Source organism: Lepisosteus oculatus, chromosome 16, assembly GCF_040954835.1.
Source record: "Lepisosteus oculatus isolate fLepOcu1 chromosome 16, fLepOcu1.hap2, whole genome shotgun sequence".
In the NCBI taxonomy this organism is placed as follows: domain Eukaryota; kingdom Metazoa; phylum Chordata; class Actinopteri; order Semionotiformes; family Lepisosteidae; genus Lepisosteus; species Lepisosteus oculatus.
The window spans coordinates 8,747,918-8,820,006 of NC_090711.1; the positions used below are offsets into that span (position 1 = coordinate 8,747,918).

At 37.8% G+C, this 72,089-nt stretch overlaps 3 protein-coding genes across 4 annotated transcripts in view; 1 reads left to right on the forward strand and 2 right to left on the reverse strand.

The window, feature by feature from the left end:
- Positions 1 to 248: 248 nt before the first annotated feature.
- Positions 249 to 28,147, forward strand: LOC102691565 (ataxin-1). Of its 2 annotated transcripts, none has more exons than XM_006639556.3 (3): positions 249 to 389; positions 20,641 to 22,295; positions 26,711 to 28,147. In XM_006639556.3, the coding sequence occupies exons 2-3, from the start codon at positions 20,796 to 20,798 to the stop codon at positions 27,161 to 27,163; spliced, it is 1,953 nt and encodes a 650-aa protein (XP_006639619.2). In that variant the 5' UTR covers positions 249 to 389; positions 20,641 to 20,795; the 3' UTR covers positions 27,164 to 28,147. The 2 variants fall into 2 exon arrangements, with proteins under 2 accessions (XP_006639619.2, XP_015220403.2); XM_015364917.2 differs by lacking the exon at positions 249 to 389 and adding an exon at positions 16,406 to 16,636.
- Positions 28,148 to 29,034: 887 nt separating this feature from the next.
- Positions 29,035 to 40,818, reverse strand: irf10 (interferon regulatory factor 10). Its single transcript, XM_015364919.2, has 9 exons — positions 40,717 to 40,818; positions 37,706 to 37,879; positions 36,395 to 36,584; positions 35,913 to 35,992; positions 35,268 to 35,391; positions 34,133 to 34,252; positions 32,904 to 33,290; positions 31,797 to 31,915; positions 29,035 to 30,340 (listed from the first exon to the last, which is right to left on the reverse strand). The coding sequence occupies exons 2-9, from the start codon at positions 37,877 to 37,879 to the stop codon at positions 30,206 to 30,208; spliced, it is 1,329 nt and encodes a 442-aa protein (XP_015220405.1). The 5' UTR covers positions 40,717 to 40,818; the 3' UTR covers positions 29,035 to 30,205.
- Positions 40,819 to 53,142: 12,324 nt separating this feature from the next.
- Positions 53,143 to 72,089, reverse strand: part of bmp7b (bone morphogenetic protein 7b) — a 29,623-nt gene continuing 10,676 nt past the window's right edge. Inside the window, exons 2-7 of the mRNA XM_006639506.3 lie at positions 62,838 to 63,030; positions 59,650 to 59,798; positions 58,149 to 58,346; positions 56,701 to 56,777; positions 55,271 to 55,381; positions 53,143 to 55,052 (exon numbers count right to left, since the gene is read on the reverse strand). Coding sequence (XP_006639569.1) covers positions 54,903 to 55,052; positions 55,271 to 55,381; positions 56,701 to 56,777; positions 58,149 to 58,346; positions 59,650 to 59,798; positions 62,838 to 63,030 — 878 coding nt within the window. The 3' untranslated portion in view covers positions 53,143 to 54,902. The remainder of the gene's footprint in view (positions 55,053 to 55,270; positions 55,382 to 56,700; positions 56,778 to 58,148; positions 58,347 to 59,649; positions 59,799 to 62,837; positions 63,031 to 72,089) is intronic.

Genomic DNA, 72,089 nt, shown 5'->3' on the forward strand with positions numbered 1-72,089 from the left:
GGTCAGATTCCTGAACACCTTCACAGAATTCCAGCAGGGTGCAGGGGGCTGAAGGCAGCACGGACTGGCCAATCATGAACCACACACCCGGGCACATTCCTGGTTACGGCAAGGTTACTGAGAGCCGTTTCTGGGCAGATTGCCAATACGGGCAGGCAGGCAGTCAGGCATCCTCCCACAATGAGCTTGAGGAGTATCACGACAGAGCCTGGTCTAATTATACACCCAGAGAGAGAGAGCTCAGTCACAGAGGGTGAGCAAGCTAGAGAGAGAGAGAGAGGGAGGCTAACTGTATCAAAGCTGGATGTGCCTATTTGCACTGCTCTTGCCCATTCAAATGAAGACGAACGTCCTTCCTTACCACAAGAAAACAGGGCGCAACAGAAAGAGTAAGTGGCTGGTGTTTCTATACTCCTTTATTTTAACATGAACTTGTGTGTCTGTGTTCAGGCTCTTTGAATAGAAACAGAAAGTTCTCTTATGGGTGAGTTTGGAAAAAAACAAAAATTATTATATTATTCACGCTGCATTTGCATGACCTGAGCAGATAAAAGGTGTATACAGTATTCGCAAGTACAGGTTGAAGCAAGTGCGGGATTCTGATTACTAGTACATTCCAGTATCAGAATAGTGGTCAAAACATAGGAGGGCAAATAATTACTGCTTCCAGCCTGACTTACTAGTAACTACTCCTCTCCAAACAACAGGTTGGAGCTGAAGCTCCCCAAACTGATTGGTCAGTTTGAATGTCCACTGCTTCCCTTTGCCCACTTTTAATTGGGACTGTTTTAGCCCACTAAATGCACTCTTTCTCTGTATTGATCTCTGTCAAGCTCTGACCCTCAACACAACAAAACAGATAAAGCTCACTTTTAGGCAAATCTGTTTATCTCTTCAAAGTGAACATGTGGAATTGTGTTTCCTTTACTTAATCTCGTTCACACTTCTATTCCTGCTATGATACAAGAGTCAAGTGTGGAAAGCTGCTTAAGGATTTTTTTTTATTAGTGGATTTCCGATACTCTTGAGTATGGGAGTGAGTGTACAGCAGAGATTTTTAAATAGTTTACATAATTTAAATAAGTTACACTACAAAACTCACGTCTGAAATGTATTTCAAGGTGTGCCTATAAAATGTATGATTTGTCGTAGTTTAGAATTAAATTAAAGAAAGAATTAAAACCAGCATACAAGAATAATCTGCTCATGACTCAATCTATCCTAAATACTTGTATTTTAAATATGCATGTCTTATTTATAGTTAAATAGAATAAATATACCATTCAGTCTAGGCCTTCAAAAGCAATATTACTATTTGCAAAGCTGAATTTATCAATAACCCACTTTTCACATCATATTTAAAAACTAGTCTGATCTAGTCATTTAGTTAGTGGTTTCCGTTCTACTTGTTCAGGTTGATTTCCTTGTTTTGGTGTTTTCATTCAAGGTACAATCTGATCCTTCACTGTGAAGTCATCTCTGCACTGTAATAAGGTGTGAGTGAAGTGGTACATAATACTTGTGATACCATAGAATCCTGGATATCTTAGTCATATCAACCAGCAAACAGGAAAACACTGCATGAAGATGCACTGTGTTCCTTAATGTTGCCCTTTACTATTTGTTAGAATAAAATGCCTTGCATACTCTACTAAAACATATACAATAATACAGTTTACTGCACTTTGTATGATAATTCGTAACATATCTGCTTTTTATTGCTTTTATTTCTGTCTTTGGTGCAGTTCTGTCCCACCAATCGCCACATAACTTTTGCAGATTTACAAGTGGCAAATTAGATTTGTAAGAGGGTTAAGACAAAGTCTTCACAACACTTAATATTTTATTACCTTTTTCAAGAGAGCATTCAGTAGTTTTTGTGTGGGAAAGCATAAACCAAGCCTGTGATCAAGCAAAAAAAGTATAAACTACGATAGTGGAGAAGGAAACACATAGATGAAAGACATCATGTGATTTTGTGAAATCAAATTTCAAATTTGTGAAAGGCCTTTCTGCATGGAAGCCACGTCAGCCCTTTTAAACTCAGATTCTGTACATTAAAATGTGTGTTAACATGAGGGTGCTGTGACTTTAAGAAATCTATTTTTACAGGAACACACTCATGCATAATGTACTGTGTGTAAATGAGTCAGTGGGTGTTGCTGGTTCACGTAAATCCTGCTGCTAGATGCAGGAGTTCAACAGGGACTGTTAAATCACTTCAGAGTACAGACAGATGGATTTCCTTTTGAAGTGCTTAATTGTTCCAGAACATTGTAAAGCACCAGTCTTACATTTCTCTGATTATTGCTTAATCAACTAAATTAAGCACCACTATGGGAAGGATATGGAAGACACCCATACAGATGATGACTTCTCAGTTAATCATACATGGTTATTTTTCATTTTATGTTGTGTTGTTTTATGCAATTTTCAAGACTACATAATGCATTTAGTGCTGCTGTAGCTGTAAATTTATCATATGTCTCTGTTCTCTATCATTTTAACCTTTTCTATCTCTGTGGTGCCACTGTGCTTTAGTGAACGTTGCTATGATTTTAACTTAGTGTTCTGCTTTTAGAAGCAGAAGAGAATGATCCCCATGATGTGACTTTCATGCGCAGAGCAGAGTTTGTTTAGCTTGTGTTTCAGATACGCTTCTGTCATAAATTGCAATACAATATGGAAAGGCTGATATCTCGTTCAGCTAAATATTACATAGTGCCTTTAGACTGCAGTTCAGTGCCGGAAAGATTGTATCCGGATTTGGTTCGTCTCTATAAATTCCCCCTAATAATGCTACCAGGCTTGCAAAAGAAAAGACCTGCACAGAGAACAAGAAAATAAATCTGTCAAAAAGCTCAGCTGAAGCACTTGCATAGTGAGCAACAAAGTGTGAATGATAGTCTTTTGTATAACTGAAATGAACAGTATTTTAAAAACATTAGAAATGTATAAAAGGAAAAGCATATCCATTGTGCAGTTCATCATGGGTGCTTGCCCTTGAAAAAGGCCTTAGGCAACTCTTTTTTCAATAGTATTACATAAATTCTCAGTTACATTAGGAAATATTCCATTCAGTTAGTCTCCAAAATTACACTCCCTGATGTGTGTGTGTGAATGAATCTGTGTCCTCCGATTGACTGGCGTCCTGTCTTGGGTGTGGCCCTGTCTTGTGCCTTTTAATGAGCTGTTAGAGTTTGGCTGACTCTGACCCCCTAAGGAGAAAGTGAAGTGAATGTCATTGGTTGGATGAAAAGACATTTCAATTTAAAAATTAAATTTCCACCATATTTAACAGGTGAGTTTCAAAGGGATTTTGCTCCACAGCAAGGTTCATTAGCCCACATAGAGACATACTGTACATATAACCAAAGGTAAGAGGAAATAAACCAGTAACGATTAATACAATTTAGCATACTTGTCCTGGTGTATGGAGTGTTAATTGGTGAATAACTTTGCTGGCATTTTAATTACTATGTGAAGTTAAAGTGAGAGAAGCAAACAGTATAGGCCTTAAAGATCACTGAGCCATAGCAGGCAGCACAATCACACATGGTCTCACAGCTTTGATGTGATAGCCCCTGATTTAGAGCTTAGAAATGTAGAGTGACCTCCTGTAGCTCCTGTCACACTGCTCTATGCCACAGATTACACAGAGCCTTTTCAGTACCTCTCTGCTCCTGTCGATGGTTACTGTTTGCTCAGGCTACGTACTTCTTACTCTTGATTCACAGCCGGATTGGATTTCCAATTGATTTTATTTTAAGGTTTGGAAAAAAGACCTTCTGTCTGAGGTTGGTGTTGGCGACATATTTGCATTTTCCATTCCCCAGGAATGTTGCTCTTAACAACATTTTTTCCATTATCCTACTCAAGGCCTGGTCTTGTGCTATTGTTCAGGGCTTTGAAGCACTGTACATTTGTCAAAACGTTCCATTGCCAATTTCCATATTGTTAAGAATTCAAATATGAGGAAGCTAGTTTTGTCTGATTTCTCAGTAGTTATGAGTTTACTACAATAAATAATAATTAAATCATATAATAATTAAAAGCACACTGCTTTCAAATACTCCCAAACATGAAATACTAAATAACTATGGAGTTAATAACAAATGTTTAGGAGGGATAACAGCATCAGTTCAACTGGCCTTTGCTGTTCTAAACTGTGATAATTCCCGGTGTCATTTCCTCAACTATCAATAACATACATATACATCTTGACCTGTGCAGCTACCCCTCGGGCCACTCCTCTCTCTGTAGGAGGGTCTCAGGCTCCTCGTCCTACATCCAGGGGGCTGGTCTTCACCACATTTGCAGTGACTGAAGTATTGCACAGACATGTTTTCAAAACACTTAATTCTTGAGTGTTGCTCTTCGTATTTAATATTACTTAAATGTGTTTTTAGTATTTTACCTTTTTATTATGTATTTATTATAATATAGTTATTCTCTCTCCCTCTCTTGTTGGCCTCTCTGCCAAAAAAGGGTAAAATGCTAAAAATACAGCTTATTTACGATGACTTTATGAGTTTCCCAACAAAGGATTAATTAAAAACTGATTAAATTAAAAATTAATATTGCTAATACCACTTATAATGTCATGACTCACATTATTATATTGACAACCTTTTTTTTTTACAAACAATGCATTTGTTCCCTGGTATGCCATACTGCAACAATGATTATTCTGTGTACCTGATTACATGATTATTCTGATTATTTTATTATCTGTGCACCTTAATTTTCTTTTTTACTTTAAATAAGTATAATGCATTTTTATAATTCTTTTCATCCTTACAACTAATGGCGCTATAACAGCTAAATGTAAACAGTAAGGTAAATTCGTAATTAATAAAATAGAGTTGGCAATGACAAGTAAATACAGTTTAGCAGTGTGTATTACACTTTGATATACATAGCTCTTTGTGCCTGTTGGTTGTTACTTTTAACAAACCTAATATAGTTGAATTTTTGTGCTGCACAACCTGCTGTAAAAGTATAATGTAATTTCACTAAAACCGTTTTAAGCCCAATTTGTGCTCAGGACAGGCTTGATAGGAAACTTACCTGGATTGTAATAACAAAAGCATATTCATCCCAAATGACCCCAGAGCCTTTCACACAGAAGAAGAGACCCACTCCACCCACCAGCGAAGTGCAGCACCTATCTGTGTGACATGCTGCAGCCATTTTCAGCCAACAGCCCCATTACAAAGCAGAGCAGGTGGTGCAGTTAGAAATTCCCCCACCCATAGAATTAATAAGTGAGAAATAGGATCTTTAATGGCCATGTAATCAGGACCTCATTTGAACATCTCCTTGGAAGGACTGAACTTCCCAGAGTACCCCTTTGTGCCCCATTACCACACTGGTGTATTGATTTGGACATCTCTGGTCCAAAGGGATTAGCATCACCTACTGGTCCACCAGCATCCCTTAATCATTTACAGCAACAACCCTGTTTTCCTTTAAGGTCTTCCGTCCCATCACTGAGAAGGCCTAACCTTGCTAAGTCTCTGAGGTCCAATAAAATCAGACTGCAAGCTGGTAATGATGTTGTTGTATATGCAATAGTGTGATTTGGCACAGTATTTTAACAAATTCTAAAAATCTAGAGCATCAGTTGATATCCTTCAAATTTCCCCATAGAGCGTATTCAATTCATCATCATCACATCACGTTTAATAACTGCTCTTCCAGTTCAGAGTCATGGTGGCTTGGAGCGGATCGCAGGAAGTACTGGGCACAAGGCAGGATACACCCTCGACAGGGATCCAGTCCATTACAAGTTCACTTACGGGTACATTTGCAGATGAATAGTTTTTATAACCCCTTTTGCCATGCACACTGCTTGGGACAGACTAGCACATATTTGCATAAGCTTTGGCCATGCCAGTATGTTGAAAATTTCTGGAGCTGTGTAGTCACTGTTCTTTCTCTTCTCACTGTCATTAACGAGGCTTGAAATCCACGGTTGCTACCACTTTTTGACTTCTTCTCATCTTGATCTCAGCCTTTTAACGAGAAGGATTATAATAGCTGGATTAACCACAGGCAGTAGCAAGTAGCTGTGTACAGACTGATCTGCTGATGCCAGTCCACATCTGCTTTACATTCATTTGTGGATATTGTCTGACAGAGAGGAGGACTGCACTGACTTTGCATTGGGTTAACATCAGCATCATCAGTTCCTGGACTGCTGCAGCCATATCAATTTGTTGCGACTATTCTATGAAAACAATGAATACAAAAATAATGCTGTTTGAAGGTTCTAATACATAGAACCTTTTTGACAATGATTCTCCGAACATCAGCATTTGAAACCTAATTAAACCATGCTATTTTGAAACTCGCATATATATGAAATCAGTTACATGTTAATTGACAATGACAATTATTGCATCCCTAAGGCCTTCTCAAAAGCCTGGTTAAAAAATAATAAACCATGTTAAGTTGCATTAAGTCAACACTATCTACAGTATTAAACACTTTTTACCTTCCCCATGCATATTGCAGAGACTACCACACCATTAGGGTGCTTCAGTGTCAGCTGAATTGATGACTGAACCTAGAGAAAATCTCAAATTATTTACAACACAATATTTGGTATTATTGCAAGAAAAATGCATTCAAGCCTAGAAAAAATCAAAATGGTTTAACAGAAAACATCAACTGAGTGATGTCCAAGATGGATCATTGTATTTATTGTTGAAATTTGTTGTTGAGAAGACACTTTGCCAGAGACAGAAAAGCATGGAAAGGCAAACCTCCCTTGATCTAAATCTATGCAAACATTTTTTTCTTTTTTGTAATTATAGAAATGACTCTTCCATAATAACACAAAATGCTTAATCCATGCATCCATCCATTTTCTAACTGCTCCTTTCAATTCAGGATCAAGAGGGAGCCAGGGCCTATCCTGGCAAGCAATAGGCACAGGGCGGGGTACACTCTGTATGAGATGCCAGTCCATTGCAGGGCATACAGACACAAGCACAGACACACACACTTGGGCCAACTTTCCCAGTAGCTAATCGACATACCAATACATGTTTGGACTGTGGGAGGAAACCAGAATTACCGGAGGAAACCTACATGACAACGTGGAGGACATACAAATAGCACCTCAGGTCCTAATTAAAACACCCAGGGCCCAAGCAGTGCAAGACTGTAATACTAACCACTGAGCCAAAATGCCACCCTCAAAATACATAATTAAACACTTTGTGAACTAGAGCTGTAGGTTAAAATATACACTATTGTAAATAGAATAGAGTCTTTTTTGCACTTCTTGACACATTGAAAAACAGTCAATTCAGTGGCATGATTACTAAATAACATGACTCAATATCTCTTCATTTTATTAACTATTGTTACTGTTGTCAGCAGTAGCAGTAGTATTAACTAAATAAATGAACAGGAAGGTACTATTATTACACAATGTTATTTTTACTCAGAAATAAATTGCTCATCTCATCGCATTCCTAAATATAGATATAGCCAGCTGCTGTTCCCCCTAAATAATTACTAAGAAATGAAGCGTATCCGAAGTGTTATTATGTATTGTTTTTTTATCAGTCATCAATAGCTTCAATTCAATTTCTTTGCCTTGTCTTCATCTGACTGATCTTTTTACTTGATGTCTAATTCAACACAAAATAATGAATAATATCAATAAATTTCACACTTACAAATTAATATTAATTTCACACTTTGACTAATGCCACGGTATATACTGCTAAACCATTTTGAACCCTTGCTAAACTTTACAAATTCTTTAGCATATGAAGTGATGTCAAAGACACTCCAATATTTAATGTAAACTACAAAACAATTTAAAGAATAGAACTAAGGAGTCAAAGGAGGTAAACTGCACTGTACGAAAACAAAGTGTGACAAATGCTAAAATTATATACAGGTACACGAAGTTTGAATGATGTATTGTGGACATTTTGAACAAAAATCCTGTTTTTTTTCACTTCTCTTACTATCCAGCTGAAAAAAAAGCTAATATCCAAATCGCCATGAAACAAATCTCTATTTTTGTTTTTAATGTAGAACCTGGTGTGCAGCACATAAAATCATTTTCTGTTCACATTTGTCCGTAAAGGAAAACAATCTGAAACATAAACCAGATATTGATTAGCCGTGTGTATTTAACCATTTGCCATCGTAGATACAGAAACACAGACACGTTAATGGAGGGGAGATTCTCAAATGTAAAAAAGCAGATGGGGGAGGAGAATCAGAGGAAATGAAAAGTGGAGCACAGTTCTCTGACTCACAGATGAGGGCATAATAAAACTACGTAAAAGATTCACATTTACCCAAATATATCTCTAATTGAGATAGTAATATGGTATATGGTAGTTCTGCAATATTAAAACACAAAAAATTGAAGTCACTGTAGTATGAATGACTGAGGAAGTGGTGTTTGTGGCACAGAGAAATTTACTTATGTGTAATTACTGGTGTAATATTTTTAACTGACTTGGTTTAAAATCCTTCTTACACAAGAACGCTACCCCTATTTATACCTTAATGGCTAACATTAGGCTTTTCTTTTTGCATTACACAGTGTATGGGATTTTCTCCGATCTCTGGTAACTGTACTAAGCCTGTTTTAGCCTCTACCAACCTTAAGGAGTTTAGGGGATTATCTGGCATTGTTTTTAAATAGTGTTTTTATCATTACAGCTGGTGGGCTCAAAGGAAGCAATCCATATAGGGTTATTACTTGTATTTCATGAAAACCCCAGAATCCCATTTAAAACCACATTACCATTGTGTGTTCAGTCTGCATGGGACGGAAAGTGATATCACAAGATGGAGGTGTTTCACAGCATTTAAAAGAAAAAGAAAATAGGAATGTGATCGCCTTTCATTTTCATCCTTTTTTTAAATTACTTATTCGATTACACATGTGGAGAAAAAAAAACACACAAACACAAAATCCACACAAATCCCAGGGCCCATGGGCTGTGAAACAGTTCCACACCGCCATGCCACCCCCATCTTCTTTAGTTAAATGAAAAATGTAGTGATCAACATAGATGCCATAAATAAACCTGCGTGTTTAGTACCAGCAGGAAGGTCATTTATTATATCACGATTTAGTCATCATGAGAACATTTACAAACAACGGGAGGTTATTCTGCCGAGCAATTTGATTCAGGGATCTCATGTAGCTGTTTCTTGAAAGAAGCCAGAATATCACAAAATGGCTGTGTAGCTTCTTCCAGATATTCACAAGCATTTGTACTCCTGTAGTTTCCACCTGTGTCACCTGGTTTATAGCTCTAGATACTATTAGTTGTAATAATATAAATTAACTGCATTTGAAATTAACGTATTTATTCAAACTCTGATTATAGTTTGTCATTCAGATAAAATTCTTCCAATTTATACTGAGTGAAGCTTTTTTCATGAAACTCTTTCTGCGTACCTCAGGAAAGAAGCGTTCAATAATTTAAGTTGCAAAAGCTTTTCATATCTCTTTTGAGTTTGTAAATTCGATTTGGCTAAGAGTACTCTTCTTAAGTTGTGAATTCTTATTGTTACCAAAATGGACATATTAATTTTGAATTATTTGGATTCATATAGCTGTCTAAGTATGGAAAATACTCATTGTCTTTTGAATGCCCTAAAGAGGGCACCAATGGCCTAGTGTTAGTACAGTAAATCGGCTCAGCAACATGCCCAAGCCCCTGTTATGTTAATTGTTCTTTATTTCCACCATACAGAAGCTACATATTTCTCTTTTCTAGAGGTTTACAATACATTTTTAGCAGCTGCAATTAACCAGATTTTGGGATTTTGGTGGTAGGATGGGCAATAAATAATTAACTTGTATTTCCTGCTCAGTTGTACTTTAATCAGTGCAACTGTATCTTGAATTTTGCTCTTTGTTCTGACCAGTGCCTTATATTAAGTACTTTTGAAGCAAAGTCAGCGGCGATTTGTAGAAGGTTTTGTATCATTACAAAGGTCTTACCTAATTCATACTGTTTCTCTCTTTCTCTCTGGTTAAATGAATTGTTTTTCCAGGTTCAAACACTTGAAATATGGAAATACACAAGTACATAGATGCCATTTCTCAGGAGAATCAAGTCACCCTGCCTGTAGCCATGAGTTATACCATACCAGGTTACTGAAACATTCCAGACCCAATTTTAATAGTTACCAAAACCAGGTTCCTAATATACAATTTGAACATTGTATGCTACAGCAATATCAATAATAATACATAAAATAATTTAATTGCTTAATAATTATTTACATATGACACTACAAGATGAATTGGATGACAAATCACAAATGTTTTCCATTTCCAGTTTAGTTTTAAAATGAATGCTGTGTGCAACTTTCTGCAATGGGTCTTAAGCCCAACCACAGTTAATACAAAGAAAACAAATCCAAAAATTGCAACCCTCATTCAAAAGGATATCCAGACAAATGGACGCCCAGCCAAGTGAGATGCTGACAGACAGAGTGTCAATTGACCCACACAGACAAGCACCAACAGCCACTTGCAGGAGATGGGTCATAGATTAGCGATAACCACTTCCACTCAGTTATCCAAAAGCTACATGTGAACACTTGCATAACCTTTACCGGTCAGAATGTAACAGAGGAATCCTGCACCTGCGCATCTAAGCAAACATCACTTGCAGATTTTTGCCCTTCGCTTGGTCTCTTCCAGTTTCCTAAAATTACCGTGATCCTTTCTGAGCTGTGTGAAAAGCACGTATGCAGGTTTTGAGTTATCACTAGCAATTCCAAACAAAGCCTAAATAAGGTTAATGGGTGACAAACTACATAGGCATAAATTAATAAAAATGAAACTGTTTTTGTGTTATTCTTTAGGTTTATAAGGGCACACAGATACTCCTCAATGTACTGTATGCAAGATCATAGTCCATTCATATACTGTAGCTCCTTCACCAGTTCCATCATTATAACACTTAACATAATTCCTTATGAGTCTGTAATGCAATTTATCCAGTTTTAGATAAAAGTAGTTCGTGATGCTTTTATTCTATTACTTGCAGTGTTAATTACAACAGCCTGATAAACACCTCACCTTTACAAAAAGATATGGAAAGGATTTGTGAGCAACCATCCGCTCCTGCACAGCAGAGTCAACACTGGGCGCCTTCAACCTGGGGCAGTGCTGTAAAACACTTGTTCAACCTGTGAAAAGATTGCAGTGGTGAATGGCTAAAGCACAGCCTCTCACTGCAACATGACAGCTGCCGTGAGGGCAGGGAGTGAAGAGGACAAGGGAGCACTGAACAATTATGCCTCAGTGCCTGCAGGACGCACAGACGTCTCGGAATTTTTAAGATGCTTCAGTATTTTCAAGGAGGCGGTGCAAACCCTTAGTTAGATCTAAGATGGTAAAGACCTAACTGAGGATATTCTTAAATTTTATAGCTTCTAATTAATAGTTGTTTTTCTTGAAGTTTAATTGTTAAATATGGAGATTTAAACACTCTTAAATAGCCTTTTTTTAAATACATATGTCTGAGTAATTTTCTTTATAAGGTATACACAGAATATGTATCCCTATGAAGAACGTACATTGTATATGCACTATTATAACTATTATTCATATTTCAAATAATTGAATATCAGTATCATAAACTTAAAACCAAACACATTTTGCCTTGATCTGCAAAATGAAAGCTGAGCCTACACAGGCAATTATCTACTGAGCCACAAATGGTGGTGTTACTCTGTTGAAAGTTTCAAGGACTGAGGTCCTGTGTATTTGTCCTGCAGCTTCAGAACATACAGACAGATCTTCAGTAGTACACTGCCTTTTTTTGCACATGATTATTAAGTACAGTACAAGCAGTTCTGATTTCATTTCTGTAAATCCTTGATGCCGTTTCTTTTTTGTTTTTTGGTGATCATTGTGATACCAACAGTTTGAAGGTACATATTAGTTTAATCTAATTCTAATAGAACCTGAGTTCTTGGTTCTTGACACTTAGAAACGTTAAGAACAGCTCAGAGAGCTGAGTCTTCTGGAGAAGTAAAGTCATCAACAGGAGAGCATGACTGAATGTTTTCAATGTATTTTATAGAACATGAGCATTTTTCTACATCCAATTCTGTCATCCTAAATAAATGAACCATCCTCCTTTTCATATAAATACTGTCTACGATTTCCTGTTGAATTTAATTACTGTATCATTTAATTGTTGTTTTTGTACTTATGAAAGTATTTTTGTGGTACATTTTGAACATTAAAATAATTTCTGTATATACATTGTGTTCGGTATTACATATTTGTTATTTCTTCTCAAATTTCTTTTAATTAATTTCTTATATAAATGTAAATTTGCTGTTTTCATTATTTTGAAATAATTTTAGTCTTAATTTTAAGGACAGCTTTTTTTATTTCTGTAATATAACCATATAACAATTAAAATTTTAAAAAAACAGTGATCTGATATCAAAGGACTGTTTTTTTACCAAGATATCAACGTTTAATCCTTACACTATCATCATATTTAATTTTAATGACATTGTTTTCATTGAATTATTTTCTATTTTCTTATTTTATGAATTGCCTATAAATGGCTTCAAAGCCTAATTAAAGTACTGACTTGTAGGATAATGTTTGGCATACTGTCTAGGCATTAAATAAATTAAACAGCAACTTATTCAAATGGCTAAACTTTTGAAAATATAAAAAGCCACCATTATATTTAAATTAGACCACAAGTGTCTAAATTGCACCAGAACATTGACCTTTTCCCTGTTTTATTTATTCTATATGAAATATCTGTGCTGTTTATAGAATAAATAGTTGGAATGCAACTGCTTTCCAACAAGGATTAGTAGTAGTACTATTGAAATTTATTAAGATTTAAACATGTTAAATATTTGGAATAAGTGCTTCTCTTCAAAGTAACTGAAAGTCTGCTATTAGTATATGTACAGTACTCAACAGAGTAGCATCACAGCTTTAAAAAAAATAAGTTGAAATGGACAATGAACTTTTATGTTGTCTGTAAACAAGAATCCTTAAAAAAATTGTTTTTATAGTACTTTCTGGGTGGAAAAAATAAAATAAATAATAAATAAAATTCAACATGGCGATCACATAAACTTAAATGTTGTTTTAGTTTTGTTTTTCAGATATATATATATATTAATTGAAATGGAGATCTGTTATTAATTCCATAGTCTCGTCTGCAACATGTTTCTGTGCACTATTCAATATGGTAATTACGCATATATGAAGGACTGGGTTATAGTAAAGTGCAGTAATAAACATGACAAAAAAGGCATTATCTTCAGATTATTTAAACATATGTAAAGCACTCAACTTTGTCCCATTCTGTAAGAACTGTATTACTATCACAACCAGAACATTCAGACTGTTTCAAAATGAGAAGAAAAAACACATTTTCTTTTCACAATTGTGTGAAGACAATATCAGGTATTCATTATTTTACATAAGCAACTGTGAAAGATGACTCCCCTGAATTTTAATTTTAAATTATTTCCTGTTTTTCACTTTTTTAGATAAATTTCAGGGTGAGGGTGCTTCTCAGACTCTTCATGCTCACAGAAAACATCCACTGCACATGCATATAGATTTCTGAGGTTGTGAGATGTTGATAACTACAGGCATTTAGTCAATAAACCAATTCAGCAACAATAAAGTCCAGGGATGGACAGAGGAGATATCTGGAAATTGAAGATTATTTTTCAATAGATCAAGAATGAGATATTTTTAAATGGCAAAAAATAGTAAAATAAGACAAATATGCATGTGGAATTGTCATTACTCTGTAATATATTCAAATTACTGTATTTATTTATTATTTTGATTTCCAGACAAAACCAAATAACTGAAATATATATATATATGACGATAAATTCTGCTGTGTCTTTGCTTTATTACTGGTGCTGGGAATACTTAAGAAAATAAATGACTAAAAAGAATTGCAAGCGGAAATATAATTCAGCATATCAAGACAGAATCATTTCTTCATTCCTTTTTGATGATAGATTTCTGGAGCTCTTCCATTGAAGATCAATCTAAACATTTATCTGAGCTTCACACTCACGTTTCTTTTCTCCCTAATTAATTGAGCTGTGATAGACGACTTTGGTGCACCATTCTGCACATGCATATGTCTGCTTGAAAAAATACTTATGCATTCAAGTGTTTTCATATTCCTAATAGTCAGCACTCATAAAGCTTGAAAGCGAAGATAACAGTAAAGATAACTGGCTGCTTCATCTTTTAATGGTGCTGTTTTATATACTTGATTGTTTTTCATTCCTTTCCATAATGCATTTTTATTGTTTAACCCTTTATTTGGCATACCCTTCAATAATTATAAGTTGTGACTACTTCAGTCTATGTTACCAAAGAACTAGATTCATTGTCTGTGCTTTTTATTAATAATTCAGAAACAGTGTTTCCTTTATACATCATTTGATGGATGGTTGATCTGAACTTATATAAATATACTGTACATAAAATGCTGTTATGTTTGGTTGGCTTAGTATTATTTTTCGATTTTGTCAGCTGGTTTAGGCCACCACTGTCTTCACTGTCACTTGTCTTTTCTCAGTGTGGTTTAGAGTTGGTATGTTACTATTCTCTTCTTTGTTCACTTTATGTGTTTGCTTTTAAAAAAGTTCTCAATTATGTTATGATCCTTCCCAATTTGAGTGTAACGACAAGATTTTTAAAACTTTAAGAAATGTCATAACTTTTTTCTGCTGTCATTTCTTTACCTTTGGATCCTAACTAAAGTCACACTTTAAGTCTCATTGCAACAAAAAAGTGAAAAACATCAGTAATATTTCATTACTAAAAGAAAAGAAGAATAAAAAAATGTCAACACAACATTTTAGTCCCTATGTTGGATAAAAACTCACAATAATTTGTCACTGGTAAAGCTATTGCATCTACCAACGATTTTTTTTAAATACAAAATTAAATCTTATCCTGAAATAGTGCATAAATGGAAAAAAACCTATAATGTCTGCTTGTAAAACTGAACTGACTTCAACCCAAAACACTGAACAGTGCTAAAAAGGCAGTTTACATGCAACTATTTTTCAATATTGATATAGCACAAAGTATGTTTAAAACTCAGGTTTGCTGGATGTGTCTTACTAGAAGAAAAGCTAAATGCACTAACACGACTCTCAAGGTTCATCTGGCCTTGACTCTAATGAACAATTTGTCTAACTTACAACCACAAAACCGTAGTGCAGTTTCCACAGCGTGCTCTCAATGCAAGGCAAGATGTGGATATGCATCGTGCCAGTAGATATTTTACATGCTTCATATTATATCACTTATGCATTACACAGCTGTGTTCGGAATCACATTCATTTAAGGATTCAAATTAGCATTATATTGATTTACAGAAGCACACTAATTTCACACACACAACACGCTCTGCTGTTGACTCTCAGATCTACCGGTAGTTATAAAATTAGCCATTTTTGAATCCTCCCAGCAAACCCACTGGTATAACGGCCCCACCCCCAAAATATTACTTAGTATTATTTCTATGTGTGATGTTTTTCTTTCTGTCTGTATAATAAACCTAAGACATATACCATGTAAAAAGAATGTCTGTGTTCTGGAGACATGAGTCTAGAGACTCTGGACAGCAATGGACCTCTACAGAACTGGGTGTGAATATTTGAAGGAGGGAGATTTCGCTGAAGATAAAAAGCATAATCAGACCAAGCAGTAAACAACACAAAAAAAGCAAGTGGGTGAGACAGCGGTGGGCTTTATACTGAGAAAAGAAACATGCAGAAATTTCAAAAAGGTTAACTTGTTCAAGCTCAGCAAGCCTGTCTCTGTCTTGTCTCATACATCACAGCGTTAAGACTTTTTACAGAAGCTCATATCCTGTAATCTGAAAAAAAAAATCATTTTTTGTGATTGCTTGTGTTTAATGTTTTTCTAAAGTGCATCGTTTATTAATATAACGTGCTAAAAAGGCCATCGAGATAAGGCCGACTGAAAACACACTACCCCAGAATGACATGGCGAGTCTCATGAGTGCTGTGAAGTTTGGGTTTGAGTCAGCAGGTAGAGGCTGGGGGATGGTGTGGGCTGAGTCTGGTTTCAGCAGCACTCTGTGTTCATATGGCTCATAACTTCATTGTCTCCATGACATGTGGAAGCCTGCAGCCTTTTTTTTAAAAGTACTTTTAATTTATATATATATATCTGTGCCTCCCCTTGGCCGTGCTGCCCTTTCTAAGTGAGTAATGGCGAGTGGGTGTTAGCAACCGGCCTGGTATTGTGGCGATGTGGAGCTGACGTGGTCCTGATGGCATGGTAAATTACTTGCAATTACTCACTTCCTAGGACATGTGTGCAAGCTCGAGTCAGATCTGTAGGTAGAGTACAGACACAAACTTTCACTCATAGCTAGGGGTTACTTTACATTGTTGGTCAACGTTTTATAGACAGTAGATTTAATTTTACATGAATTTGCATGCATGCACAAGTCGCAATAAGGGGGCTTGTCTTTTAAGTGGACATCATGCATGTGTGTGTGATTCAACTCTGACCATGTGGAATAAAATGTGAAGACTTCAAAGGACTAGACCGAGATCTTGAGCAAAGGTCAGTCATTAACAATTGAAGATATTGCTATGAGCCCTGGAATCTTGTAAATTCCATGTAAAATAACCTGAGCAGTTTGCTTTGTATAATACTTGAACTCCTCAACTCAGAAAAGCTGTTACATTTGTGTATATGTATATGTATATGTATATGTATATGTATATGTATATGTATATGTATATGTATATGTTTATGAATGGAACCTAAGAACTTTATTGGTAATTCTCAAGAGTGCAGTGTTACGAAAAACACCTGGAGGGAGGGGCACACACAATGTGTCACACAATTGTAAGATAGAACATTTTTAGTTTTAGCAGATTTGGAACACAATTGTTATCTGATCATTTAATTGATTTATTTGTTCCTCTTGCTGTTTTTGTTTGGTAACCCAATAAAGATAAATGTATGATAAAGATTTTATCGTGGCTGGATTTACTGGTGCTCATTTATATTTTTTTAAATTAAGAGTTTGTTTACCTTACATTCTTAACTACTTATGATACCAGAGGCATTTTTAGTTAGGTGACTGAGACTGGAAAAGTAAGTACTATATAGAACCTACAACTAAGAAGCTGCTTCTACTTCTAGATTTTTGCTTTAGTTAAACAGTAAATTGCTAGGTACAATGCGCAATGCTTTAAATGTAGTTTATTATTTTCATAAAAGCTCAAAGAGAGGTTTCATTCTTTTTCTCAAAAAGAATGCAGGCTTTGCTTTTCTTTCTTTGATATAATCATGTGCAGAAACTGAATGTAAGTGAATTCAAGTGAATGCAAGTATTTGCTCTTTAATTATTATATGCTTATCAGCATACTTCACAGAGCTAATTAATTAGTTACCACTGTTTCTACATTATTTGAAGTAAGTCTTAGGAAGTCAAGGTCAATGACATACCAAGTGCGAAACCAGTTACTTTCCTGCATTTAAGAAATATGATCATTTTAAAAAGAATAAACAACAAAGGTGTTTTTGGTTTGTTGTGTATTCTTTGAAGGATATTTATGATGCAAGCTAACAGTAAATGTGTTTCTGATCACAACACAACCATCACAGTCATTACAGTAATGTTGCTTTGTCTTTTGCAAAATGTGTTTCTTAAAAAATCTGTGTCACAGCAATCCTAAGTTGTTTCTAGTGATTGTGCAGAAGTATTTGTTAGTAAAATACTTTGAGTTGTGCTGACAAAATGATTAGACGTTCTGCTCTTTATTTTTAAGAAAATTGAAAATCCATTACATTAGTCTGTAGGAGCTGTTTATGATTTCGTGTTTGAACATGTATTAAAGTAGGCTCTCTGTTCCTAGAAATAATTGCTGTATGAGTGCAAAGATCCCTACCCTGCTTATGGTTTCCTCACAGATAATAGCTACAGAAATAGCAAGCATATAGGAACAATTATACAGTAATACACCAGAATCTGCTCTGTAACAGCCATTCTAAATTGATGCTATTCATCGTTAATGGTCTTTCTGTTGCAATCAACGTTAATGGTCTTTCTGTTGCAAAACGAATAGATTCCTATGTGTAGATAGATTTCTATGTGTAAAAAGATTAATAATTGAATGGATTTCGCTGAGTAAGGAGCATTGCAAAGTGTCTTTGTGCCTCACAGTAACTAGTAGTTTAACTACTAACTAGTAGACCTTTTGGAATCGTCACATCAGCTGTAGGTACACTACAGTGGAAGTTTCAATGTAATAAGTTGTGTTAACTGTAATGATTATTTTATGTAACCTCTTGTTTGGAGGGACAATATACCACTTTCACTTTTATCATTCTCATTTAATTTGGTTTTGAAACTTATTGTACAATACTAGCTAAAACAATTCAGAGGACAAATATAGGGTGGATTAAATAAATCTGTATAATTGTTAAAAAAATATTTTTATTGATTATTTTAAATTGAGAAAGCCTTTTTAAGCTCATCGTTAAAAAGAATACTTGCATTTCAAATCCTTCTTGCTCCTCCATTACATCTTTTCAGTGTAACAGTTGCCTTTCTGTGCTAATGCTAATTTTTAAGCCAAGCTTCCAATCAGAATGAAGTATGAGTATTTAGTGTGATGAAAACAGTCGTACTGGCACTATGAAAAACCATGATTTCATTGTATGAAAAGCTGAATTATTTTTGGAGAGGAAAACCCCCTTGAATACATTTCCACTAAACAGTTAAAACAGTTTTACCGTTACAAAAATGTGAAAATCTCTTCATCAAGTGTGTCTCACTTAATGCGAGGTAAACGTTCCATTGTCAGGTACTTTTCACAGGGATTTTCTTTCTTTTTAAAAAATTCTAATAACAGAGCTTCAATCTATCATATGATCCTGGGAAGTTTTGTTTCAAGAAAAACACAACTTTCAGCTAAATGAACTCATTCCGAAGTCTGAAGTGATCAGAACGTAAATGTTCCTTTACATAGCTGGAGTAATCAAGCATTACTGGTGTCTATAATTATTTCTTTATACTTTGCAAATGCTTTAGGTGTTTTGTATTAGTACTGTGTGTATTTTGTTGTCACTGTCTCCATGCTTCTTATAAATAATGAAGCATACTAAAGTTGGTTTAAAATAAAAAAGGCTTTTCATACAGGATGAAAAGTACACTGTATTTTTTCCTGATCTCCTTGTATCTAAAAAAAGAAATAAGTAGCTGAATTGCCCAATCATGCAATAGTTTTCTGCCATGGGCTAATGTCCACCTGGGGTCAGGCAAACTAGAATGCTCCTCATGCCACCATTACCAGCTTTCCAGGCATGATTAACAATGGCATGAACCCAAAGAATACAAGATTTCAAGCTGGGAACCCTGGGTTAATTAGGCATCAAGGGAGACCTTCATGAGTCCAGACAAGTGTACAATGAACACCTACTGCTGTTCTGACAGTACAGACAATGGATCTGTTAACCTGAAGTTCTGCTTTAACTATTTTATAAATAATGGTGGCATTAGTTTTAATAATTACAGACTTCAATCTGGTTTCGGAGATACATCATGTGTTATTATTGAAATGGGTTTCTTAACAGTGGGTTTTCCATCCCAGAAAACTTTACAGCTTGCTCTAGAATCAAGCAAGCTGTTCACTTCTACCAAGAACTGTTCACTTCTACCTTATAAAGGTATCTAGTACAAAAGCTGCTTGATATATTTGATGCATTGCTTGCCTTGCAAAGCACTAAGGAAATATAAACAATCAAGAAGAGAGAGAAACGCAAGCCAGAGTTAATAAAAATGATCCGGCCATTCTCAAAACTGTACATATTGTGGTTTAATTATAGTCCTAAAGTCAAGTCAGTTTCAATCAGGGAATATTTTGGATTTTTGTGAAAAAATTGTCTCCGGCCTCCCTGTATATACTTTGTTTCCATATTAGCCATTTCTTGCCCGTAAAAGTTTAAAAGTTTCCAGAATTCAGTGTGACTAAACTCGATATTCTTGAAGGAAAGAAAAGACGTTCCATGTTCCTCTCCGTAACACTTACATCAGCACCCCCCTACTTTAGTCCATATAAAATCAAGGGCAATTGAATGTGTTGAACAAGATATCATCTTTTCATCAAGAAGCCTGCCGTTCAGAAGTGGGTCATCTTACAAATATATCTTACAGGTATATTTACCAACTCAAAATGCTGTTTGGTCTCAAAAAGGTTATTTCTTATTATATAGTCTTTCTATCCACAGTACCTTGACTGCAGGCTGTTTGCAAAGTACCTTTATTTGTATTACAGAACGATTCCTGTAGTCGGACTACATTTAATCTTTTTCCAGCAGGTGTAGTTCTTTGTTGCCTTGTTTTTTCACGTGAAGTATGATGAAGAGTTTAAACTGGTCGGTTTTCCTATTAGTACTACAGCTATTAAGCAAAGTGGCTTTGAACCTTTCTATTTGTGTATTTAGAGAATACTTTAACCTTAAGAACAAAAACTTCTCACTGAGTATTTGTACTCTCTCAAACCCGGAAACCGGTTCTTTATTAGTAATTTGGTTTTCTTATTATTTCTGTACAGGTGAGTAGCCAATCAGTGCAGAGTGACCCTTGGCCAATCAGTGATGCTGTCCTACAGAACGAGCGTTTCTTTGAACCCTTGCTTCTCCGAAGAGGCCCATGTGACCTAAGCAGCCTGACCAGAAGGGGAGCACAGGCTTCTGCAAAGACGCCCAAATGACTTCAGCTCCAGATCGTGGCAAAGAATGCCTTCCGCCGAAGAAAAGGGAATTCCAAGCCTCGAGACAGAGCTCGTCTGAGCAGCACCCGAAGGATGACTTCAAGCAGCCTCCACCCTACAGAAACCGAACTGGGGGGAAACTAACAGACAGCAAAGAACCGGCCAAAGGACCTCTGCTGGCCTCACATTACAGTAAAGATCTGCTGCCACCACCTCCACCGCCACCACCTAAGTTTATACCGCCTGATTGGACGTTGCAGTGGCCTATCTCCTTTTTCTCCCAACAGCAAGACCGCTATAGCTCTAGCCAGGTTGGAGACAAGCTTAGCTCAAGCTCACCAACTTGGAGGGAGCAGTGTGCAAGGTCTGTGGACCCAGCCGACTCCAACCTCAATCACTTGAGATGGAAACACAAACCAGGTCAAGTGATGCTCCACCAAACCAGAGGACCTAGTTCATACCATTCTAGCTTTGTTGCAAGTACAAAGGATAATTGGGGATGCTTGAATCTGGGCAAGCAGACGTTAGGTCCCTCTGTCCTGTCACCTGGACCCCACTTCTCCCAGCAATCTGCTTATCCAAGAGATCGCATTCACGACAACAGGAAGTACTTTGCAGCAAAGGAGGTCAATGGCCTCGATGGGAGGGACAGCAGGCATGAGCACATCCGCAGGTCAATGCAGAGCCAAGAGTCTGACTACCACAGCAAGACGGAGTTCACGGTCTCTCACGGTGGCTATACCAATGGAAAGAGAAGACACCTGGGAGATCAGAAATGCCTGGCTGTGGTGTCAGCTAAAGACAGTCAGCCACTGGAAGTCCCTAAAGCACATTCCCCGCAGCAGGACAAGGACTCTTGCATCACAGTTAATACACTTTCAGGTGCAGCTACAGAAAAAAGGAGAGTCAATCACGAAGAACGGAATGCCTCCAGCTCCATGAACTCCATGGGCAGAGCTCAAATTTATTATGCCGTTCCGTCTCTGTATCCTGCTGCTCTGCAGGCACCGATAGCTTATCCAATTTACAGTCACCCTGGGCAGGTAATGGCTTTCGGACTGGAGACAGAAGCAGCACAGAAAATGGTGATCTCAGGACTCTCTCCCCTAGACAGGAATGTGGAAATGATGAGAAGGGGAAGATCGCTCAGCCACAGTTTGGATCACTCTTCTGGAGCGCCTATTGACTACTCTTGTTCCTCGCCGGCAGGGTCTCGTTCACAGTCTTCTGCCACAGCCACCTCCAAGCCCTCTCCCACTTCCTCTCCTGCTCCACTTTCACCCCTGGTCCTGACGCACTTCACGAAGGGGTCCCTCATTCAGCTGAGCACTGGCGAGCTGAAGAACGTGGAGGACCTACAAACGGACGATTTCCTGCGCTCTGCAGCTGTGAGCCCCGAGTTTCACCTGAGCTTCTGCACCATCCAGCACATCTCCCCCAGCCCCAGCCAGGGCTGTGCTCACCTTCAAGTGCTGCTAGGAGATCAGAAAGTACAGGTAGGCTTTGAGGGAGACCTGTGAGCTGTCATACTACAGTAAAACAGAAGAGAAATCTCTCTATTAGTATCTATGAAACATTTCAACGTTAAATTTATAACACTTGTTAGTAATGAAATAAAGGACTATATAATATAGCACTGGTTAGAAAAATAAAGGACACACAAACTCAGAATAAACAGTTGTAAAACACAGTTGAACAGCCAATATTTTCTCAATATGGCCCTCAACACTACTGAGATTAATTTTTGCCAAAATCTTGCATTCATATAAATCCCAGAGAAGGGAATTAAAACCAGGGGGTTTCCACTTTAATAGAGCTAAAGTGATTCAACGAGCAGACTAGTGAATATTTGATATCTCATTCTCTTATATTCACATTGCAGTGCACTCATCATAACAAAGTTCTAGTAAAACTTATTACCATAAGAGAAAACACTATATATAAAACTATATATAAATATTTAATATTGAAGGGTCAGGATGTTTCCATTTTAAATTTTGAGACAGTGTTACAGTGTTATTAGTTAAAATAACATTACGATAAACTCAATTTAATTAGCAGATTAGCATTACTAGAAACACCTACAGAACCATCTTCTGTTTAAAATCCTTATTTACAGAATGCATCTTGTTACCATAATGTAACTGTTAATACTTTCTGAGATTAAGATGTTCTTGGGTTTAATAAATAAAAAAATATCCACTATTTTTCATTTTGTTATTGCTGTGAATATAAGAGCTTTAGAGTTAGTAGACCTGACTACTTTAGACAAGTGAATTTTATTGTGCATCACCAAAACAGCTTACAAATGTTCCCCACTTGACTTTTAGACAGGTTGAATATCCTTCTATGCAAACAAGTATCTCAAACATACAAGAACAGAATTGAGTTAAGTATAACTTTTCACAAAAACATGTTACTTGTTAAATATATGCTTGTATATGTTGCTTCACGGTATTTTCTTAAAAATATAAGACGTTATGTATGCTGTGTCTGAAAACTTTATAGAGAAGCACTAGTGTTATATTCTACTGGTACTGGCAAAGCCTAAACTGGGAATTTGCCTTTTAATTCCCTAATAAAAATAATTTCTAATGAAAGAAAACATGACTGATGACTGACAGTATTTTATTTTAATAAAGTCAGTTAGGTTTTACCTTTTAAAACATATGGATATTATCAAGAACCTCTTTTTGTTTAGGAAGAATAAATGTTTGGGAACTAATAGATGACAGGTGTCTCTTGTTGGTCAGGTGTCTGTTGTTGGGTAATTAGGCACTAATATAGTAGCTGTGGACAGCCTATTCTCTTGTTTTTCTTTGGACTCACTTTGGAGTCTGTAGTAGAAAACCAAACAACTTCCAGAAAAGAAAGCATTTTGATGCTAAATGAAAAATCTTACTCTGTAATGGGTACTGGGTACTGGACATTCCAAAATTAACCATTTGGAATAAAGGCAGGGGGGGGAATCCACTTGTGTAAATACTAATCAGCCAAGAAAAACATTTCAGTTGATGGCAGGCAAATTATCAGAGATGTCAAGGAAACCCCTAATACAACAGGCAGTGACAGTATCAAAATCCCATTTTCAGAAGATTGAGACCATAAATTTACTGCATTACAGAACATGAACTCCGATCAACTCCGATCAACACCGAGAAAAAAACAGTTTCAAATTTGCTCAGAAGTAAAAAGAAAAGTTTTACTTCTAAAGTTTTACCGAGAGGTTTAAGCATAGTTTTATGGACAGATGAAGTCTCATACCAAAGTAATGAGAAAGAAATTGATGAAATTTCAGAATTATCAACTTATCTATGAAGCATGTCTTGAGCGTGCATAGCAGCCTTGCTCATCTTTATTGATGATTTACCCAAAGATGGTGGCATCAGAAAGAAAATTGAAGGTCACAGAAACATACTGCTTCTGTAGAAGAAAATGCTTCCATAGTTATTGGGAGGCACTTTACCATGCAGTATGACAATGACCTAAAACGGATATCAATTCAACTAAGGAATTCAGCAGGAGAAATGGGAAAATATTCAATTGGTCAAGTGAATCTCGAGATTTAAATCCAATTGAGCATGCATTTTACATTTTGAAGAAGTAAACAAAATCAGAACCCCCTAAGAAATAGAAAAAATGCATCAAAGCATCTCACACAGAGTTTGGTGAACTAAAGAAGCCAAGTTTTCATGCAGTTATTGCATCAAAGGGATGTGCAAATACTAACTTTTAAATTACAATTGATTTAAAGTGAATGGGTCCCAATACTAATGGTTGTTTGAAATCGCTGTTGAGCACAAAGGATATTTTTGTTTTGATGTGCTCAACTATATGCACGGAGTTATCCAAAACTCAAACATCATATTGTTCTTCATTCACCCGTTTTCAAACTGCTTTATCCAATTCAGCATTGTGGGGGAGCCAGAGCCTATCCCAGAAAGCAACAGGTGCAAGGCAGGATACACCCTGGATGGGACACCAGTCCATCACAGGGTACATACAGATACAAACACTCACACCAGAGCCTGGTTCCCAGAAGCCAAATATGTATGTTTTTGAACTGTGGAAGGAACCCAGAGCACCCACCTAAAACCCACACAAATAGGAGATAATGTATAAACTTTGTGTTGCTGGAATCCCTTGTCTGGAACTGAACCCAGGTCTCCAGAGTTAATTTAGCAATTTCTAGCTTGTCTACATCTAGATCAGATCTAGAACATTGATAAATGAAAATGTATAATTTTACATTTTATTATGTAATATTACAATATTACAGTATTACAATATTACAGATCAACAGTATATCTATCGGAACAAAATGTATGTCAGGTACACAGTGATCACATTTATTCATGTCTGTTAAATATGTTGAAAACAAGTTCTTTTTTGCAGTTTCACGAAGCCTCTGGAACTTTATTAAAGCTTCTGAAAGTCCCTTTTATTGCCACTGCATATCCAGTCAAAACCTGTAGTTATGTAGTAAGAGAATTTCCAAAATTCTGAGACTGAAAAAAATCTGAGGTTATGACTGGTCCAAATGGATTGGGACCATGTGTTGTGACGACAAAACAACAATTGCACTCTTTGGACAGGGACATACTGTAAGTGCCAAAATGATTTCCATGCCCTCTATGAGCAAAGGGAAAAGTGTTTTGGAACTGTTTTGTGTTTTTATTCTCCAGTATTGGTTGTCCTTGCTAGAATCGTGACAAATGGATGCTACAGCACCACAGGGTATTTGAGCCCCAATCCTTGCGCCTTCTGTTGAGAACCAAGAAGCTTGGTCACAAAAGAGCTTTCAAACACATTAACCACTCAAAGCGCATAGCAAAAATGGAAGCTTCAGACTTCAGTCCCATACGGGATTTGCAGTATAAACTGAAGCGGTGTGCAAACACAAGCCATTCTGCTGAATGGAGGAGAAAATTACGAATGCCCATTGCTAAGAGCCCAAACTCTTTGTGTGGTTAGACTAAAGGATGCACCTTCTCCCAGTTATCAAAGCCAAGAGAGGCTGCATGAAAAACCAATTGGCTGGATGTGAAATCTGACTATTATGCATCGGTAGGAGATACCTTAACCAACTGACAAATCCTTTATGCGGTGTAAATTACATTCAAAGCTGTGCATGACAACACAGTATATAACACACTACAATTAGTGGATTACTTTTTTTCTTATGTGCCATTCATGAACCTACATCAGTTGGATTTGGGCAGCAGTGTTGCTATTTGTTCACCGCTGGTCTTTAGATTATCTCTAAACTATTCATCCACAACTCTAGAGTGAATGTGCGCATCGTCTGGGAATGGCAATATAGTCACTTCGTGGTGCTGAAAAAAGGGAGGCTTTTAATATAGAAAGTGTCTTTACAGAAAGGACAGAGAAGTGGAACCTTGAGTACAACTTTCACCTGCCTGAAAAATCATTTAAACTCCTCTTATTCTTTCTTCTCATCAATTTAAATCATTTTTTAAACTCTTTGTAAATACCTCTATATAAGATCTCCTCAAACATAAAAGAAATAACAAATTAAATTAAACATTCTGTATTCACTAATTTTGTGTTTTATTTGAATGAGGTATTCAGCAGTAGCTTTGATAACTTGTAAAATCTTTGTAACCTTTGTAGCCTTTGTAAGCCTTTTATGCCTTTCTAACCTAAGCAAGGTTGGGCCCTGCTGATTTTGACTGAAGAATTTTTTTCTTAATACAATTAGTGAAGTGGGTTTATCCACATGATCAGCTGCGTAGTGGGGTCAACTGGTGCAGAGTGGTTGCAATGCGCCACTCAAGTGCGTGTTGCACTTCATTCACGGATGAAGTAGAACACCTCCTATATGTCCTACAATGACAAAACACCAAGAGATGCAAGCAGTTAATATATCTCGTGTTTGTTTTTCTTCCAGGAGTTGCTGAAAGTCTTAGTTGAATACCCATTCTTTGTCCGCAATCAAGGCTGGTCTTCCTGTTGCCCACAGAGAACACTCCAGCTCTATGGACTTTCCTGTCATCAGCTCATGGTTGGAGATGTCTGCCTCGTGCTCACACCTGCACCCACACCCTCACCTGTGCCATCCACAGACCATCAGGGCCAGACCAGTGGGAAGAACTTTGTCGTTCCGCCAAGCCGCCAGACAGACACTGCCCCACAGACCAGCACAGGGGCTGTGGAGAGAACGTCCAGGTCTGGAAATATGCCCCCTTCTTCTTCTACCCTGAGACTGACCACTGAGGACACAGTGACGTCGGACAAGCGTCAACAAAGCAGGAAAAGGCGATGGTCAGCCCCAGAGTTTGTTGGAGCTCACAGGACCCCTGTAGATTTACCTCACAGTTCCAAACACGGAAAGCAGCAGTAGCAATCAAGTACTGCCAAAGAACTGCCTCGTAAATGAGTGCTGTTGACTGTTCATTTCAAGAAGAAAAAGGAAGTTCTCAGGATTCAAGGTTGCAAGCAGCTCTATTCAGGCAGAAGCAAGTAAAATTATATAATCTTTTTTTTTTGTGCTCTGTAACAACAAGGGAACCAGATGCATCGTGTTTATGTTTTACCTGGGGAGTGTCTGGAATCAGAAGGGAAATTCTTTAAAGAAAGCGGAGACCTTTGCTAATACAATCAAACTAATTAATGTATGTGTTTCCATTTTTCCCCATAAATCACTGTCTCTTGCCCATAAAAATAGTTTACTGCAGGATTTTTCATTTTTGTTAACCTAAACTCAGTGATCCCTTTTTTAAGAAAAATAGTATAAACACAATATTCAGATCTAAATAATGATGTCAAATTGACAAACTGTTTCATTTATATGGAAAAGATGTAAATTGAATCAAGCAGACATTATTAATGAATTTGTCAAGCCTTTTCACTTCGTCCAATATCCTGCTTCACTAAGCATTATCCTCCAATTTGTTCTTAACATTTTTTCAGAAAGAATTACAAAACAACACTAATGGAAGTTATGTAACAGACAGGCACAGTTCATATGGATTATTCCGAGTTGCTCTGTGCAAAAGTCATTCCTAACTTGCTTTCTGGCACTCATTAGTGTTTCTACAGCATGTATTGAGATATATGGTGCTACTAACATGTTGGAACACAATGCTTTGTGAATTTTTTCCCATGTTCGTTTGTGTTTGTGTATGTGTTACAATGCAGGGAAAACAACAAAATAATTTAGATACGGGTATCCCTTATCCACCCAACTCTTTTAGTTTTTTGACTGAGAAAAGGTTTTTTTGTTTTATTTTCAAATGTTACAGCTATAAAATTGTATTTTTTAAATATTGGATCTGTAAAACATTGTTGGTTAGAAATAAAGAAAAGCTTTATAGATTTATAAGTATACAGGGCTGTTTTTGGTACTCAAAATTGGACTCAAAACATATGCATTTGCTGCTTATCATTCAAAAACTGAGAGTAGATGTGCTTTGGTGTCATTAATTAAGTTGTCGTAAAAGGTGTCTTGGCAGCATTTTAAGAAGACTTAATTACTTTATTTTGGTAAATGTGCAACAACAGAAGTTTTCAATCAAGCTCTGGAGCAGAAGGACTTCACTCTTATAGGAATGTATAAGGGAATGAAAATGGAAATGCTTACCATGAACTGATTTCAATGCCACCTGAAATCCGTGAACTGCAAGAAGAGATTAAGATCTGCAGAAGATTAGGAAAAAATCTGAAGTTTCTCCTTGCAGCTCTTATGTGCTGTAAACAAATAGCCAAGGTGAGCTCCATTCTTGGAATAATACAGGTGCCACATGCCAATGTTATCTTTTGTTATTTTCCAAAACAAAACCATATACAGGTCCATACCAATGTAGTGTATGTACTGTAGTGTAAGCAACTCCCTAAGCCCTGTTTCCTACACACCACTACCTCAATTCTTTTCAGATAAGTATGTCAATGGGTTCATTAAAGTTTGGATATCCCTATGGTTAAGGCATTCTGGTATGGCTGCGGTGGTCTATCTCAGATCTGAAGTCTCCCTCCTCAATAAACGAAGCAGCTGAATGACTGTGGAAACCTGGTATTTTTACCAAGGCTGATGCACAGTCCATAGTGTTTGGTTTACGTAAAGCGCTTTGAGTGGAGTGTCCAGAAAGTGTAAGAAATTCCTAATTATTCTTATTAAATTAGAATAAAAAACTTTGAGTAGCATAAGCTTCAAGGTTATTTTTAGTTGAATGGCTAACAGAAACACCTGAAAATGCACATGCCTAAGAAACGTCATTTCTTACAAACATGGATTTTTTAATTACAAGTATTTCCTAGGCTATAAAGAAATCGAAAACAAATTTGTGAACTTACAAAAACAGTAGCTGCAATAATTCATTGGTACCACAAGAGGCCAGTATTTAGTCATAAAAAATTAATACCTCTACAGTTTTTACAAAGCTGCTTTTCTGTACTCTATTTTCCATTGTAGGTGGATTCCCCTTAACCAACACAATAACAATGCATTGCTATTCACAGTGTAGTAAATTTATCTTCGCCCATTTTATGGTACATTATGTTCAAAACATAGTTTCAAATATTCATAATATTTAAATGAAGTTTCAAAACATTTTTTTCAAAAAAATCTTTAAGCAAATGATTTAAGCAATTTTATAATTATATACCATATGATTTCTCTTTAAAAAAATAATGATCTTTAAAAAAATACTCTTAAATTAGTTTACATATATGTAAGAAGTAGATTAAATTCATTCCCACAAAGATAAGAAAGGTTAGAAGAGTGATCTGGTGCATCATTGTTGGATGTGCTTTTTTTATCCTTTGTGTTAGCAGCTGTGCCAAACTCACACTACTAAAGCAGTCTGAATAAGCACTGTATGTTCATTTCCAATAAATGAGTATATACAAATATACTTTTAGACAAACATTACAAATTACATTTTTAAGACTTGAATAATCTGTGTATTGATTAATTTTGACTGTTTTTACTTAAATGGTTGACATTAAACAGAACATATGCTACTGTCCAATTTGTACATTTTAAATTAGCCCCTTAGCTTCTCTAAAGAGAATCCTGCAGCCTACAGTTTGTCACAGGGTGCTGACAAGGCCAGCCCATCACACTTCTTCAGAACAATCAGTGAAACACAAACCAGAAGGCAGAAGTGAAAACTATATGGAAGTGCGCTTAAAGTTCAAGGCACTTCTTCGCTGTTAAAATTCGTAAGAGTCTGAAACAAACTACCCAGACGTGATGTTAAAGATGATTTCAAGAAACAGTTGAATAAGATCCTTGGATCAATTAACTACAAACAACCAAATGGGCTGGACGGCCTTTCTTTAGTAACTGTCCTTATGAATGTGGAGAGAATCCGACTGTGGTCTTTTCTGAGCTGTAGTGTTGTGTTGCATGGGACAGCCCCTGGTTTTCCTATGGGGGAAGTACTCATTGCTGGACCTGTTTGAGGACAGTCTGCTGGATGTTGTCCGATTTGCTCTTCAGTGGCTGGATTCTCTGGCCTGCCTCCACCCCAGTCCTCTGGATGTTCATAAGCAGCTTTCTGACAAACAGGGGCTCAATCTGCACAAGAGCAAAGCACGGTTCGGCTGTATTACCATTCAGGTCAGTACACTGACTCTGTCCAATCACAGAGTCTTCTGGGAAATACCACTACATCATTAGGCTTCCATGTACTGAAGCTACTAGACATTGAAGGAAGGTTTTTTTTTGTTCCCACATTTCAAACTGGTCCAGGTCAAACAAGATGTAGTTGATCCAAACTTGGCAACTGCTACTGTATGTGACAAAATCTGTGATCCTGCATCAAGTAAGGTGGTGGTCTGACCCACGCACCTGAAAAACATTTCAGACGTCTGAGATAATATTGAATTAAAAACTGTAGGTTTTCTACTGACAAACTACTGTGATAATATTTATGTCCATGCTGGGTTTTCGAAATCTTCTTGATGTTTAACTCATACTACAATCTGTTCCCGTTCAAAAGCTGCTTGGTCTGCTAACTGTAATCGTGGGAGGTATCATTCTAGTAACAATGCATTTAAATACGATAAGCAGGGATTCTGGTGAAAAAGAAAATGGCTGCCTGACCACCATTTCCTCCTCACATTTCAAACTTTCTCTGTTCTAAAGTGGTTTCTGTACAGAACTGGTAAAATAGGATTTGTTGTTTCGCAATATGACATTCTGAACATCTTTCTACGCAATGTTCTGCATAACACACTTGACCACAAATTCTTGTATTAATGGTCAGAACTGTGTACCTGAGTTGCTAGCATCAGCCTGGACACTTGTGATTGACATGTGACAGTAATATTGCAGCTATTTCAATTCAGATAGTGCCTGAACTTTTAAAAATCATCTTCAAGATCATTATTTCAGAATTGCATTCAGCATCAACTTGTAGTGATATATTTCAATATCGCGATGGGGGTAATGATGTATCTGAATGTAGCCACAAACTTTCAATTCACTATTTTAAACAATTAAAATAATTTTCTTATTTTATACAAAAATATTTTTGTTTAATTATTTAGCCATGACAAACTTGATATTTATCAAATATTGTGTAACAAATATTTATGGAATTCAAATATTGGTAAATGGTATTCCTATATAACAAATGGCAGAATTGCAGAGCTTATATTGATAACGCATGTAAGTTATCATACACCATTGTAAAAAGTGTAGCTCAGTGACGGATAACTATATTCATAGTAATTTCTGCGAGTCTTTTCTGCCCTCTGGTGGTTACTATTTAATTGAAACAACTGATCATTGCAAAAAAGGTAACACTTTTTGCCTGGTCAGCATACCAGACATCTTTTTTTTTTATCATGTCTCGTTCCTGCCTCCTACTAGCATTTTAAATCAAAGTGTCTCAGTTACTCAGCTTCACTCCAAGAGCTACAGAGCAAAAAAACACACCTTTTGGTTTCTAAGTACAAAACTGGCAGCAAAAGCACTGACAGCCCCTGACCTGCTGCATCATGGGATTTGATAGTTACTTGTTACTTACTTGTGCCATAATGAGTTTCTTGGCTTTGCTCTGGTTTGGGTCAGGGAACTCTTCTCCGAAACACAATTCAATCTGGTAGTGTGGAACTGGACGTCCAACCCGTAGGTACTGCTGTACTTCTGTGAACAGGATGAGAGGAGAGTTAAATGATTCAAGACACTTTACTCCAAAGCACTCTATGCCATGTTTATGTTAATTAAATCAAAGTGTTTCATACAGCACACTTAAAACATTTATCTTTCAAGTTTTTGAAAACTAATTAGTCAGTTTGTGTTAGTTTGTTTGACTTTAGTTTGTCTAGGCTTTTAAAGCAGTCCCAATTCCTCAGACTGGATATTAAATCTCAGTAAGAATGTAAATTCATTGATGTTAATTTACAAATTTTGGATTAAGCACAAAATCACGAACTTTGTGAAAGTACTGTAAATGGCCATTGTTTTGCAAACTCACATACGATGTGAATGAATTGAGAAATGATAGACCCCTTCCTGCTCACAAGTCTTTGTAATGACTAATGTTACTCATCATTCACATTACGGGTTGTGCAGCAGGCATTTCACCACAGAAATGTTTCAACATGATCTGCATGCAGAGTTAACTAGCAAGTAGTGTTTGTCGGTAACACAGTGTTGAAATCGAAAGCAATATTTCTAGATTAAAAGAGATGTATTCACAAGCCTGCTTCTTTACAATGTCATAGGGCTGCACATGTCACAGGAATTTTGTTGTCTCGTTTCTGTATTGCAGAATATGGAGCTGCACATACCTGGAAATTTCTCTATTTTTGATGTAAATTGAAGGTTTTACAAGTCACTGTGTACTTTTTACTTTTATTGCGGTGTGAAATCATCAATCCCAACACTTTTTGAATCCCAAAAGATGAATATAGCATTGCAGTTCCCCTTTAATATGAATCTATAAAACATTAATTTCCTTATTTTACACAATATAGGGTTTGTCATCACATAATGTCCTGCACAACGCTTCTAAAGCAAAAAGGCTCTCGGTCAAAGAATAGCATGACAGCACATGAAACAGCTTCGGGGGTTGACCCCAGGTTTGCCTCCTCAGGTCCCTGGCCAGCCTTTGTGCCCTTCTCAGCCCCACCTTGTAGGAAGACTTGCATGTCCAGCAGTTTGCAGGTCTTCTCGCGCTCCAGCTTGTTGGGCAGGTTGTGGTGCTGAGCCAGGGGCCCGTCCCAGTACACGCGGCCCTGGCAGAAGCGCTTGATGAAGACCCCGTCGGGGGCCACCCACACCAGCACGCCCCTCTCCAGGTGGGGCAGCAGGCGGGCCATGGCCTCAGTGACCCGCAGGGAGGCCTGGGCGCACTGAGGGGAGGGGAAGTGCAGAAGCTCCACCGCGGTGGGGCCGTAGATGCGCTCGTTCTCCACCGGCACAGACCCATGGAGGATGCGGCAGCCCTCCGGCGTGCTGGTAGTGAAATCCTGCACCAGCTGGCCCTGGTAATACAGACGCACTTGCAACAGGAAGTCTGTGGGGAAGCAGGCACAAAGATGTCACCTATTATCCAGACCAGAGTGAAGTACATCTTACCATAATGTATAGTACCAAGGCTTCATACCCACTAGTGATTACGCAAGCAGCCACTAGTGGTCCATCGAGTGCACTGTGCCAACTTCTAGGTGTTTGTGCAAATATTTTTCATCTAGGTGGATGCTACACATTGGTGGTGGTGGAGGGGAGTCCCCATTACCTGTAAAGCGCTTTGTGTGGAGTGTCCAGAAAAGCGCTATATAAGTGTAAGCAATTATTATTAATTATTATTATTTTGGTTGTAAGGGATTCTGGGATAGGATTGTCAGCTCAGGCTGAATGTGAATTTGATTTGAATTGAAGAGATTTTCCGTGGAGAAGTTCTGCTTGCATAAGAGACATGTTCTTATGTGAAAGTCAGATTAGGGATTTTTATCCCAAACTGAATCCATCCATTTAAGGGAGATTACTCATCTTTCCTGGAGACTCCAAGACAGTTCTCCTCTGGGACTGACTAAACACTTCCATATTTGTCATGTTGCATAAGTAATTGCTTTAAGTAGGTACACTATGCTTCTCTGGGTGCATATTTGTAATTTTAAGGAAATCTAAAACATAGCATTTCTTAAAGACAATATGACAACTCATATAAATATATAGAACAATAATTCAGATAAAATACTTTGATGATCAATATGGGCACACTCCACTTTAGCTAAATATTTTCAGCAGTGTTTGCAAGACATTCACTTTTATTTGTGCATGATAAATACACAGGGACGGAAGTAAGGTCTCCAAAATCTGACATTAAGATACATTTTACGTAAGGGATTACCTTACCTGATATCTGGAACTGCGGTGAGTATGTAGGGCACACTGTGGGCTGTAAGGTAATAGGTGTCTCAGAGCCCTCAACTGCTGTCATTGTCCATGAATAAAATTTTCCCTTTACTTGTTTTGCTGCATAAAAACAACATGATTATCCGTGACACACATTCCAGGAATCTGCTGCTTGACAAAACATGATATTGCTGATGCAGGACACACAAGCTCTTGAAATTTGTCTGGTCTACAACATTGTGCCAGTGTAATATTTATTATGTATTCATTTTGCTCCTCGCAAAAACAACATGAGAAGCCCTTAACAAGAAGAACTCTCAGTACTTCCCAGGTGAGATACAGGGTATGTTAAAGGAAGCTCCCCTCTCCCTTACTAACTTGTTTAAACCTGTCAGAAAACAGTTAAAATGTGGAGAACCCATTGAAGACTTTTTAATTACAAGAGGAGGTATCCTGCCTTTTGATTCACTTCCAGGCTTTGAGTTCTTTTCAGTGATAATGAAAGAAAAGTATCCTGTGATTTTTTTTTCTTTGTCAAGCATGATTTTGCATGCATCTATTCAGTGCATCCTGCATGAACTGGATAGATTTAATACGGAAACAATTGCCTGAGAAATCAAACTGCAAGAACATGCAGTCAAGTTGTGTGATTCAGGAACACACCTTCTTCTATCTTCCATCATTAAGACTGAAACTGTGGTGATTCAAATTAAGGGAAAAGGCAGGGAATGTCATTTTGAATTTAAACAGGTTTTATGTTCTGCAATGTTTCAACAGATATCTCACATACAACAATGTGTTTAAAGAGGAGGATAACTGGAACTGCCTTAAACTCAGCAAAAGATCCTTTTGAAATCATAGGACATGTAGAGATTAATTCCACACTGGAAAGCAGAAAAAACACAACAATCTGTTTAAGAGCTTCACCTCAGAATTAACCTCTACTTGTTTCCATGCAGCCCAGATGCCAATACAACCCCTCACGGGCCTCTTTAAAAACAAAATGCATTATTGCTACTGCGCCTCACTTCACAGTCTGCCGCGATTTATTGTGGACCAGGTCATGGAGTGAACTCACGCCTTCACCAGAGCTGCGTTTTAAAGGGCAACGGTTCTGGAGGCGACAGTCTCTCACCGCTGTCAGGAGTGGCGCTCTGGACCAGCGAGTGTGACTCCACAGAGGAAGCAGGCTGGTAATGCAAGCTGTCAGCATCTGTCCTTTCTCTCCATTCCTGCTCCACCTCCATTGGGGCACTGAACTGAGGGAAGCAAACAACAGAATCCCAGCCACGGTCAAGCACTGGTTTCCCCCATGTACTACCTACTTCACTTCATCGGATCATGCATTTACTTAGCTTTGCCAGGGTTTCCCACTGTTTGCATTACACAGTAGTTTACCATCCTTCTTCATGCCTTTACCATTGTATCACTGTGCTTTTCCTACAGCACACCACAGTAAACTAGAGAGTTAGGCAACAAGGAGAGTGCAACAGGTTTCTTTCTAGGTGATGAAGTGGTCACAGGCAAGTCATTCCTTTTAGATAACATATTGCTTGGTCTCTACAGTCTTTGTTAACTTATACCCTTCTTTTAACCCTCTGTGGTTCTATGCACCTAAGAAGACTGTCCTTTGTGATTTTCGTGGCTAAAGACTTGAACTAATGCTTATGTCTTACGATAAATAGCGGTGCTATTTTTTCTCTGCCACTACATGGGTGGAGGTGTTTGTGGATGCAGATGGGCAGACAATAGAACAGTAAAAAGATGGATCAGCTATTACCTGTGAGTGCAGGCTAGGGGTCACTATATGGGGTGAAGCAGTCCGACCAGTGCCAAAGATGACAGGGCTGCTTGGAGACTCTGAGAAAAAGAAAAAGTGTCAGGCACTAATTACACATTCAAACACGCAGTACTATAATAGCTAATGTAAAATCCTGTCATATCAGACATCTCGATGTTGAGCTGGAGAATGGTGAGTATTTTAAAGCTGCTGCAGGCTAAATCATAAACCTTCAAGCCTTTACTAAATGAATGCACATGAAGGCTTAAGTATTTTGGTTCAATACTGAGACATGATCTTTCACGTTGATGATGAACGGGCTATATGAGGAACCGAAAGGAGAAAAGGCAGCTCATGACAGTTTTATTTCTGTTTTGCACAGGACATCATTATAGTTAAACAGCTCCTATTTTCTGTGCTGCCCAGCAGCTGCAATGACAAGGCCTATATTAGCACCGTGGTGTCTCTGTCCTTCTTCCTACCTGCCCTCCTGCCACCCTCAGGCAGGATCTCGTACACTTTGTAGGGCTCAGAAATGTCCAGCTGACTGCGCTCGGGCACCTCCTGAAAATCGGTGCTCTTATTGAGGGCACAGCGCAGCCTGGTCTTCCAGGTGGAGGGGTCCACCTTGTCCTTCCCCTCCCGGTACTTCCCCTTGTAAACTGCCCAGGCCTGCAGCACACAGAGGGGGCAGCTTGTTACAGGAAGCCTCATCGTGTCCTGTGCTCAACTCCATGGGTCACTGCAGGCTGCTTTATTTACTGACCACATATACCTTTTAGAATATGTGTGATATGCACTGACACGTATTGGATTTTTTAAATTAAAAATTAACACCATCATCTTCTTCATTGTTTTTATTATTATTATTTAATAGAGACCTGGAGCCTATCCCAGCAAGCAACGGGCACAAGGCAGGGTACACCCTGGATAGGATGCTAGTCCATCACACTATTATTTTATTACTTATATTATGATGACCATGATGATGAAATATTACACAAAACATGCTTATTCTCTTTAACATAGTAAACACCAACAACAATATGGTACTGGGCTTCCTAGCAAAATTGATACATGCTGGTTCCATTAGAGCTGACCATATTTCACAAAAATGACTATTGTAGATCTGACATTTAGGGTAGGTCAACGTTATCTATGTTTATTGAATTTATTTTATGAAGTCCTGGAAAAAATGTTTCTGAATCATATTACCTAAAATACTTACACAGTATATACAATATATATGACTCTTACCCTTTCACTTTCACTTTCTGAAGGATTAACTTCTAAAACCGATAAATATTTATTTTCTGTTTTTAATACTTTGTTTTCAGCAATCATACTTTTTCTAAATACGTTTATTAAAACATAACGTTTTCATGTTGGTTATTACGCTCCTTTCTAATTATTTATTTAATTCAAGAAGTTGTTCTAGTTTTGAAAGTGAAAACACTTAATTCCAAATTTAATTAAACCAGACTGTTTGATAAATATGTGACAGCCCATTTACATTGTCAGTCAAGTCAATTATGTTAATTTTTACGATATATTAACCTATGCGGGTGAGTTTCAAAAAGAGCGCATTCTTTAGAAAAATAATGATGTAGTTAACTGAACGCTTAAATAGAAAGTCCCAATTACAAAATAAATTTAATATCGTCCCATAATCTTCTGAAATTGCTGCTCCCTTTACTTTTAATGTGCCATAATCTTGCAACGCAAGAAAGCACTAGTGTTTCAACACTTTGTTGGACCGCGATATATGTGCAATGAACATAAATGAAAAATACCTTAAAAAGTGCCGCGTCTTCATTCTGGTTGTAGTCTTGCTTGGCAGCGTGTTTCCAGGGGATCCTAAACATAGTTTTTTCCTGGTTTTCCCAGCTAAGCCCCGCATATTTCCCGCTGTCTATCTGAGTAATCAGCCACTCTCTCAGACGCATATTCCTGCAGTTGTCTTCCATCTCAGACGAGAAATGCAACAAATGTTAAAATTGCAAGTTTGTAACTACAATTTAACCACTTTTCTGTCTGATAGTGCACCTCAAGAAACTCCACTATGAACAATAACTCCCACTGCACGTTTGCACACGAAAAATTCTTCTTAGACAACGCATATAAGTGACCAAGTGATAATAACAACCCCAGATAAGAACAAGCTATCCAGTTCTAAACATATTGTAAGTCTCCCCCTGAATGATGTATTTTTAAATGTATGTCTAAAAGGATCGTGTGAAATGCATCTTAAGGCTAAAACACGTCTTGAATCGAAAGTAAAAGTTTGAAAGTCAAACACTTTCGGTTTCCCGTTGTTTTTTTTTTAACCTCTGTATTTAGGTAAAGATCAACGTCTGAAGTTGTAGTACTGTATTTTAATTCCAGACTGAACAATACGAGAATAGAGTAATTCTGGCATTACGTTAATTTATAAACCTGGAAATACCATTTCATTCATCTTTCGCTATGATTTTATGAAAGTTATATTTAAATTAGTTCCTGGTTACAATATGACCACTGTATGTCAAAGTTCTGTGACACCTGCCACTCTTGAATGGCGTCTATATTCTAGCCTGATTTATTTTATTAGAAGTTAGATAGTTACTTCATGCGTGGGCGAGTGCAATTCTGTGAATATGTGCTGGGGGGGGTTTTCCAAAGGGACTGACAAATAGTTTTAATGTGTCTCAGTGCGTTTTTATTTTGACATGGAACATTTCTTCATCCTACGCGTCTAGGAAGCCCCCCCCCCCCCACAACCCACCAACACCAAGCCCTCACCCCCCACCCACCCATCTGTCGTTCTTGACCTGGTCAAACTGTTGTAGATAGTAATTCACTGGCAGCTGCTTAATATTTCTCCAAGAAATACCAGTCTATGTAAAAATAATGTTACTGTAAAGAACATACTGTTTCAAGGAAATTACACAAGAGAAGGCGAAAATTTACCCTTAAAAGGCCTTTAGTGTGGCAGTACATACAATGTAATTTCAAACCTAGCAGGTGTGTCGAAATAGGCAGGACTACAATTATGTCCCTAGAACATTGATTTGTAATCCCTGTCGACTTCTTTGCCATGGCTGGGTTAGGCCGTGATATTAATTAAAAAGAGTACAAATGAGAAAGTAAATTGGATTCAAAGAATTTCTGCTGTATGCTTATTGAATTCTGTGTCTGGCCCAGCAGGTTACAGTTTAACTGTTATCAATGCCAGACAGATAGACAGGTAACACATATATAAGGAGATGAAATTAAAGATAAAGGCCGCTGTTTCATTGAATCGTCTGGCTAGGGTTTTTCCCTCACCCAACCTACTGGCTGCTAGGCTGAACTGTGACTGTTGCACCCTTTATCACAACTGAATTCACCACAGATTATATTCTTGTGGAAGCCGTGTGACTTCATCAGAATTCAAGGGCACAGGGACCACACCCTGGATGTGACACCAGACCACACATACATCCACAAACACATTAGGATATAGGACATATAAAATGATTCTACAGTTAGTTTTAGCCAATAAGAAAAGGCTTCATTCTTCACAACGATTTTAAATAATGCACAAATGTAATGAAATATTTTATATACCATATCAAGCTCTTATTTGTCACTTTCTATATATTGCCAATATGCATAAAAGAAGGCTGTACATGGTGCCTAATTCATGTCTGGACTCCTGTTTGAATGCAGGATTCATTTGCTTTGGCAGAAAAGATCCTATCTGAGCTGTTCTTCTTTGGTCTGCCTGTTTCCTGCAACCTCACACATATTTGTGATTTTCAGATAAATTGGGCTCAGATCAAATAATCCATCTGAAATTTCGGCATTCTGTTTCAAAGGAAATAGAAAAAAATGAACCAGTATCTTCATCCTACAACTGTCTCGTTGGCGGTGATACACTTTGACATTCTAGTTATTCATCATGTTATTGTTCTATATCTCTGTTTAATTTATTCTGAAGTGCTGAACCACATCTACACTGGATAGCCTCTAGCTCCAAAGATGTAATTTAATAATTTATTAAGTGCATTAAATATCCTTTAGTTAATTATATATTTGTTACCTCTTCTAAAGCTGTAACAGAATAATTTAGCCTAGCAAGAGACGGTGTTAAGTGAATTATATAATTTAAGAAAGAGGATATTATTTTAATTTTAAATGTCTGTAGAACAGGTAATGTCTGTAGAAATCTTGACAACTACTTGCTAGGAATAGCATGCAATTTTCATATTCTCTCAAAGAGCACTTCACTAGTAAGCATGATTGGTACTTTTAAACACTTTAGCAGTAGAAACAGCTATGCTAGCAGCAGTACAAGAAACAAAAAAAAACTATTTTGCTGCCTGGATGGTTTTGCCAAAGAACATGGGGTTGTTCTGTATTAAGAGAAAAACTAACAATTGAAACACATTTCTGCCATAAGTGATACACAAAGTTATGCACAGAACATAGACTGAAATAAGATACAGTGGGGTAACATAATTTGATCATCAACAGAATAAACAGATCACTTTGACTCCTTTGCTATTGCCCTCTTTGAATAATGTCCAGCAAGTTATTTTCATTCACAAAGTACAATGATATTACCTTTGACTATACTTTAAACACAGTACACTTAATGAAAATGTTCTGCCAAAAGCTCATAAAACAATTCAAACAAATTATGGCCCCTTAAATTCATGCACTGGGGAACTTTTGATCCTTTTATTTATAGCTTTTATTTAGAAATAAAAGCTATAAATCTGGCAGGAAAGTCTGGTCTAGTCCCATCTTGATAAAATAGATACAATAGATTTTGTGTTACCTTGCACGCTGTCTCGCTTGTCAGTTCAGCATGTGATCCTTTGGTGGAGTAAGAAGTCGTAAAACACAAGGTGCTGTACGCTATAGAAGATGGGGATTTCCTAATCAGACACAGGAAAACGTGTTGCTGTGGAAACCTTCTGAGAACTGAGAATGAAACACCAGCTTTCCCCCACCCCACACCTCCCCCTTACTGACATCAGTATAATGACATTAGTTTTTGCTTAAAGGCTTGTGAGCACGAAATGTATGAGCTCTCTAAAAGTTCCTCTTTCATTTGAATCTCTACATCCTCTCTAATCGACCTCTAAATTAACTCAATGTCAAGGAGAAGGCATGCACATACTGTAAATACCAGGTTAGACTCATTAAATCATAGGCCAGCTGGGCCACAGCTATGATCTTGGCGAATTAATTAAATGATCATTTCATTCTAAAAGTGAGAATGCTATTACAATGCATTGAGAATACTTTTATAGCACAAAGCAAAACAGATCCATGCTTGTCTTGTAGGTCAGTCAGTGCCACACTCTCTAACGTCTTGAAAGCCATAGAGTTCTGGCAGACAAGTGTGCTTTGGTGATATGCCATTTGTAATGTAGACAGATCAGAGTTGTAGAGCTTTCACTATCATTTCCTGGTTATAGAACATCAGATCTGCATAGGCATAAGTCCATAAATGAAATATAGTCGTTTGGCTTATAAAAACTTTGTACAATGAAATATAGTTTTTCCTATATTATTATACTGAGGTTTCCTCTGCTAAGAGCTCCTAAAGCAAAATTACAGAACTATTACTATATTCATATAGTTTTATATTTTTCAAATGTTTTTTTTATTACTTTCTCCTGGTATTTGTTAGTTCTTGTACAGTTCAATTAAACCACACACCTGTTACCTCACGGGACAGTGACATCAGACTCCACTTTCCTCAATAGGAGGGATCTAGTGTGAGAGCTGTAAAAGCTCCTAATTAACTCCACGCCAGATATGTCAGGTAAGAAAGGCTGTTGTCTCCATTAAGGTGGAGCTGCAGTTGTGTTTAACTTCTCTTTCCATCAGTAAGACCTGATTATTGACTTCTAGAATGACACCATTTACAGAAACTGTACTGAGCCTTATGAATCAGTGTAATTCTTCCAATCAGAGGGGAAAGCACCAGTGTTGCCTTTGACTACCATTCCTTCTCAGTATTGGATCTGTGGGCTCTTTTGCTCAGAATTCAACACCCAAACACTCACACAAGCCCCTGGGCCATCTGCCACAGGTTATTACTAATTCATCTTCAGTTTTCCCATTCACAGAGAGAACCTAAGAACACACACAAAAGTGAGGAGTGAAACCGAAAGTGTTCAGTGAAATAATTGGTGTACAATCCGTGACACTTTCAGAACACAATTATGTATTTCCTCTGCTGTACTGCAGGAGACTGATGACCTTCTTTTCCTCTGTAGAAACATAGGTCTCAGGAAAAGGAAATTCTCTGGGAGAACTCACAGAGGCTCTCTAGATCAACTTTAAAATGTTGCCCCAGCATTAAAAATTCTCTGTAAGCAATTTTACTCTATCGAACTGAAATATATTGAGTTATTTAAATTGGAAATCATTTTGTCCTATATTACAATTTTGGCTTATTGTGGAGATATCTTAATAATTCATTTGTTTTTAATTTCAATGGCAATGTAATGTTACATCAATTTCCCTTCTGGATCCATAAAGTCTTATCTATCTATCTAGCTATGTTGTTTAGATATCCTGGCTGGTCTCTCAACTATTATTGCTAAATTAACAACTACAATCCAGCAAGTATAGACCACTGCCATTATTAAATTGCATCTGCAATGCTGGGTGGGATGGTGGCATAGAGGAAAGTATTGCTGCCTCACACAGGTGGGGTCCTGGGTTCAGTTCTGGACATGAGTTTGTAAGTTCTCCTCATGTTTGAGTGGGGTTCCTCACCTAACCCAAAGACACAGTGGTAGATATATGGATACATATACAGTACAGTATGTAATGGAACACTACTTGGCATTTCATGAATAGAAACACTATATACTGTACTAATGTTTGTACTATTTCAAAGAGGAGTCACCCAGCCTCCTGAGTGTGTGCAAACCTCTGTTGCAGATGCTCAGCCATGTTTTCTTTTCTCCTGTTCTGCTCTGCTTGTATACCAGCCACTTTTGAAAACAAAAAAAGGGAAGTTACAATCGTTTTGTAAATGGCCCAGATTGACAAAGTTAATTTTAAGGTTCTTAAATTGCCCAGACTTCTGTTTTTTGCTGGCGAAGTTGATAGAGTGCGCAGACATTATCCTCAGGTTTCTGGGGGCTGAGACCGGCTGTCAATGTTGTCATTATGTCTGTAACACTGAGGCGACTTTTTTAAGGAGTTTTAAATTACCACAATAACAGCAGTAATAAGGTATTGCTACATTGATTGCTTTGCTCCATGACGCTGTAATATATTGTCCACAATAATGTAAAAAATGGATACATACTGTATTTTTTCCAGTGTGGCTTTCTGAATTAGCAAAGATCATGAAAACTTATAGCAGTGGACAGTCTGGCTTTTGTTAGTTCCTAGCAGGTCTTCTACTTCTACGTTGCTGAATTTCTTAACTATATTTGTGATCTAAAACCAGGGCTCATGGAACAGAGGAGATATGAAGGTGCTGTAGGAAAAGTGTTGTTTCATTGGTTCTCTGAGTCTTGCGGAAGAGGTAAAAGCCAAGCACACTGTGCATGGCTATAGTACATTGAATTAGGATTAGGGATCCCAGCAATCAGTGAATGTTAATTTTAGACTGCCTTAGGCACATGGAACACAGCCATAATATATACAGTATCTACAAAAATCTTTTTATCAAGTCTACTCTATACAGTATCTGTATCACAACCTTGTTTAAACACTGTTAAAAAGCTACAACCAAACATGAAAGACTACAAAGAGTCTCTCAAGACGTTTTTGTATGTGTTGTGTAAGACTCCCAATGGTAAGATGAAGCCATATAATTTTATTTCTCAGTGTTCCCAAAGCTTTAAATGTTGTTGCAGACTGTTTGTTTTTTTCTCTGGTGGTGTCAACATTTTATAGCTCATGGGGAAAATCAAATAATCCAGAACTGCATATATCTGAAGAAGGGATTGCAGAAATGAGCCTCAAGATAATAATAAAGATTCTTAAAGTAGTGTCCTCTGTTACTGAAAATAGAGAACTGTCCTTCAAGTGCTGCCCAGCCCTTTTCCAGCTGCAGTGATCTTTCCTGCTCCCCAGTGGCACAGCTTTGAAGTTTCTCCAGTGCCTCTGCAGCCAGGATCACAGCCAGGCCCATCTGGAGAGAGAAGACTTGCTTTAAAGCACAGACCCTCGTCTAAAACAAATCATTGCTATGTTTCTAATGTCCGTATTTCATTCGTGACATCAGGGTGCTTGCAGTTTTCTCACTCCCTGGGAAAATCAAGTGTGAATGCAGAAAAGATTACAAACAGGATCAGCCCATTCTGCTTATCTACTGTAGCTGAGTGTGTAAGCAAACATATGTGCACGTGGGTGTTTTTATACCTGTTATATAAATCCAATATATATTTATCATCTGTTTATAAAACAAAAGTAATGCAAAACAGACTGATAAAATGTACATTGCACTCCTGGGCATGGTAATTACAGTCTATTATCATTGAAATATGTCTTGATCACTGCGCAACATAAGGCATTTTTGTTTCTTTTCTCAATTCAGTCCTTAAGATCTTCAGAATCTTTATGGCATCAGCTTGCCACAGTCCCCAAGGTACAAACCACGAAGGCAGCATTGTCCTTCACTGTTTAAGACACTGAAGCAGGTCTTTGTGGTAAAGCTTTAGGCATACAGTATCTGCTACAGTATAAGTCGTATATTTGTACATCACAAATCAGTTATGCATGTGTCCCATATTTTGAAATATCCTAATTTACAATTAAGTAATAATTTATAGAGTTATTTCTTATTTCTTTCCAATGTTTTGATCAAATACAATCCAGCGCATGATGTGCTGTAGATTTCTGTTTGTGTTATTCTGTTGTGCAATGAAATAAATGGGTATTTTGCAATTCATCATTTATCTACAAGAGTTGATTGCTGTGATTATACAGTATATATCGGGAGATGTCAGAATAAAAAATTAAATTATACAGTATGAGCAGTGCAAGACAATTTAGTAGACAAGGGGCGAAAAATGTCAAATTGTCTCTCGTGCCATGTAGCTGTCTTGTTTCTTTGTCTTTCAAATTGAATACAATTCTCCTCTTTCCATTCTGATTTGGTGTAGTATTACTATTGCAAACATGCTGTGATCATTCTCGCTGCTCAAACTATTTAATAAAGACAGTGGATACAGAGAACCACTCTGATGTTCAGAGGAAGCTTTAAAGTAGCATGTCATCTATAAAACAGGCCTCTGAGGTTACCTACAGTACCTGCAGCAAAAGCAGCAGGAGTGACTAGTACCAGAGGGCAGAATTTGAAAATAGCAACAGTCCTCCCGTTTGATCTCAAAATCACTCCAAACTGGCTTCACAATTTAAACAATAAATGAGAAAACAAGTGAAGCCTTGTTATCGTTTTAAAAAAAGCCACTATGACAAATCAACAGTTGTTTTTTTTTGCTATGCCACAGATACACTCAGGATATAAAATGAACTACTTGATCACAGAGACACAGAGACAGCCTGCTCAGCTCCTGCTCATTTTTACAGTTATCATCAGGGCAGATACATCAGATACCCCGGAGAACTTCAGCAGAAGACAAACTCTCTTTTGTATCTACAAGAAGGGATTGTGGGTGGGGGTAGAGGTTATGGGGGTTGTGGGAGGTGTATGTGGGGTTACTTATTTTCAAAAAGGGTGAGTTGAAGAAGTAATCTTTAAGTACCAGGAGGAATGTGTTTGCTCCAAGCTGTCAAAAGGAATGACAGTAAGATTTAAACCCACGAGCAAGATATAATTCCTGGCACTTTTTTAGCTTTATATTTTCCACACTTCTGTTTATTCTGACAGATGTGGCTTTGCCAAATTCTTTCTCTGATCCCCCACCTGCTAAGCTGGAAGAGGTTTAAAAAGAAACTGAGCTAAATGATTTTTCTCCAGATACCCCTCAAAAAAAGTATTGCCTTTTACAGGCTACATGTATTTTACACTACAGTATGCTAGGCACTGAAAAAAAAACTTTTCTTTGTGTGATATACAAACATAAAGCCTTATTATCACTTTATAAATGCTAGATCATTGTGTTTGTTTCTGAATGTATCATGAAATCCATGACATCCAAAGCATTGTTATTTGGTAAGTCGTTTTACACATTGTTCTGCATAGCAGAAGACAGAAATGTGTTTAGGACATTAACAAATGGAAACTAAGCTTTTTAGTGCAATAATAATGCTTTTTTTTGGGGGGTATCTCTGTGTGAAACATAATTTTTAGATCAGACAAATGAATAGCACAGGTCTGTGCTTTATCAACACTGCCCCAGGATTCTTCTGATGTAATTGATATTCTTGTTGTTGTTTTGATGGAGTGTTTGAAATGATAGGATTCAGAGCAATGATCATATTATCATTACTCAGAGACTAAAAGCTAAGTGTGTTCAGCTGTGCTGGACCTGATCTGAAAGGATTTTGTTTCATATCACAGTCCCTGAGTAGTCATCTGCCGAGTTTAAGTACACAAATAAATTTTGCTGGTCGCAAGTGAGCCACTATTGGCTGATCCTTGAGTCCTGGGGAGAGGAGGAACCTTCCCACTGCAATTTGAAGTACTCAAGGGTCAAACAACTGCTCTAGATTTGAATTTGTTTGGTGAGGTAACAATTTAGAACAGGGTAGAGCAAAGCATCTGTACTCAAAAGGCGAGCGTTTTTTTTTCGATCATTTATCTTGAAATCTGCTAATTTGGTGCAGATTAAAAATGAGTGGGGTGAGATTTAGAGCGATGGGAGGGGGGCTTGTCTTTTGGGTGTAGTATATTTGTGCCTCCACATCAACTTTTAGCTGAAGTCATCTTATCACTCTTTTAAACCACTTATCTGTTCCCTCAAATGGAGAGGAAGATTAGCAACAGAGATCCCTGCAAGCATTTTGAAAAATAAGAAGCTGCTACAAGCAAACTGGGAGCCAGCCCTATCCCCAGCAGCCCTGAGCACAGAATGACCTCTAGAGAAGCACATGTTCTGGGTTTGATAGTCTGCGGGTGGCACACTTCACTAATCTGAAACAGACTGCAATAAACAGGATGTAAGCTAGCAACACAGAACATACCAGTATAGCAAGACCCTCCTTCAAGCAGATCTCTCTGCTGCAGAGAAGACGACATTGCTGGTCAATGGCACTGCACCTCAGTCTTACATTTGTATTGGGTTTCCACAAGAGCATAGGATTTCTAACACATTGACTTACAAGCAATTGAAGAAGACATCGGAGAGCTGTAAACATCTTAGTGAGACCATTGTGCTTGTTAAGATGATTACTGTTTTGGTCTGTAAGACTTCTTTGATCTCACTCTTTGAAACCCACATCCATAGCTAGAACTCTGCTAGTGCACACACTAACTTTAATGAAACAATCCATCGTGAATTTACTACTGTTACCAGCAGATTTAGTATCAAAGCAATGGTTCAGGCAGGCAATACAACTACGTTCCCACACAGAACTCAAAGCACACCACATCACTTCCCTTACCCCAAACATCATCACACCACAGATACAAAAATAGCACTCATTTGCTAAGTAACCTATCCACACTCACTACATGGCAAAGAAAGGTATTTAAACTACTGTAATGACTACTGTAATGCTCTACTCGCTCGGGTATCTAAATCTACTCTGAAAAAACTGCAGTATGTCCAAAATTCAGCAGCCAGAACCCTGACCAGGTCTAGTGCAAGTGTTCACATTATTCCTATCCTGGAGTCCTTGTACTGGCTTCCTGTCAAATTCTGTGTAGACTTTAAAATCCTCATGCTCACCTATAAGGCTCTGCATGGCTTGGTACTGACCTGTCTGAACTATTATCACCCTACTCCCCACCTGGCAACCTTCGCTCTTCAAATTCTGCCCTCCTTACTGTCCCCCAAGCCCGTCTACATTGTATGGGTGACAGGGCCTTCTCCTGCTATGCCCCCAAGCTCTGGAACTCTCTCCCCAAGGATATCAGAGAGTCACCTTCTCTAAACTCCTTCAAATCCAGACTCAAAACCCTCTTCTTCAGAAAAGCCTTTACTTAACTGGTTCCATTCTCCACCGCTCAGCTTTTTTTAGTACCACCATCCACGGTCTCCTCTATATATTGTAATTGTGTTTTATCTTGTGTATTCTTATTTATTGTTGTTGTCATCCTGTAAAGTGCTTTGAAAAGCCACCTTTAAAGGCGCTATATAAAATAAAGTTTATAATTATTATTAAAGCTACAATATATCTAGTAATCAATAGTACTGAGTATTTTAATATTCCCGATTTAGGGGTGTTCTTAGTATTATTTTTTTTGCTTAGTTCTTGTTCAAATGTTCTTTGATGTCAAGATGTATTTTTCTGGTCTTCTATGATTCAGACTGTGCCTCTGTCACCCAATTACTGCAGCATGCATTCCTCTTGTAAAAAAGCAATTTTATTACTATTTAATCTTATTCCGTGGCTGTGATGTTTCACTTCTGCTGTCTTTATCTCTCCCCTGTTACGTCCTAAGTCCCAGCTGGTGTAGGCAGCTCTCGGAATTCCAGTTTCTGTCAGTTTTAGATCTAATGTACCATCTTATTTCATGCATACATTGTGCTTGGGTTGAAGGAAAAATGTACCAACACTTGTACCTTTAAAGGTTTGGTACCAAGAAACCAAAAACCAAGAAGATCACAATAGTGCGAGCATTAGAGGAAATTGATTAGGGTTTTACTTACTGTTTCCTCAATATTTGTTCACAATCATGGCTACATTGTTGTCAATTTTACACTGATACTAAAAATCATAGCTTGTACACTATGTTACTGTTATTTGTTACTTTGATGTATAGAACGTTTATGATAATAGAATAAAACAATTAGATGTATGGAGGTAAAAATGCTGTAATCTTTCAAAGCTAAGCTTGATGATGTAGTACAATCAGTAAACAGAAATTCTGTTCTCATCATCTTTTATATTCTGACATTCATAAATGGAAACTAAGCTTTTTAGTGCAATAATAATGCTTTGTTTGTTCCTTTTGTTATTCAATCTAGTTTGCTGCATTGTGGACAAAACATACACATACATGCACAGATCAGGATAGGATTTCATTTTATTTATTGAGCTAGTTTTGTACTAAAACATTATAAAACAGGAGTTGGCAAAATGCTGTGTTTGGCATGTACATCGTTCTCACATGCTCTCAATAAATATTTCTCTTAAATAAGAAAAGTGGTTTCTTTTCAGCAGGAAGATTACTTTTAACATTATGAAATGACCTGAAAATTGTACATAAAGGAGAAGTTTCTATCATTGGTTTTCGCAATGTTTGCATTGGTTGCAAAATCTAATGTTTAGATGTGGCCTAGACTCTAAATGGCCATTGGAAAAGACTACTGAAAAGATCAATTGCTATAATCCTCAAATAAAAACTGACAGACTCTAAAAGAAATTGAGCCCACAATAAGCAAAATCATTCATTTCAGAAGAACTTCCTCCAAGTTCTACTATTGACAAGTAGGATACATGTATTAATCTGTAGTATTGTTATATAACTTAACTGCTTTGTTTCTATTTAGGTTATCAGCTAGTCAAGGATTATAAAAGGAGAGACCTGATCTGAAAAATAAAGAATCTTTTTTGCAAAGGAGTAAAATAAATTAGTTTTCCCTTTCAATTAGTAACTAGGAGCTGATAAAGGAGCTGAAGGTCTTCTTTGGTTCAAAAGGTCAGCCAGTGATTCAAACTAGGAAGATGGAAAATATTTTTATTTGCGATGTTGCTGAATTTGTGAAACTGGTTAAGAGGCCATTCTGTCCTTGGATTCCAATCCCTCATTACGCGTAAAGGCGGCCACACACCAAGTGTAATCCAACAAGAAATATTCAAAGTGAGGGGAAAACTTGAATAGAACCAGATTCAGAAATGACGTAGGTGTAATAACCGCCAATGCCAGTGCAAAGGCCAGGATTAAACTGGAGTGACATAAAAAAAGTCTAATCACATTTTTGCTGTTTCCTTACATGATAACTGTGGAATTGACAGAGGATTCAAAAAGGATTTTAACACAAATGGTCCACAAAGACAGGAAACTGAAAAATAAAATGTCAATATGTAACTTATATGTTGTTTTCAAGCATTGCGATTTGCATTATTTACTTTTACCTGCAAAAAAAGACTGTTTTGTTTTATGATTCATCACCAATGTCTAATGCGTCTAAATCTTGAGATCAATCTCAATGTATGGTATTTTAACAATTCTACCAAGGGCTTTGCATAAACCCATAAAGTAATATTTTACATATTCCACCAAAATGATCAACTATTTCTTGCGTTTTTCTAATTGCAAGCAAGGCTAAATTATTTTAAATGGTTGTTGATTTAAAATCTGTCAGAATCAAAATAACTTGGAACCAGTTTTTGTTTATACACTTTGAGAAGGTGTTTATACTCTTTGAGTCATAGGTGTTCAAAGTTCCGAAAATCTTTTTTTTTTCTTTTTTTGCAGTATTTCAAAAAAGATACGCAAACAAAGGCATACGCATACACACACACCCAAATGTTTTTGACTGGTTGCAAAAGCAGTAATAGCATAAATTCCTTCTGCGGTTATTTTTACATCAGCACATTTTACATCTTGTTGCACTGTTACTATTTTGATTAAGGGGTGTTTAGTCATATTGCTAGAAATGTATTTTTTTACCAGACAAGAAAATTTCATCCCATTCAGAGTGTGATAGCCTTTAGAGTTTGATACAGATTGTGGACAAGATGTTTGACCACTAGACAGGTAACAGATTTAATCCAAATCCTAAACCTAACCCTTGTACTGTATATGGCCAACATCAGAACTCAGAGGAACTCCTTCAATGTTTTAAGTAGAAAATGGCATCTTTAATTTTAAAAAGAGACTGACGAGAAAAATAAAAAAAAATAGGTTTTGGTTTGTGGAACCCAATTTAAGTTGTGCATCTTTCTGAAGCCCAGTGGTAAAGAGCTATGCACCAAAACCTGTTGCACCAATATGCTTCCCTGGCTTAATTTCTGACATTTGGTCCAGACAGATCTTTTCAGAAGGAGGTTATGGTCTGATAAGTAAGGCAGAATGTATGAAGTTAAGACAGGGTTTGCCCAAGAGCACACAAAACAGAACAACAAGGGAGAAACTACCAAACTGAAAAATAAATAGATGATATAAACTTCCCCTTTATGTCTAGATGTGCAAATAAATACATTGTTTTTGTTTTTGTGAAACTATTTACAAAATATCATACAAAGATGAATCTATTACTAGGCGCCACAACCTGACTTTTAAGTCCCAAAAATGTCAAAATCGGATTATAAAAGATTAAAGGCTGAAACTTTTTGAGGAGAAAAAATTGAGAATGAATATATAATTGCTGTGCAGCAATCCATTTCTTTCAATATCTTAGAGACAGTAGAAGGCACTGTGGACCCATGTACAAAAGAAAGTAAACATGTCCTCGTGAAGAAGTAAGCCCTGTATTAAATGAATGTTTACCTAACAATGAAACACTGGACTTTTAAGTCAATGCTTGAAATACTGTATGCAAAAGCACAACAAGGACCACATTTTCAGCTAGTATTTTTAAATGAAGACAGATCCAGAAAAAGATGACCCCAGCTGGCCAGCTCTACTGGGTTCTAGGTCTTGCCTGACTTGTGATCACAGTCAGTAGTGATAGCAAAGAATCTGTGTTACGACTCCAGTGGCTAAAGGAAATAGCGCAAAATCAGTTCAGATTAAATTAGTCTGCTAGTAACACCTGCATAAAAAGGAAGACACTCCTGAATCAAAGTATGGGGTGAAACCACCCATATTTGAGGAATAACTGAGTATAAAGAAAGTAAATGGCATAATTTATGGTTGTTAATAAAATACAGACCTACTGCATACAGATATGACTGATATCTATACCTATACAAACCTTTTACCTAAACAAACAAAGAATTTGTGAATCATAAATCCCCTTAACAAAACTATACTGCTAAAAACCATTCACACCATTCTCAGAAAACATTTTCAATGTTTAGATTTTTTCTGCACTTCAAAATACTGTAATAAAACACCTTCCCTTTCATATAAAGAGTTTGATAAACTGCTTACGTAAACACATTTGGTGGCTTAAGAATTTAAAATATTTTCTTTCATTTATAACTAAATGCTAAGTCAAGATGACACAAAAATTGCTGGTTAAACATATTCGGATAATGGAAGCATTTGGCTTTCAAATTGGTTTAAAACTCAGTGTGTTTGCTAATAAAAATGTTATGGAAAAATTAATAAGATCACACTAAGAAAAATTCTTTGGAATATCAAGGCATTGTTTTATATTCAATAATTTAAAGAACAGACGTGAATGCACTTATGTATATGTCTACGAGGTACAAATTAAACTATGCTTAATACATGCCAAAGTTTGCAAATTGTCCTGAAAGATACAGTAGGACTAATGGGGACTAATGCTACACACACGGTTCTCACAATATCATTCTAGCTTTAAGGCTCTCCTAACTTGTTTGCTCGTCTTCACTGATGAAAAGCAGGTGTGACAAAATGAGCTCCTTCTTATGAAAGCCTACAGCACGCATGTTTTGTCTGAAACAGGGACACCCAGTGAAAGGTGCTGTTATCAATCAAGAGGTAGAAGATGAACTCAAAGGTCAGCAATACCGTTAAACACGTAATAACAATATGATTTTAATCAGTCCCCAATAAAAGCATTCCTTATGCTGTCTCTTCTACAGTAAGTCTTCCCCACACGTGATGTCTGCCATGTCTTTCTTAGTCAGTGGAGCCTATGTACAGCACCATGACACACATGACCACTGCCTTCAAGTACACTTCCCGATATGGTACATCTTCACCAACTTGTCTTCATTAAAATGTACTAAAGTTACACAGGCATGTCATGTAGGTGCGTATCTTTGCCAATGATCCTGTCTAAACACATCTTTTGAGGACTTTTACTATTTTTGTCTGGGGATTTTCTGGGACTAAGCATCTGAAGGAAAAAGACTGGAAGACTTTAAAATCAGTGCATGTGACTAAACAATGCAAAATTACCTGATAAAAAAAACACAAAGGCAAAAAAAGACTGAAAAATAAAGAAAGTTGACTTGTTAAAAGAATATCTCAAATCTTTTGACTTATTTGTTTGATAAAACCAAGAAATATTTTTTGTTCCAGTGAAGGACTACAACATATTTGGAGAAAAGGAAACAAAACATCGACCTACAAAAGGTGGACGTTGATTAAAAAAGAGCAAATCGGTTTGCAAGCAATAATAGATGACAATGAGGGAACACAAAATCTGAGGAAAATGGTGTGAATACTTTTTTCTTACTATAGTTCTGTTAATATAAATTTTGATTTACAAGAACCTTGTCTTTTTATTTAAACATACATATACTACCATTAGGTTTTCTGTAATTGCACTCCCGAAATAAAAAATTAATTATGATTTTCAGTTTTTGTTTTTTCAGGGAAATTTAAGGATATGAAATATTTATGCGATAAATACCATTTAAAAGTCTGGTGACACTGTGTAGAGACACAGTGAAGTTAGTGAAGAAAATGATATTGTTCATTGTTCACTATAATCCCTGTGTTCACTAATATCAGTATCAATCTGTATCCCTAAACAGACAACTGTTTTCTCTGCTACAATATACTGCAGACATTCATGACATCCTAATGCAAGCTCTGTTTGCTAGGAAAGATGAACAACGGTGCAATTTGTCTGATGCCTGATTAAAGTGATTAATATTCTTTAACACATTAAATATGTTGACTATGCTAAATACTTTTACTTTGTTCTATTTTAAAGTCTTGAAAACATCTATAGAGGACTTGGGGAAGCTATTGGTGATTCATGGACTGCTACTCTTGGCACCCCTGAACACCTATGCATTTCCTCTTTTAAAAAGTGTAACATATATTGATGATGAAAATGTCTGTTTAAGTTTTGTAAGTGGGATAGCTGGGAAACAGATACTCCTAAAACTAGGAGAGCTGTATAACAGCAGAGGAGATGTGTTGCCTCATACAGTAAATGTTAGTATACATATCTGAACTGCTGCTTAACTTGTGTAAAAAGGTTTAACTTTTAAATATCTACAATAATTCAAAGAAAGTGATTGTGCATTCAGTGGAACCTACATTTTTAATATGCAGGCCCTCCCATTTGTCATATCAGGCAAAACACAAACCTTATCCAGTTATACAACTATCTGAGAAAGAGGATACATTGGTCTGCCATCACTCTTTGGAGTCAATATTACTAAGGAGGAGTCAATTTCCTGTACAGGGACACAAAGATATTAGGAAATTAAATGATTCCAGTACAGAAGAATTAATAACATTGTTCTTTTTATCAGCCTTTGTATGGTGTTTCCAAATATTGAAAAGTAATATAGGTATAAATATACTATATAAATTAATGTAGTGTATAATTGTTAATGTTTCCTCAGTGTGTTTCATAAGTGTGGAGTTTTTTTGGACGTTTTATAGGTGTAGTGGGAGGAATATAATAGACTGGTTTAAAGAGTGGGATGCAGCTATTGTAAAGGGACAACTGCCCTCTCAATTAACCACTAACCACAATGGAAATGAACTCATCCGTGTAGAAAGATAAAGAATGTGGTGGTTCATTCTCAGCACCTAGGAGTGCATTCTCCCCCCCTTCCCACCCCATCATGACTCTTGCTGTTGCCTAAAACGCAAGATGTCTGGAGGAGATTCGGAAAGCTAAGGGACAAGAACGTCCGTAGTCTTTCGCTCCGGCCCGGGTGACTGTATATGAAGGCTACTTGCTTTAGTTTAGTTTGCCTGCTACACATTTCCATGAGGGAAATGCTGGGATTGCAAACCACAGTTGTAGTCCCTTTGAGAGAAGCCATTTGATGTTACAGAGTCTGTTGGTTCCCCTGCACCTCTGTCCTCCCTCTTGTCCTTCTTGGCCAAAGCTTGAGAGGTCACTAGTGGCACCCACAGGCCCGCACCACCATATTGCGGTATTTCTTCAGAATGACATTGGAGCTGTCATCAAAGTAGAGCACGGAGATAGCGTGGAGCTGAGTTGGGGCACAGCAGGGTTTAGGCACAAGTTTAGGATTAATGAAGTGAACCTGTGGAAGACAAAGAATTAAATGAAGCACCATTAGTTTAACAGGATTATCTCTGGCCCCCTGAAAACCAGAGTATAATTCATCTTGATGGTGAAGGGGAATGTTTTTTTGCCTTCTGAAGACTTCTGTATTCAACACTGAAAGGGAGAGAAGTGTTAGTTCAACCTGAAATCTTTTGTTTAGTGCTGTGTGTCACAGAAGAGATGATTGTTACTCACCAGTGTTTGTACTATGGCGTGGTTGGTAGCATTCATGTAGGAGTTGAGAGGAAAAGCACACTCTCCTTCGCAGTAATATGCAGCATATCCCTCTGGAGCAATAATCCAGTCCTGAAGAGAAAGGGCAATATACTATATAACCATTCCCCACATATCTAAGATAATTGTTTTTCTTCTGTTCATTAGGTGACCCTACTAACATCCCCTACTATCTTATATCTCCAAAATCCTCTGAAGAATTACTCAGGAATTCATAACATAATAAAGGTTATAAATTAAAATCCCATCTACCTTTTTGGTTTCTAGTAGCTAATTAATCTGGGACTTGTCAAGCCATTTCCTAAATGAAGTGATGTAGTACTGGGTCATACAAAATATATGTTTTTGTTCTATTATGATCCTAGCACGCATGGAGTTACTGAAAATAAAACAAATTGTACTTATCATTCATATTTAGCTTGGGGTCATAAATGCAAAGTGCTTGACTGTAAGGCAGACTTTGGCTTTGCTGTCCCTATGCTTTTGGTGGACATTGTTCACTACATAGAAATAGATACCAATGGACAACTCTAATACAAATGTATTTTATTCCAAACTAAAACATAAAGCCTATCTGATATAAATGCAAACATATATAATCTTGATAGTATGCAAATGGTAACCTTTATTTGCTTATATGAAATTATACCGTGTGCTGGATTCTGAAGAGGAATTCAATTAAAACAGCACAATGGAGTGAAAGCGCAGTTTACATTCATAGCAGGCAGTCCAGTTTCAATCGTCGGTTTCCCTTCAGGTTTAGCTATTAAGAAATAGTTCTCATTCAGAAACGTTTCAGTTCATGTACCTTTTGAGTACAACGTGATGTAACATTCTTGGAGTTTGGAAGTGCTAGCTAGAGGAAGATGTGTACTGTGGCCGGACGTCACTGACTGACATACTACACAATAAGCAGGATTCTGTCATAATTTTAATACCTTTTAGGAGTGGATTACAAGTCGTAACAGATGCTGCATTTTGTGTCTTCATAGCATCACCACTGAACAGTGAAGTTTAAGCAAGATAAAAATTCATCAGGCCATGCCAACACAAATGAACCAGCAGTACAATAGTGGCAAAATAGGAGTTATTGGCCTCCAAACAGGCAAAAACTATTTTTTCACAGCATAACGGGAATAGTAAAAAATAGTAGATGATTTTCTCTTCTCTTTTGAGGGGGAATCCCCTATGGCTGTTCACTAAATATTGCCCATTATGTAGATATACAGAGAGTGTTCATTAAGGGCTGCTTCAGAAAACCCGTTCCGTCAGTGTTTTTATAGCTAACACCGACTAACGCTAACACTGCTGCAAGAAGGGAAAGAAAGATGAAAGCCCGGCGAGGGGAGAAGGGAGGGTGCGGGAAGAATGTGGAGGTGTGAGAGTGGTACCTGCCATCCCAGATCTCGAAAGCTGACGTAAAGTTCGTGTTTCTTGCAGGCCTGCTTCTGGTCCGCGCTGCTGTTCTCTGAGGTCGGAAGAGAACAAACGGGAGGAGTTAAGCAGAGAGACAGGGATTCCCACAGAGGCTAAAGCCCTTTGAATCAGAGAGAAGGTCTCCCAATATGCTCCACATCTGTCAATGAGAGTTTCACATTTTAACGCACACATCAAATCCGACTAGTGGGACATTCCCACTGATTTCCATATCTCGTTCAGAATACCAGTGAGACACAGGTTTAACCTCCAGCTTGTATTCTTCCCCTGTAGAACTGGGGAAAGCAAGCTCGTGTGACCAATGGTGTGATGTGGTCCCTGACCTGGTATGCATTTTGAATAATTAGTAGCAAGCACCTTTTAACTCCCTGCCCAACAAACCTGTATAAGCAGGTATATTGCATTGAGAACAGCTGTGAGTCCACAGAAGTGCACAGTTACTGATTGTATGTTAGCTATACACTACTCTATGAAACACTGAAACAGTGGACTAAAAGGAATGTGGTTCGAAACCATAAAAGTTGCTATTACTTTATACAAATAGCTTTATCCATATCATATATATATACCTTGAAGTCTTGAATACTGCAGAGGATATTATGAAAACCCTTTTCCGATTTTAAACTGATGTTTATGAATTGAAAATAAGGGAAAGTAGTTAATCTTATTCGGCACAAATATCACTATCTTGAACTGATACCTGTGGAGTTATGAAGAAATGAGGTGTAATTAAGTGCTAAAATGCAGTGATGTTTAACAATTTTTATTTATAGGTGACCAGTGTGCTGAGTTTAAGCACTTGTAAAAGTTCGATCTGATCTTCTTTGATATGCTAATTTGATGTTCTCTCAGTGTCTTTGCCTCACAAAATCCTGGTGCCGACAACTATTTAGGACTTCACAGGAAATGAGGCCTTCAGCTCTCACCCTTAACACCACTCTTATTAGCATAACAGATACTTTCTAAAGTGTAGGCCCTTTTCACTTCTCGCTTTAATCTAAATTGTATTTTTGTTCATTTATGACCACAAGACACAGAACAAAACACAGTGCCACACTTTATTTTAAAGCAGGCACATTGTAATTTAATGTTGGCGTTTAGCTTCAGCCTTAACTATTATTATTATTTATTAATTACTGGTTATTTCATTTGAGTAGTGGATTCTATGATATGCTTGTCAAGAACTAGGAATTTTCTAAGGATATGATCTGAGGCTTCTAAAAAGCAGGACAAGTAGACAGAACCCCAGGTTTAGTCCTTTAGTTCAGCAAATTCTGTACAGTAGGTCAACAGACGTTGATTTGACACAAATCAACAAAAACACAGGTAGGTTTTGTCAAGTAGGAGCACAGGTACTGTATGATTGAAAACCGGAGGGTGCTGTTATAGATGACCACACTACCTGCCATGTTAGAGACACGCAGAGCTTCCTGTCCTTTGGGGTTTTTGGAGCGGTTGGAGCTGCGCTGCTTGCTGTTGACTGAGCGAATGCTGCGGATGTGCACCTCGGTGGCTTTGAAGAAGGCCACCATGAAAGGCTGTTTGCTCTGAGGGCCACTGCGGCCAATCAGCCCTGCAACCCTGGGATTCAGACTCTGGCCTGGGAGACAAAGAGACACTGAAAGGCTGGACCTCGTCTTTTCTTCCAAGCGCAAACGAGCACGTGTTTGTGAGGCGAACAAAAAAACAACAATGTGCAGGTTTATGGAATAAGAGGAATGCACATGAGGATTCGTTTTCCAAGCTCACAGCTAATATGATAAAATCATAAGGCCTAACCTCCAGTACCCTTTTAAATAAAGTGGATTTCTATTAATCTTGGTTCACCTTCCACATCTACAAGGGAAGGGGCGGCACAGAACTGTCTTTTCTGTCTTGCTTTGAATCAAAGGACTGGGTCAGGGCTCCACAGAGTGAGTGAGAGGCAGGAATGCTGTTAAACCTGAATGAGTGTAGCACAGCCCCATCCCCCCCGGTCAGACACTTTGAGTGGGGTGAGTCTGTGGAGTGTGAATTGCATGTGTGTGGTGTGTTCACCTTTTACTAGACAAATCGCAAACGAAAAGCAGGATTGTCTGCTATTCTCCTATGCCAGACATTGAAAATTATGTGCTTTTTTCTAACCATCTAGACTCCATATGCATTTATACTGTACATCAATGCAGAAGGAAATAAAGGACTTTATCTAGTTTAATAACAAAGGTGAGTTTAGACAACTATACGCAGTAAACTAAAACTTTTGATTTGTCATTCGATATACCATGCTTAAAATATTATCAAAATAAATCTCATAAGAGATTGAAACATACGCAATACAAATGAAATTAACATCTTCTTGCCTGCTCACACTCAATCGCCCTTTTCTTCTACATATCAATAGCTTCCTTTTTTCTCTAAAGTACAATTTCTATGTATGTATGTTTTTCTGAAATAGTACTTTGCACCAATGGTTATATAGGTATTTTCCACTAAACTAGTCTTTGATTTAAAAAAAATCATATTGAATTCTAAAAGTTTTAATACCTATATCATTTTATTTGATGAATATAGTATTAAGTAGTGATGTTCATCAAAATGTCAATCGTTTAGCACATATATCTTTCTGAAATGCAAGAATATTCAAAAGTAATACCTGCCATTTCCCAATAAGTAGTTTTTTGAGTCATCGTTAAATTTATATTTGCATTAAATAATGCAATAAAATGTGTATTACATTATGGAAGCAATAAGGAATCGTAACATTGGCATGCTGACATACAAGAACAAGTTCCCATGCAGACAGCTAAGCATATAAAATGGGTAAGTAAAATGTTGCCTTAACTGGCCTGTTGAAGCAACTGGATGGTGGAAACTCTCCACTGAAGCCAGCTCCTCTGCTCATGAGCACAGGACAGGTAACTTACCATCCAAAGTCTCCAGTGCCAGCTGCAGACCCAGGTTACGCCCAGGGTTCAGTACCCAGTGGTTACTGGTGGCAGTTATATCAAATACCAGCCAGCCTTCTTCTGCCGCCCAGATCACCCGGGAGTCCAAGAGGAAGAGGTCAGATTCCCTGTGGCAAAAACATATACAGTACATTAGAAATCCTGCCATATTTCTAAAGGATTTCCTCACTATGAAACACACAGCTCAATTTAAGGAAGACGGCAGAAGGGAGTAAGCCTAAAGGATTTTTTTTATGTTGGTCTACATAGGTATGAATGAATACTTGCAAAAATTAGAGTAAAAACAAACATTTCTGTCTAGCAGCATTACAACATTACAAAAGGTTTGAACAATAGTCCAAAGAAGCTGAATTGTACAGTAATTAAAATTGTAATTAGTTGGTGATTTATGGTCATATGTGAATGCATAAAATACTATGTCTTTTATGATGGGATAATCGATGATAACTGAAAGGCAGAAATTCTAGCCACTGTGCCACTGTGATGCCTGTCACACTCTCCTATTACCAATAAAATGTAATCAGCCAAGTTTCAAGACTGTGCATGTTTGAGGGAGGCGTATAAGCAGTTTAATCTTCTATATCTGATGCTATTCTACCAAAAAAAGAGAAAGAGGATATCAGAGAAAGAGGTAGCATTAGAGACTGTAACGCTGAAGCAAAAACCACAAGAGAAATATGAACTGTAGATAAGGCATTTCAAAAATATTAACACTGGTACGTGGGAACCCTTATAGACCAGTCAAACAGAAATATTAAATAAATCACTGGAAACCATCATACCAAAAGGCAAGAACAGCAGAAAAGGAGATAATAAAAATCTCAGAGAAAGTGTGATGCTGAAGAAGTCACCATAAAAAACAAAAACAAAAACGGTGCAGACAATTCTGCTTAAGAAACAGGAAGTGAAGACAGGACATTGGCAGAGAGTTGAAAGGAACTGTAGGAAGTTCTGATGGGAACAAAATGAGGGAAAGAAGGACAGGAGACGGGGAAGCAGATAGTGAGAAAGATGGAACGATAACACCAGACGGAGAACCAGCGTTTCAGGCCCACCCAGGGGAGCACTTCATTACCCTAATTGAGAATAATGTGTTTCTAAATAGCTGTTGGTTTCACAGCGAACAAGCAGCGTCACAATAAATCAATGGGAGGAATTCTGGGGGAGTGCCTCAGTGAAAACACAGCCAGGGAGATGGAACTGCTGTGGCAAACAAGGAATTTCACCTCGTCTTTGACACTGCTCAGCATCTTGCCAAAGCGCACAGAGCCATAGACTGTGCTCAACAAAAGCCTCGTGTTGGATAATCTGACTGACACGCCTGTAACACGCTCTTATGACTCCCTTTATGAAGACTATACTTTTATTGATTTTTCTATTGAAAGAGTGAAAGGTCTGTTTTGGAGACGACGTTGTTTTCCCACAGATGTTTTTTGTTGTTTTGATTTTCTTTTTCATGCAGAAAAGGAAATAGTTGAGCGTGTTTTCTCTGTAGGGAGTGTAACCAGCTTTTCCAAGGGCCTGTGAGGATGAGTTACAGGTCTCTCGCAGGGCGGTATGTCTGGCTCACACCAGTCCCTCTGCTTGGGCACTGCAGCTTTGACAAACAATGGAATCTTTGAGGAGGAAACCACAGCTTTTGTCAGTGCAGATGGAAGGTAAAATAATTGCCCCTGTGGATTAACATTACCCGTTCCTGTCAGCTCTGTTTCACTGTAAAAAAAAGGCAATGAAACTTAAGAAAAGGTTGTGTAACATGACACCCACTGCAGTCTGGGCAAACAAGATGCTTCTTAACTAGGGAACTCTGAGCACTTTTGACCTTAAAGCAGAACCTCCTAGCCCAAACCCACCCTTTTTTAAAAAAAAAATCTCTGGGGCTCCCAAACAGTTCAAATAGTTGTTTCCATTCAGGATTACCTCTATAAACCAGGCAAAGCCATTAGCTGACTGAGACCTTAACCTCCCATAAAGCACCCCACACCTGTCCAAGTGCTGTCTTGACTTAACCTGGGTTTGGTGTGCAATGGTGAAAGCAATGCATCACCGGACTGACAGTGTGTAAAACAACAAAGGGGCCTGACAAGTGCAGATTTCTAAACAAAGTGTACATCATCCTCATCACCCCTGTGTTGTGCCATTTGAGATTAGGGAGATACAAGACGAAACATACTTTAACGTAAGACGTTTATAACACTACATGACAAGGGATGGGGGAATTCATACAGAATATGTCGACCTTTAAGCACACAAAATAAAAACAAAATAAAATTGAGAAACCTGAAAACCTATTAGTAGGTCTCTGTAGTTCCACACACCTGAAATGCAGTCTTGATAGCACCACAGCTACCGCTGAATGAGTCTTATATCCAATAAGTGGAAGGAGAAATTGTCATAGTAAATTCAAATAGCACAGCAAAGATAGAATACAGTCCTAGAGGAAAAGAGGTCTGCACCCTGGTACGAGACATGCAAGGATCACAAGTCTGGACATCGTCCAAATAAAAAATAATTTGCTATTTTGGTAGTTTCTAATTTTAAGTATGCCAGTACCATAAGAGCATGATGCTTAAGGAAATTACATCTAGGCACCAGGTAACTTTTCATTCTAGGTTTGACATCTGGTCTTGTTTGGAATGCCTTAAAACTTATAAGTGTCTTTTTCATTCTTGTTATAACCAATTCATATAAACAAAGTTTGTTTTTAGCAAATTTCCTTTAAAATGTATTTGCTTTATTTCTCTTGTCGACTGAAACTTAATAAATCTGCCAAAATGAAGCTTGCCAAATGCTTCTTGCATATACGTAGTCCTGAAAATTTGTTATAATTAGGTGTGTTGATGTTTTCAGCTGGCCGTAGTGTCAGTGAAATTGATTAATTTGTGGTGAGATTTTTAAATTAGCTTCTACCTCTCTTTTTCCATTGCACTCACTGTGGAAGTCCGGTCAGCTATAAAAAAAAATCAAGATTTTTATTCCAGACTGAGTCCAAAGATGTTGCCTTTGTGTCATCAGCTTGCTGTACGTAAAATGTGCGTTGTGGTTTCTATGTTGATTTGGGGGTGCAATCCGATCAGAATACTTGGCTCAACACCATCAAGAACACGACAAACATATTTAGGAGATCAACCGAGATCACAACTAACCTGTCCGAATGCTCCTCCAGCACCTGGTAGATGCTGATGCGGAAGGTCTCGTTGTCGAAGTGCTCGTGGATGACGTCCTTGTAGATGCGGAACTCAGCCGCTGTGACGGCCTCTCCCTCAGGGATGCGAGACAGATCGAACCGGAACTCTCTGTGGTGGCGTCGCACTGACAGGAACTCCTTGTCGTGCTCAACTGGGGACCACAGACAAGACTGCAGTTTAGTCGTGGCACCAGGTTTTTGCCACAGCTTTTTGACACACCTGAGTTGTAAGATATTTGTTGACGCCCTGCCGCTACGTTCGATGTGCGACTCTTCTGGCAATCGAAAAACCTGCATTTGTAAAGAGTCTCTTAAACCCCTTAGCATGCCAAAAAATAATCTTACTATAGGTAGCTGCAGTATTTTTTTTTAATTGCTGGACATTATATGTTTGTAAGTAAGGTCAGTGCGAAGGCGCATGCTTTAAGAGTATACGCTGCACAGCCTCAGGCAAAGTACATGAGCCCTTAGAGCAGTGTCTGGACAAGGGATGTGGAAATTCTCAGCTCCATGCAGTGTGAAAAATATTTTGTTGTTGCCCATAAAGTGTCTAATTTCTGCACAAGTATCCAGCGTTCTCTTTTGTACCAGAGCAACTGTAACAATACTTGTTCTAATCAACATGTGGATTGATCAATCTGGTTCTCAAGAAACACAACTAAGTGTAAGCAGCTGTTGCAATGAATCATGGGGTTCATTAATATGAATTACCTATGGCCATTTCAAAACATAAGAAATAGTTAATATGAACAAAACAGCCGTCCATGTTGTCTGCAATGAGTTGAGTCAGTTGAAGCTAAATTAAAAGCCTCTCAGAACGTTCTGCTTTCTAGCAATTTGAAACAGTCACAAGTGCTTAGATTTGCAATGATACTTCTAATTTCATCCATCCGTTTTCATACAATTCATACAATTCAGGGTGGCTGGGGATCTAGACACCCCAATACCAAGCAATGGATACAAGGCAGGGCCCATCTCAAGCCAGACACAGACACACACACTCACATCAGGGCCAACTTTCCCAGAAGCCAGTTAACTCACCAGTATGTCTTTGGACTGTGGCAGGAAACCGGAGCAACCCACATGGATACGGGGAGAACATACAAACTCCATACAGATCGCATGCCAGGAATTGAATCCAGGGCCCCAGTGTTGCAAGGCAGCAATGCTAACTACAGTGCCACCATGCACGTCTTCTAGATTGATTTAACTTCAATATAATTTTGGATAAGTTAGTTGATACTACTTACTATGTGCATTGCTATATTTACTTATGTTCAATATAGTTTTGAATAATGGAAGAAATGATATGTTTGAGACTCCTTCTTAGCCTGAATGGAATTGCTGTGTGGTTGTCATCTGGATACAATAAGAGACCTATTTAGCTGAGCCCACTGCACATCTCTCCAGCCATTCTGGGATCTCTGAGGTCAGTACCTTGTCTCTCATCATTGCTTAACTTGTTTTCCCTTGTCATTATCAACTCTCTTCCTCTCCCTTTCTCCTGCCCTTGTTAATCTTACTCAGTGACCCATAGCTAATGTATGGAAAGACTTTACCCTTCAGTCTCTGTTTTTTTGACCTCTTGCATTTATCAAATCCAGTTTGGCCTTTGCCACTGAAGGGGTTTGAGCAACTGGCTTGTACAGCAATCAGATGACTTCTTAATAAGAGTTCTGAAAAATTCAATCCTTCCGAAGCAATGATACTTAGAAGTTAGGGATTTTAATTGAAGACTCCTGGTGTAGAAAAGGCCATTTCAATTATTATACAGTACCTCTTTTTTCACTCTTTCAACTGTTCTTAATCATATTGCTGTTGAACCCTGGCCTGTTGAACCTTTTGGCACAACTGCAATGCCATTACCCTTGCCAAGACTCTAACGTATGGGGACAAACACTGGGCTCTTTTCTTTTGCATTTGATTTAGTAGACACCAGAAACTTCTGTTTACTTGAATGCTAACTTACAGGATGTGGATGAGTAACTTTCACTTACTGTAACAAAAAAGGGAGAAAGTCCCACAGCAACTCAGACAGACGTCCCTTAGAAAGGGCATCTTCATACAGTAACTAATCACATGAGGACTGCCCTTCATCCATCTCCCCCTCTCTCTCTCTCTATCCTCCTTTCTCACAGATGGGCAGCACAGTACAATGGCCACACTGTCTGCAAAGAGCGCAGAAAGGCATGGATCTAATTACCTTTCAATAGGAATGGATAAAATGAAAAATCTTGAGTTCCTGTTCCCCATTAGCAGAGGGGTTTCATGCCTATTGTCCAGTCTTACCAAAGCACTCACATTGTTTACATACTGTTTTCACTTAGGAATTGCCCTCAGTACTACTGGGAAACTTAAAATAGTAAAAACCACTGCAATGTCAGGAAAAGAAAGCAATGCACATACTTAATCGATGACCAAAACAATTTCAGCACAGGAGAGAGCAATATTTCCCGTTTTTGTGCATAGAATTTCACCATGCACTCCTGAAACCCAAAAGGTACTCTGATGCATTGGTATGTACTGTACTACACTAAAGCCCCAGCCTGTAAATTCGCTGTGACAGAAAAGCAGTCCTTTCTCAGCACTTATCCAGCCTCACTACTTACCCAAGGCCTTTTAAAAATGGGCATTATGACATTTTTAATGCAATCAAAATCCCTCTCAAAAAACAAACCCGTCACAATTTTCCAGAAAGGAAAAAAGTCCTTACACAAGTGAGCTTTCATGGAAACTACTTCAGGCATAATTATTATATCCTGCAACATGTTTCCTGACATCAAAATAAACACATCTGAATTCTAGAACATATCTGTAAAGAACATTTAGCAGTTGCTTCCATGTTGATGATGTGTTACAGATGACGTTTACCAAGCTGTCACAATCTCTATCCTGTTCTCACCATTGATAAAGCCCTGGAATGTGTTAAAAAAAAGTCTAAACACACACATTTTACTGTGATCCAATCTAAGTGAAATCATGTGCATTCCTCATATTTATGTTTGTGCGCTCTCTCTCTGTAAGGGTGGATGGACAGTTCTCCGGTGAACACTGAACATAAAGCCTATCTTCAGAAGGTGGCACGAAACATGAATAGACAAAGATTAAAAACTATTCCACGCCAAAATTCATTTGCAGTCTGAGCTCAGTTCAGGTTTGAGTGGTGATGGTCTATTCTTCTGTGGATGATTAGTTCTGTTGTGTGTGTGTGCACGTGAAAACCAATTAACTACACCCAGCCAAGAAATCCACAAGGCACTCTCTATTGCTGTCTCTCTTTAAGGAGTGATAGAAAGACAACTTTGCCAATTCCTGCCGTCGATATTCCCTTTTAATCTCTTTTGCCCTAGACATTGTGGAGGACCCTCTGTTTCTAGTTTCAGTTAACTATCAGTAATAAATCACAGTACATCATTGGGCCAGGGCAGCATTGACTCAATCCCCCTGCCTTTGCCTGCTCTCCCTCACAATTGGCTTCTCTCGGTCCTGCACAGACTGCAGGTGCAGCAGCCTCTGGGACACAAGGACCTGTTATCCCAGTCACAAAAGGCAACTGGCCCCTTAATCTTTGAATCTGCCCCCTGTACATCAAAAGTCCTTTATTCGCACTTCTGAGAACAGCTGGCTGCAGCTGTGAAATACAGCTTAACTCTTTCCTTTCTTCCTTCTTACATTCGTCTCGGGTTTCTCTTATACCTTCCCTCCACTTGCCCCCCTTGCCCCCATCCTCATTGCTGTTAGTCTCCCATCTGTTGATCAAAACCACCCTTAATAAAACTGCTCCCGGTACTTTTTCATATTCGAATGAGCTCCTGTTTTTATACACCATTTATAAAGTCACATGAAAAGGTTGTGGCTTTTCCTTTCCAAAATGAACAGGGAAACAAACCTAGGGTGTGTGTTATTCAGCATAATGCTCCCACTTTAAAAATCAAACAGTGAGCGTCTGTTTCATTTGCATGAGAAGAAGAAAAGGTGTGACTCAGTTGTGTTTTCGGCAAATGTTATGTTTTTGTGTGGAGAAGTATTCTTGTACAACTTTGGGGGTTTTACATTCAGGGGCTTAGGGAGGACAGAGACATTGTCTCCTGGCTGTCACGAGCTTCATCCTCTTCTCTACGTTAGCCAACAGGTCTAGTAAAAATTAAGATGAGGACGCTCAATAGTAATGGACCAGGAACAGCAAAAGATAAGCAGAATTCTTTGGTTTTTAGTAGGATTATCAATATCATGCATGCCTTTTTAAAAAAAAATAGCAATTCCAAATCTCCAGAATTCTTGTCCGGTTCTTTTTTCTGTGGCTTTCTGCCATTAGCTCCATGCTCTGGCCTGTTTACCCCAACGAGCAGCGTCTAGTTTTCCATCTCTCCTCCTTCCAGCTCTCTCTCTTTTCTGAAGCCCATTTCAGGGGTATGGCAGTAATTAGAAGCCCAGCAGGAATGCAGTTAAACACAAGTGAGCGCGTTTATTGCTTCCTCTGAGAGGAAGCAAGCGCCCATCGTAGTGGTTGCTCTACCTGCGTTAAATAAACATTTAGAGGAGAGTGCAGGGTTTAAATGGCTGCCTGAAGTAACCCGATGCCTGACATCTGCTTGCTCCTTCACTGCCCCTCTAACTTCACGGGACTTCCGGTGCTCCTCGCTAACCCTGCTGTAAGCATGCACTCACTGGCTTTCTGTAGTGCCACTCCCTGTGCTACACAATGCAGAAGAAGCACGCCTGAGCTTCCAGCTTAAGGATAACCTCTAGAGCAATGGGGTAAAAGTGTTAAGGAACTAGTGGCAGTTACTGCTTTTTGTCTGCAGCTTTTTCAATCACAGCATTTAATTAAGATGGATAAGAGAGGCAGATGAAAAACACACGTACACAGTGGAGCTACTGTCTTTACAAACTGGAGCCAACTGCAGCTCAGGGCAGTTAAACTAATTATTATCCTTGAGAGGATTAATCGTTTTCAAATATTTTAGGAACAATTACTAGACAATTTGTATATAAGGACATGAGGGAAAACTATTCAAAGACCTTTAAGTGGATTGTTTCATCTTTATGTAAAAATGTGAGCTGTACCCACAGAGTGGAGCAAATGTAACACCGATTCACAAAAAGGAGGGACAAGACTGACAGGAAAACTGATTTAGAATGGTATGTGCAAAATTATGGTGTTCTGAAGAGAGAGCCACCACAGGTTTAGCAAAGAAAGAACTTTTCCAACTAATGTACTTGAATTCTACAAAGAATAAGGGCACTTGATTTCTTGAAAGCATGTGACAGTAGTAACATTTTGACTCACAGAAAGGTTGTGAAATGGTCTATTATAAAAGGCTAACCCTCAAATGAAAAGCTACAGTATAAAGGTAATGCATGCATATGGATTAAGAACTGTTTGAAAAAGAATAAGAAAAAGTCATTTTAAGGTCATAACCTCTAAAGGAGCAGATATAAACTGTTGTGTGCCAGTGTTTTATGCTCATTGTGCTTTATGATCTACATAAATTATTTTGATTTGAATATATTTAAAAATCCAGTGAAATTTGCAAATGATGGAAAAACAGGGGGAACACAGTTGGAAGGGAACTAAAAAAAAAGATTAAAGACCAGATTATGGATAAAGCAGACATATGCCAACTTCACTTCAGTGATGACAAATGCAAAGTGATCGACACAGGCAGCAGGGAAACACACTATACATCTCACATCGGTGAGATCCTTGAACAGGTTTTCCAGTGTGAGTGGACATATTTTAGATTTGCTTAGCTAATGAAATACATCTCTGTCAGATCTCAAAAGATAAGAAAGGCTAGGTCTCATCTGTGGCGGGAGAACTCCACCTAAAACCAAGATGCTTCCTGCCACTGGAACTGGAAATTCAAGACATTAAGTGAGGTCCAAATTACCTCATTATTAAAGGGATTTTTCACCCAGTCTCCAGGCTAAACTCCACTCTGGGCTTGCACAATCTGGCCTATCTAAAGTGAACATTTAATTCAAATGGAGAAGCAATTTCTCTCTCCTCAAGCTGACCTGCTGTGTACTGAGGCTACCTGGCCTAAATACTGCTGGATGTCCTGTTTGGTGGATGTAATATGTAAAACATGGAGTATACATAAATAAATGTCAGATATTCAGCAATATAAATGCAATATTAGTGTTATAGTCTCATACAAACAACTTTTTTAAAACAACTTTTTTAAAAATTTTCTCCACCACTTCATTTAAAACATTTTGAGGCTGTAGGCTTACACAGCACATATGCAACCTGCAACAAAACTAATTACCCAATAAAATAATTGATGAAGGCCCCCTTAAAGTACGATGACCCTTGTATAACAGGGGCAGGTAAACATTCTTCCTGGTGTTCTCCGGGTGCTGTCCTGCACTTCAGCCACTTTCCAGACGCTTCAGCTTCTGTTGCAAGTGAGAGGCCGGGTGACAGAACACATTAGCGCAAGTGTCCTTCAGAGGGCCCTGCACTCTGGGCTCGTCCACTCATTTCCGCAGGTCCCGCAGAGAGCGCCTTATCTGCCCAGTTCACAACAAACTCTCCTCAGAATAGGAGCAGGGGAAAAAAAACAGCCTGGACCCTGAAGCCTGACAGGGAAGGTACCTCCACGACAGAAACTGTAAGTCCCAATGCAGCAAACGCAAAACAGCAGGGCACGGTCTATTAAGCAAATTGCTCAGGAGTTCAAAGGAATTCATGTTTTCAACATGCATGGAATTCTAAAAATTTCTGGGAGTTCTACTGCATTCACAATGTTAGTGAAAATGCACTTAATTTAAAGGAACAGATTCCAGAGAAATGAGTGACTTTCCATAAAAGCCTGAGTACCTAGTGAAAAGCATCCTTCTCCCAGACTGCCAGTGTTACCTCATGTCCTTACAATGCACTGATACAAGGGCATATGCCTCACAGCACTGTGCATGTTGGCTCTGGAGTTTGACTCAGGCTGGCTTTGACGGCATACAAGACAATCACTTACTTGGCTGTAATTGCTTGCTGGAAAGAGACCAGCATTCTTTATGAACCAGTAAACCTTTAAAAGGATTTAGTGTTTTTATATTTAAGACTATTCACTGCTGTGATCTGTCTCTGGTCTTTACAATCCACTCCTTCTCTGACTCCACCTCTTTCACCTTTTAACATTTTTCAAAACCAAAATGTTTTATCTCACATTTTTGCCAGTTGTTTGTCTGGCTGCAAAGATTTTGCCCTTCACATTGGGAGCCTCGGAGTCATTGGATTTCTGAAGAGTCTATCAGTAACTGTGAATTCCAGGATCAAGACTGGCTCTTCTTACACAATTTTAATTTGTGATCAAGAAGCAGAAGGCAACAAAAGACATACATTTTTCACAGGATGCACACCACAATCACACAATTGTAAATGGCCACAACAAGATGCTTATAAAATAAAAAGGGCTTATATATAAATCCATCATATATCATTATTTGTATGTAACATTTACTGTCAGATACTTTAAAAAAAATCTGAGAATTTGCTTTTCTGATGTATAGGATGTATTTACAAATAAACCCACAATTAAATCGATTTGGAAATAAAATAGAAATACATTTACAAGGCTGCTTGGTAAATTGCCTACCAGTCTGTACAAAATACCAAATAAAACACACTCCTGTAATAATATGGTCACTAGCATGTTGTATTATAACATAGAAAATTTTATAATGACATTTTATGATCTTATTAATTGGGACGGACTTCTTCACACTTAATAGACAGTTTTTCTGCTTTCTGTGCAAATGACATCAATGACGTTGCGAGATCATTCACTCTGCCACACTTGTCTCGTTCTGAGCTGCAGGTTGGTCAACGTTATTGGGGAACATTTTGCATTCTGCATCTGGGGGTTCGGTCTGTGTGGAGACTAGTCTGAAAGATACTCAAATGGAAGAAAGTGACCCATGGAGGTCAGAGTTTGGTGTTTGTGGGTCTCGCCTCATTGGGTGCTGCTGGGTTGAATTATTCCTAGTTTCATTTTCCCTACATTTTATAATTTAGCAGCTGCCATGACCCAGCCAAGCTGGCAGTCCTCTCACCTCTTATTATAGACTTCACGGGAATTCACAGTTTCTAAGTAAATATTTTCAGAATACCCCCCACCCACACCCCCAACCAAGGGCAACATGAACAGCACACAATTTGTATTTCATTTAGAAACGTGTTGCTTATTTGATTTAATTGGGTGCAGACCCTTAAAGAAAAATGCAATAACAGTTAGAATCTCCTTCAGTCTGCCCTTTTGGTGATTGAGGTCTGCGTTTTGCTCATCGCATGTAGAAGTATACTAGTACTTTAAAAAGGGTATCCCTATATCTCTCCTTTTAATGAAAATGTAAAACTTCCTTTGTAATAAATCAGACACATTGTAAGTGTCATTTGCTGTTTTTATCTTAAGTGGATTATCAGCAAAACTACCTCTGCTAAAGTTAAGAATAAATTAATATTAATTAATTCATAGCCCAGAGGCCTTATAAATCTATTTTCTCTGAGGTTTAACTAAATCATTTTTATTCTCCATTCACTTTTTAAAAAAAAATAACTTGCATCTTCATAGTCCTTGTGCAGTAAACAAACTCTGTATGTTGGGCTAATTGAAGAACAAGAAAACTGGTAATTAGACTAAGATCAAAATACATACTGACATCTTTACACATCGCTTATTTTGTTATGAACCTGCAACATGCAATCTGCAGCAAGATATGTCCCAACAGCAAGAGACAGGTTTTGCAGGTTACAGGAGCATTCAGAACTCAATTACAGACTTTTCGTGCTTGAGGTATGATAGTCTTTATACTGTTTCTTGTTTTCCTTCTTACTCCAATGTCTCAGCAGTTACATTGCATTTTCATCAATGGGTAAACCTTAATGCTCAGTCAGTGTTTCTGACTCAAACGTATAATTTTTCCCTCCCTTTTAACTCCAAAGACTGTAGCTCAGGGTCTTCATGTGCTGACTCACTTTTTCCAGAGGAAAACACTGTGTATGATTACCCTTACTACAGGGATGGTACGGCCCTTTGTTGCCATTTGCTCCGTTAGAAATGAAACAGACGTGACATCAAAGTGCCACTTTCCTCTCCTTCCTTGTCAAGGCCACATGTCATTGCTTTTTTTAACGTGCCAAACCTGACTGCATCTTTGCTTTTACCTCACATCTTGCCCTTGATTTCCCTTCCGAAGCCTCAATCTA

Coding starts and splice junctions, on each gene's coding strand:
- LOC102691565 (XM_006639556.3), top strand. CDS start 20,796: ATGACTTCAGCTCCAGATCGTGGCAAAGAATGCCTTCCGCCGAAGAAA. Junction 22,296..26,710: donor TAGGAGATCAGAAAGTACAG/GTAGGCTTTGAG, acceptor TTTTTCTTCCAG/GAGTTGCTGAAAGTCTTAGT.
- irf10 (XM_015364919.2), bottom strand. CDS start 37,879: ATGGAAGACAACTGCAGGAATATGCGTCTGAGAGAGTGGCTGATTACT. Junction 33,291..34,132: donor ACCGCAGTTCCAGATATCAG/GTAAGGTAATCC, acceptor GCTTCCCCACAG/ACTTCCTGTTGCAAGTGCGT. Junction 30,341..31,796: donor AGAAACTCATTATGGCACAA/GTAAGTAACAAG, acceptor GCTCTTGTGCAG/ATTGAGCCCCTGTTTGTCAG.